General features: G+C 45.3%; 2 protein-coding genes across 8 annotated transcripts; both read left to right on the top strand.

The window, feature by feature from the left end:
- Window positions 1-36,309: 36,309 nt before the first annotated feature.
- On the top strand, window positions 36,310-55,360 carry LOC143791061 (uncharacterized). 7 transcript variants are annotated; one of them, XM_077279206.1, is made up of 7 exons: window positions 36,311-36,420; window positions 50,766-50,958; window positions 51,456-51,515; window positions 51,623-51,760; window positions 53,704-53,850; window positions 54,345-54,405; window positions 54,757-55,360. In XM_077279206.1, exons 2-7 carry the CDS (start codon window positions 50,794-50,796, stop codon window positions 54,858-54,860), a joined length of 675 nt encoding a protein of 224 aa, XP_077135321.1. In that variant the 5' UTR covers window positions 36,311-36,420; window positions 50,766-50,793; the 3' UTR covers window positions 54,861-55,360. The 7 variants fall into 7 exon arrangements, with proteins under 7 accessions (XP_077135318.1, XP_077135321.1, XP_077135317.1 ...); XM_077279207.1 differs by lacking the exon at window positions 36,311-36,420 and adding an exon at window positions 36,497-36,620; XM_077279201.1 differs by lacking the exon at window positions 36,311-36,420 and adding an exon at window positions 40,743-40,804.
- On the top strand, window positions 41,593-44,198 carry LOC143791045 (uncharacterized). Its single transcript, XM_077279200.1, has 2 exons — window positions 41,593-41,784; window positions 41,871-44,198. The coding sequence occupies exons 1-2, from the start codon at window positions 41,662-41,664 to the stop codon at window positions 43,098-43,100; spliced, it is 1,353 nt and encodes a 450-aa protein (XP_077135315.1). The 5' UTR covers window positions 41,593-41,661; the 3' UTR covers window positions 43,101-44,198.
- Window positions 55,361-72,089: the final 16,729 nt, after the last annotated feature.

Below are 72,089 nucleotides of genomic sequence, written 5' to 3'. Positions count from 1 at the left end.
GCCCTCTATGTATTATGATGGTACACCTCACAGCTCTTATGTAGTATGATGGTAGCCCCAACAGCTCTCATATAGTATGATGGTTCACATAATAGCTCCCTATATAGTATGACGGTCCACCTCACCATCCCCCATATAGTATGGTGGTCGTCCCAACAGCCCCCTATGAAGTATGATGGTCCCCTATATAGTACACTATATAGTATGGTGGTCCACCGCACAGCTTCTTATATACTATGAAGGTCCAAAAATAAACAAAAAATCCCTATACTCACCTAACCCAGACACCTCATCCTCTGCAGCATCTGACTCCTCTTCTCTCCATTCTCACAGTGGATGCTGACAGCACGATGCAGTGATGTCATTGCACCCCCGACATCCCTTGTTGGTGGCCTCCAGCAGGTCATGGACAGAAGGGACGCTCACAGTCTCCTGGGGTAACTGACGGAGCCAGCGACTTTGTGCTCTGTCACAACTGTTAACAGTATGGGATTCTTGAGGATGCAGATTCTGATAACCATATAGCAAACCAGGTGGCTCACAACCAAACAGGCCCTTCTGGCATTTGCCAGAATTGCCAGATGGCCAGTCCAGCCCTGTCTGTGGCCATAAATCAGCTGAAAGGAGCTCAGAAAAAGACAGATGGAAAAAGTGCTACAAACCTTCCTGTTTGACTGACAGAATGAACTCACAGGTAAGGACGTTGGCCATTTTCACTTCTTAGTGCGACCTTCCCCACAAACTGACCAGCACTTCTGTCCATGCAATGAATGCTAGTAGAGAATCATGTGACCAGACCAGTCAACCAGCTTCCTCCAAAATAAAAGCAGCTTTCCCATGTTAGATGTTTAACTTTTGGAGGAGGCTAATACTGTAGACTGGTCTGGTCACATGCGTTTCCACCAGCCACCATTTTATTGATAGAAGTGCTGACCAGTTTGTGAGGAAACTGCACTGCATCAAAAGAAAGTGTGCAGGGAGACAGCCTGTAAGCAAAATGGTGCAAAAACTTGTATTGAAACCCAATTGCAATTGGTCCAACATACATGCATTAAAGGAAAAAAAAATTGCAACCCTTTTAAGATTAACTACATCTGTATTTATGTTAAAAGCAGGGCCAACGTTAGGGGCAGGAAAACTAGCCATTTGCCTAGGGTTCCCACTCCACCAGGGTCTGCTATGGCGCCTGTGTCCCAGGGGAGAATGGTGCCAGCGCCGTCTATGTCCTCCTGCATCACGCATTCATCTTTATCAGCATAATAGATGCCGATACAGTTAAAATCAATGATGGAGGAGACAGCGTCAGGTTACGCTCCCTCTCCCATCATTCCCTCTCTTCTTTTGAAGCAGCGAGAGCAATGATTTCACTGCATTGCAGTCTATGGGGCTGCATTATACTCTATGGGGCCGTATTATACTCTATGGGGCTACATTATACTCTGGAGGCTGCATTTTACTCTAAAGAGCGGCATTAAATTATGTGGGTGCTATGTTATACTTTGAAGCTGCAATATACTATATTGGGCTGCATTATAGTCTATGGGACTGTATTACCAGTCATCCTTACATTATAACTCTGTATTATATATACCAGTAATAATAATAATTTTACTTATATAGTGCGCAGCACTTTACATTAATTATATTGCCACTGTGTATTACATGTATCAGTCATCCTGATATCGCCACTGTGTATTAAATGTACCAGTCATCCTAATTTCACCACTCTGTATAACATGTACCAGTCATCCTTACAATACCACTGTGTATTACATGTACTATTCATCCTGGTATCACCACTGTGTATTGCATGTACCAGTCATCCTTATATCACCACTGTGTATTACACACACCAGTCATCCTTATATCACCACTGTGTATTGCATGTACCAGTCATCCTTATATCACCACTGTGTATTACACACACCAGTCATCCTTATATCACCACTGTGTATTACATGTACCAGTCATCCTTACATTGCCACGGTGTATTACATGTACCAGTCATCCTTACATTGCCACGGTGTATTACATGTACCAGTCGTCCTTACATTATAACTCTGTATTACATGTACCAGTAACAGGGCCGGACTGGGACAAAAATTCAGCCCTGGCAATTGAAGGTACATAGGCCCACTTGTCGTATGGTGGTTACACACTTAGGCTAAGTGCACACGTTCAGGATTTTTCACTTTTTTTTCATGTTTTTTCGCTATGAAAACGCGAAAAAAAACTCACATTAAGCATCCTGTTTTTAGAATGCATTCCGCAATTTTTGTGCACATGCTGCATTTTTTTCCGTAGCGGAAAATCATTCCGGAAAAAAACGCAGCATGTTCATTATTTTGCGGAGTCGCAGGGATTCCGCACACATAGGAGTGCATTGATCTGCTTACTCCCCGCATTGGGCTATGTCCACCATGCGGGAAGTAAGCGGATCATGTGAGGTTGGTACCCGGGGTGGAGGAGAGGAGACTCTCCTCCTCCACGAACTGGGCACCATATCCCTGTAAAAAAAAAAAAAGAATTAAAATAAAAAATATTGATATACTTACCTTCTGATGGCCTCCGGAGTCCTCCCACCTCTCAGTGGTGCATGCGGCGCTTTCCGTTCCCAGGGATGCTGTGTGCGAAGGACCTGGGATGACGTCGCGGAGGTGTCAGTGCACGCTTAGTGGAGATGGGATTTCATAAAATCCCATCCACTATGCGTAACATCTGGTTGCTGTGGATAGGACACTGCATCAAATCCACAGCAAATACGCCAAGTGGAAACATACCCTCAGCCATCAGATTTCTTTAAGATCCCATAGGTGCCATCTATGTCCCATGGTTGACTATTAGGCTATGTGCACACGTTGCGGATTTTGCTGCGGTCCGCAGCAGCTTTCCATGCATTTACGGTACAATGTAAACCTATGGAAAACGCAATCCGCAGTGCCCATGCTGCGGAAAAAAAACGAGCGGAAACCCTGCAGTTTACATTCCGCAGCATGTCAATTCTTTGTGCGGTTTCCACCTGCTCCATAATAGGAATCCGCAGGTGGAATCCGCACAAAATCTGCATAAAAAACGCGATAAATCCGCAGGTAAAACGCAATGCCTTTTACCTGCGGATTTCTGAAATCCACTACGGAAAAATCTGCAGCCATCAAAACTACGTGTGCACATAGCCTTTTCCCTGCTTTTGAGAACTATAAGGGTGCGTGTCCACGGTCAGGATGGGCGGCGGTATCGCCGGAGTGGCGAAGACGCTCGGGGCTAAGCCCCGCCCCCCTTCTGGGACGCGATGAAGCCGGATGTGTACTGTACACATCCAGGATCATCGCACCCCTCGCCATAGGGTCCTGTGATGTTACTTGCGTCGCCGCAGGTAGCACGGACATGCTGCGATCTGAAAAGACGCGCAGCATGTCCGGAGTCGCAGGCCCGCCGCGTGCGTGTTTCCACGCATAGTGGACACGGGATTTCAAAAAATCCCCTCCACTATGCTGGAACATCTGGACGCTGCTTGTTTGACGCTGCAGCTCTGCGCAGCGTCAAACACGCAGCGTTTACTGACCGTGGAAACATACCCTTACTCCCAGCATGTACAGCAGGTCCTATGGCATGCTGGGAGTATAGTTCACCACAGGAGTGGTGATTTTTTGAGCTAGTGCCGTGGAAGAAGAGTGGACACAGCTTTTTTTTCTTAATTCTATTAGAGCTTGCCTCCAGGTACAATTCCGGGCTTTCTGTGCTTCTGCTCCATGCACTCAGGGTAAGGTTATCAGCAGCTCGTAAATGCTTTCTGTCCCTGCCGCCTGGCTGGACAGGAGGAAGTGGGCGTCTGATGTCCTGACTCCTGACCCCCGGCTGCAGTAAGTGGCAGGGTCCCAGCAGCAAAGAAGAGCAGAGCGCACCTCTCCCCCTCCCCCTGCGTCTATGTTACCTCATGACAGCTGGTGTTCAGACCATCAGACTGCGGCCAATAACTTCATCCTGTCTAGCGTGGCGGCCACAGTGATTTTAGAAGTGCAGCGCGATCCTGTGCACAAGGCAAGCTGATGCTGCCTAGTTGCTGGCTGCAAAGAACAGAACGCCAGCTGACAGCATGAAGGGAGCGACAGATCGAGCGGCCCACTGCAGGGACCGGCCCTTCTGGCATTTGCCAGAAATGCCCTATGGCCAGTCCGGCCCTGACCAGTAATAATAATTTTATTTATATAGCGCCAACATATTCCGCAGCGCTTTACATTAATGATATTGCCACTGTGTATTACATGTACCAGTCATCCAAATATCACCACTCTGTATAACATGTACCAGTCATCCTTACAATACCAATGTGTATTATATGTACTATTCATCCTGGTATCACCACTGTGTATTACATGTACCAGTCATCCTGATATCACCACTGTGTATTACATGTACCAGTCATCCTGATATCACCACTGTGTATTACATGTACCAGTCATCCTGATATCACCACTCTGTATTACATGCACCAGTCATCCTGATATCACCACTGTGAATTACATGCACCAGTCATCCTGATATCATCACTGTGTATTTCATGCACCAGTCATCCTGATATCATCACTGTGTATTACATGCACCAGTCATCCTGATATCACCACTCTGTATTACATGCACCAGTCATCCTGATATCATCACTGTGAATTACATGCACCAGTCATCCTGATATCACCACTCTGTATTTCATGCAGCAGTCATCCTGATATCATCACTGTTTACATGTACCAGTCATCCTGATATCATCACTGTGTATTTCATGCACCAGTCATCCTGATATCATCACTGTGTATTTCATGCACCAGTCATCCTGATATCATCACTGTGAATTACATGCACCAGTCATCCTGATATCACCACTCTGTATTTCATGCACCAGTCATCCTGATATCATCACTGTTTACATGCACCAGTCATCCTGATATCACCACTCTGTATTACATGTACCAGTCATCCTGATATCATCACTGTGAATTACATGCACCAGTCATCCTGATATCATCACTGTGTATTACATGCACCAGTCATCCTGATATCATCACTGTGTATTACATGCACCAGTCATCCTGATATCATCACTGTGTATTACACGCACCAGTCATCCTGATATCATCACTGTGAATTACACGTACCAGTCATCCTGATATCATCACTGTGTTTACATGCACCAGTCATCCTGATATCACCACTCTGTATTACATGTACCAGTCATCCTGATATCATCACTGTGTTTTACATGCACCAGTCATCCTGATATCATCACTGTGTATTTCATGCACCAGTCATCCTGATATCATCACTGTGTATTACATGCACCAGTCATCCTGATATCATCACTGTGAATTACATGCACCAGTCATCCTGATATCATCACTGTGTATTACATGCACCAGTCATCCTGATATCATCACTGTGTATTACATGCACCAGTCATCCTGATATCATCACTGTGTATTACATGCACCAGTCATCCTGATATCATCACTGTGTATTACACGCACCAGTCATCCTGATATCATCACTGTGTATTACATGCACCAGTCATCCTGATATCATCACTGTTTATTACATGCACCAGTCATCCTGATATCATCACTGTGTATTACATGCACCAGTCATCCTGATATCATCACTGTGTATTACATGCACCAGTCATCCTGATATCATCACTCTGTATTACATGTACCAGTCATCCTGATATCATCACTGTGTTTACATGCACCAGTCATCCTGATATCATCACTGTTTACATGTACCAGTCATCCTGATATCATCACTGTGTATTACATGCACCAGTCATCCTGATATCATCACTGTGTATTACACGCACCAGTCATCCTGATATCATCACTGTGTTTACATGCACCAGTCATCCTGATATCATCACTGTTTACATGTACCAGTCATCCTGATATCATCACTCTGTATTACATGTACCAGTCATCCTGATATCACCACTCTGTATTCCATGCACCAGTCATCCTGATATCACCACTGTGTATTACATGCACCAGTCATCCTGATATCACCACTGTGTGTTACATGCACCAGTCATCTTGATATCATCACTGTGAATTACATGCACCAGTCATCCTGATATCACCACTGTGTAATACATGTACCAGTCATCCTTATATCACCACTCTATATTACATGTACCAGTTATCCTGATATTACCACTGTGTATTACATGCACCAGTCATCCTGATATCACCACTGTGTATTACATGCACCAGTCATCCTGATATCATCACTGTGTATTACATGTACCAGTCATCCTTATATCACCACTGTGTATTACATGTACCAGTCATCCTGATATCAGCACTCTGTATTACACGCACCAGTCATGCTGATATCACCACTCTGTATTACATGTACCAGTCATCCTGATATCAGCACTGTGTATTACATGCACCAGTCATCCTGATATCACCACTCTGTATTACATACACCAGTCATCCTGATATCATCACTGTGTATTACATGCACCAGTCATCCTGATATCACCACTCTGTATTACATGTAGCAGTCATCCTGATATCACCACTCTGTATTACATGCACCAGTCATCCTGATATCATCACTGTGTATTACATGCACCAGTCATCCTGATATCATCACTGTGTATTACATGCACCAGTCATCCTGATATCATCACTGTGTATTACATGCACCAGTCATCCTGATATCATCACTGTGAATTACATGCACCAGTCATCCTGATATCATCACTGTGTATTACATGCACCAGTCATCCTGATATCATCACTGTGTATTACATGCACCAGTCATCCTGATATCATCACTGTGTATTACATGCACCAGTCATCCTGATATCATCACTGTGTATTACATGCACCAGTCATCCTGATATCATCACTGTGTATTACATGCACCAGTCATCCTGATATCATCACTGTGTATTACATGCACCAGTCATCCTGATATCATCACTGTGTATTACATGCACCAGTCATCCTGATATCATCACTGTGTATTACATGCACCAGTCATCCTGATATCATCACTGTGTATTACACGCACCAGTCATCCTGATATCATCACTGTGTATTACACGCACCAGTCATCCTGATATCATCACTGTGAATTACACGTACCAGTCATCCTGATATCACTGTGTTTACATGCACCAGTCATCCTGATATCATCACTGTGTTTACATGCACCAGTCATCCTGATATCATCACTCTGTATTACATGTACCAGTCTGTTATGAACTGGTGGCCTAGGAGCAGCATGGACGAGCTCTGGAGTAGGTGGCCTCTATACTGACCACAGACCCTGAACTTAACACATCAACTAGAAGTAGCCGTGGGATGTTCCTGTCACTCCCTAGACACCTCGTCACGGCCGGAGGACTAATTACACCTAAAGGAAGAAACAGGAATACTATCTTGCCTCAGAGAAAATTCCCAAAGGAAAGGCAGCCCCCACAAATATTGACTGTGAGAGGAGAGGGAAATTACAAACGCAGACTGAAAACAGAATTTAGCAAAGGAGGCCATGCTACCTAGAAAGAAAAGACAGGAAAGAGTACTGTGCGGTCAGTATAAAAAATACTACAAAATCCACCACAGAGAATACAAAAATCTCCACACCTAACTAAAGGCATGGAGGGTAACTCTGTGACTCCAGAGCTTCCAACTTGGCTGAGTAAATCTTAACACAGACAAAGCTGGACAAGGAAAAACATAGCAATTCACAGAACTATTAAGTCCACCGCATGTGGACTGCAAAAACAGAGCCAGGACTTATCTTTGATGATTTGGACAATCCAGAAGGAGAAACCAAGCAGAGATCCCTAGAAAACAATGGACAACTGGCACTGTCATGATTCCCAATGGCAGGGAAACATCAGAACACAAAAATAACGGACAAGCTCTGGGTGATGGAATCTCGAGTGTCATGATTCCCCAATGGCATGGGAACATCAGAAACACAAAATAACAGACTAGCCCTCGGGTGATGGAAACTCAAGCTGACCGTGACCTAAATCTACCACACAACTAACAGTAGCCAGGAAGCATTCCTACGGCTGCCTAGATGCCATGCGCCAGCCGGAGAACTAACTACGCCTGGAAGAGGAAGGAACAGACCTGGCTTACCTCTAGTGAAATTCCCCAAAGATGATAGTAGCCCCCACATATATTAACGGTGAGTTCAGAGGAAAAGACATACACAGTATGAAGGTAGATTTAGCAAAGCGAGGTCCACTTACTAGATAGAGGAAGGATACAAAAGAGGACTTCACGGTCAGCTGAAAAACCCTTTCAAAAACCCATCCTGAAATTACTTTAAGACTCCTGTGTCAACTCATGACACAGGAGTGGCAATTTCAGTCCACAAGAGCTTCCAGTAACAGGAAATGACAAACTGTAAACTGGACAAAAAATACAAAACAAAAAGGACAAGAGTCCACTTAGCTGATCAGCAGACTGGTAGCAGGAACATGCAACTGAAAGACTCAGGTTACAATGATGACCGGCAAGGAAGTGACTGGAGAGCAAGGCTAAATAGGGAACTCCCAAAACTGATGGAAGCAGGTGAGCTGAGGCAGAAAAGAACACACAAGTCTCCAGTACCACCAGCCACCACTAGGGGAGCCCAAAAAGCGGATCACAACAGTACCCCCCCCCTAAGGAGGGGGCACCGAACCCTCACAAGAACCGCCAGGGCGACCTGGATGAGCCCTATGAAAGGCACGAACCAAATCCGAGGCATGAACATCAGAGGCAGTTACCCAAGAATTATCTTCCTGACCATAGCCCTTCCATTTAACCAGATACTGGAGTCTCCGCCTGGAAATACGGGAGTCCAAGATCTTCTCTATAACGTACTCCAATTCACCCTCAACCAGCACAGGAGCAGGAGGCTCAGCAGAAGGAACCACCGGCACCTCGTATCTCCGCAACAACGACCGATGGAACACATTATGGATAGCGAAAGATGCCGGGAGGTCCAAACGAAAGGAAACAGGGTTAATAATCTCCAAAATCCTATAGGGACCGATGAACCGAGGCTTAAATTTAGGAGAAGAAACCCTCATTGGGACAAAACGGGAAGACAACCACACCAAGTCCCCAACACGAAGGCGAGGACCAACCCGACGCTGGCGGTTAGCAAACCGCTGAGTCCTCTCCTGGGACAAATTCAAATTGTCCACCACTTGTTCCCAAATCCGATACAACCGATCCACCACAGCATCTACTCCAGGACAATCCGAAGACTCCGCCTGACCAGAAGAAAAACGGGGATGAAACCCCGAATTGCAAAAGAAAGGGGAAACCAAAGTGGCCGAACTAGCCCGATTATTAAGAGCAAACTCCGCCAACGGCAAAAAGGCAACCCAATCATCCTGATCCGCAGACACAAAACACCTCAAATACGTCTCCAAAGTCTGATTAGTTCGCTCCGTCTGGCCATTAGTCTGAGGATGGAAGGCAGACGAAAAAGACAAATCAATGCCCAACCTGGCACAGAATGCCCGCCAAAATCTAGAAACGAACTGGGTACCCCTATCAGAAACGATATTTTCAGGAATACCATGCAAGCGAACCACATTTTGAAAAAACAAATGAACCAACTCAGACGAGGAAGGCAACTTCGGCAATGGCACCAAATGAACCATCTTAGAAAAACGGTCACACACCACCCAGATAACAGACATCCTCTGAGAGACAGGAAGATCAGAAATAAAGTCCATCGAGATGTGCGTCCAAGGCCTCTTCGGAATAGGCAAGGGCAACAACAACCCGCTAGCCCTAGAACAACAAGGCTTGGCCCGAGCACACACATCACAAGACTGCACAAAAACACGCACATCTCGAGACAGAGATGGCCACCAGAAGGATCTAGCCACCAAATCCCTGGTACCAAAAATTCCAGGATGACCCGCCAGCGTAGAAGAATGAACCTCCGAGATGACTCTACTGGTCCAATCATCAGGAACAAACAGTCTACCAGGTGGACAGCGATCAGGTCTATCCGCCTGAAACTCTTGCAAAGCACGTCGCAGATCTGGGGAAATAGCGGATAATATCACCCCATCCTTAAGGATACCTGTAGGTTCCGAATCACCAGGGGAATCAGGCTCAAAACTCCTAGAAAGGGCATCTGCCTTCACATTCTTAGAACCTGGTAGATATGAGACCACAAAATTAAACCGAGAGAAAAACAACGACCAGCGCGCCTGTCTAGGATTCAGGCGCCTGGCAGACTCAAGATAAATCAGATTTTTGTGATCAGTCAAAACCACCACCTGATGTCTAGCACCCTCAAGCCAATGACGCCACTCCTCAAATGCCCACTTCATGGCCAAAAGCTCCCGATTACCGACATCATAATTTCTTTCGGCGGCAGAAAATTTTCGAGAAAAGAACGCACAAGGTCTCATCACTGAGCAATCGGAACTTTTCTGCGACAAAACCGCCCCCGCTCCGATCTCGGAAGCATCGACCTCAACCTGAAAGGGGAGAGAGACATCAGGCTGGCGCAACACAGGGGCAGACGAAAAGCGGCGCTTAAGTTCCCGAAAGGCCTCCACAGCAGCAGAGGACCAATTGGCAACATCAGCACCCTTCTTAGTCAAATCCGTAAGAGGCTTAGCAACACCAGAAAAACCAGTTATAAATCGACGATAAAAATTAGCAAAGCCCAAGAACTTCTGAAGACCCTTTAGAGAAGTAGGCTGCGTCCAGTCACAAATAGCCCGAACCTTGACAGGGTCCATCTCAACAGAAGAAGGGGAAAAAATGTACCCCAAAAAGGAAATCTTTTGAACCCCAAAAACACACTTAGAACCCTTTACACACAGAGAATTCTCCCGCAAGACCTGAAAAACCCTCCTGACCTGCTGAACATGAGACTCCCAGTCCTCAGAAAAAATCAAAATATCGTCCAAATACACAATCATAAATTTATCCAGATATTCACGGAAAATATCATGCATAAAGGACTGAAAAACTGAAGGTGCATTAGAAAGGCCGAAAGGCATTACTAAATACTCAAAGTGGCCCTCAGGCATATTAAATGCGGTTTTCCACTCATCCCCTTGCTTAATTCGCACCAAATTATACGCCCCACGGAGATCAATCTTGGAGAACCACTTAGCCCCCCTTATGCGAGCAAACAAATCAGTAAGCAGCGGCAACGGATACTGATATTTGACAGTAATTTTATTCAGGAGTCGATAATCAATACAAGGCCTCAGCGAGCCATCCTTTTTAGAGACAAAGAAAAACCCAGCTCCTAAAGGTGATGAAGAAGGACGAATATGTCCCTTTTCCAGGGACTCCTTAACATACTCTCGCATGGCAGCATGCTCAGGTACAGATAGGTTAAACAAACGACCCTTTGGAAATTTACTGCCTGGAATCAGATCTATGGCGCAATCACACTCTCTGTGGGGAGGGAGAGAACCAATTTTAGGCTCTTCAAAAATATCCCCAAAATCCGACAAAAATGCCGGAACCTCAGAGGGAATAGATGACGAGATAGAAACCAAAGTTATGTCCCCATGAGCCCCCCGACATCCCCAGCTTAACACAGACATAGTTTTCCAGTCCAGTACTGGGTTATGAGATTGCAACCATGGTAATCCAAGCACTAACACATCATGTAAATTATGCAACACGAGGAAGCGAATCATCTCCTGATGGTCTGGAGTCATACGCATAGTCACTTGCGTCCAGAACTGTGGTCTATTACAAGCCAGAGGTGTAGAATCAATACCCTTCAGGGGTATAGGAACTTCCAGAGGCTCCAAATCAAACCCACAGCGCCTGGCGAAGGACCAATCCATGAGACTCAGAGCGGCGCCAGAGTCCACATAGGCATCCACGGTAATAACTGATAATGAACAAATCAGAGTCACAGACAGAAGAAATTTAGACTGTAAAGTGCCAATAGAAACAGACTTGTCAACCTTCCTAGTACGTTTAGAGCATGCTGATATAACATGCGCGGAATCACCACAGTAGAAGCACAAGCCATTTTTGCGCCTATAATTCTGCCGCTCGCTTCTTGACAGAATTCTGTCACATTGCATTTTCTCTGGCGTCCCTTCAGAAGATACCGCCAAATGGTGCACGGGTTTGCGCTCCCGCAAACGCCGATCAATCTGAATCGCCATTGTGATGGACTCATTCAGACCTGTGGGCGTAGGAAACCCCACCATGACATCCTTAACGGCATCAGAAAGGCCTTCTCTGAAAATTGCCGCTAGGGCACACTCATTCCACTGAGTAAGCACAGACCATTTACAAAATTTTTGGCAGTATATCTCAGCTTCATCTTGCCCTTGAGACAGGGCTATTAAAGCTTTTTCAGCTTGAATCTCCAAATTAGGTTCCTCATACAGCAACCCTAAAGCCAGAAAAAACGCATCCACATTGAGCAACGCAGGATCCCCTGGTGTCAATGAAAATGCCCAATTTTGAGGGTCACCTCGCAGCAAAGAAATCACAATCTTAACCTGCTGAACAGGATCTCCAGAGGAGTGAGGTCTGAGAGAAAGGAATAATTTACAATTACATTTGAAATTCAGAAACCGAGATCTATCTCCGGAAAATACCTCTGGTGTAGGAATCTTAGGTTCAGAAATAGGAGTACGTATAACATAATCTTGTAAATTCTGAACCTTCGTAGCAAGATTATTTAAACCTGAGCCAAACTCTGAGAGTCCATCCTTAAACCGGAGAGATCAGAGCCATTCAAGGATTAGAAGGAGAGAAAGGCAAGGCTGTAAATAGAGCAGAAATACAACTGAGCCAACTAAGTAGCAAACATGTGAGGAAAAAAAAAAAAAAAAAATCTACAGACTTCTTTTACTCTCCTTTCTTCTGCCAATTACTTTAACAGTGGCCGGTCATACTGTCATGATTCCCCAATGGCATGGGAACATCAGAAACACAAAATAACAGACTAGCCCTCGGGTGATGGAAACTCAAGCTGACCGTGACCTAAATCTACCACACAACTAACAGTAGCCAGGAAGCATTCCTACGGCTGCCTAGATGCCATGCGCCAGCCGGAAAACTAACTACGCCTGGAAGAGGAAGGAACAGACCTGGCTTACCTCTAGTGAAATTCCCCAAAGATGATAGTAGCCCCCACATATATTAACGGTGAGTTCAGAGGAAAAGACATACACAGTATGAAGGTAGATTTAGCAAAGCGAGGTCCACTTACTAGATAGAGGAAGGATACAAAAGAGGACTTCACGGTCAGCTGAAAAACCCTTTCAAAAACCCATCCTGAAATTACTTTAAGACTCCTGTGTCAACTCATGACACAGGAGTGGCAATTTCAGTCCACAAGAGCTTCCAGTAACAGGAAATGACAAACTGTAAACTGGACAAAAAATACAAAACAAAAAGGACAAGAGTCCACTTAGCTGATCAGCAGACTGGTAGCAGGAACATGCAACTGAAAGACTCAGGTTACAATGATGACCGGCAAGGAAGTGACTGGAGAGCAAGGCTAAATAGGGAACTCCCAAAACTGATGGAAGCAGGTGAGCTGAGGCAGAAAAGAACACACAAGTCTCCAGTACCACCAGCCACCACTAGGGGAGCCCAAAAAGCGGATCACAACACTCGAGCTGACCGTGAGCTAAATCTACCACACAACTAATAGTAGCCAGGGAGCATACCTACGACTTCCTAGATGCCACGCGCCAGCCGGAGGACTAACTACTCCTGGTAGAGGAAGGAACAGACCTGGCTTACCTCTAGGGAAATACCCCAAAAGATGATAGCAGCCCCCCACATGTAATAACGGTGAGTTAAGAGGAAAAGACATACACAGTATGAAAGTAGATTTAGCAAAGAGAGGTCCACTTACTAGATAGCAGAAGGATACAAAAGAGGACTTCACGGTCAACTGAAAACCCTTTCAAAAAACCATCCTGAAATTACTTTAAGACTCCTGTGTCAACTCATGACACAGGAGTGGCAATTTCAGCCCGCAAGAGCTTCCAGCTACAGAGAATAACAAAAACTGCAAACTGGACAAAAGATACAAAACAAAAGGACAAAGTCCACTTAGCTGATCAGCAGACTAGTAGCAGGAACATGCAACCGAAGGCTCTGGTTACAATGATGACCGGCAAGGAAATGACTGGAGAGCAAGGCTAAATAGGAAACTCCCAAACACTGATGGGAGCAGGTGAACTGAGACAGCAAAGCACACACAAGTCACCAGTACCACCAGCAACCACCAGGGGAGCCCAAAAAGCGGATTCACAACAGGCACTCAATAAAGGAAGGAGTCAGACTAAATAGCCCCGTCCAAAGTGGAAGCAGCTGATGACTGTTGTGAAGGACAAACAGCAGCACTACCACTTATAACCACCGGAGGGAGCCTAAGAGCAGAAGCCACAACAGAATTCACAACAGTACCCCCCCTTGAGGAGGGGTCACCGAACCCTCACCAGAGCCCCCAGGCCGATCCGGACGAGCCAAATGGAAGGCACGAACCAAATCGTCAGCATGAACATCGGAGGCAACAACCCAAGAATTATCCTCCTGGCCATAACCCTTCCGCTTGACAAGATACTGAAGCCTCCGTCTAGAAAAAAGAGAATCCAAGATCTTCTCCACAACATACTCCAACTCCCCATCAATCAACACCGGGGCAGGAGGATCAACAGAGGGAACCACGGGCACCACATATTTCCGCAACAAAGATCTATGAAAAACATTATGGATGGAAAAAGAGGCTGGAAGGGCCAAACGAAAAGACACTGGATTGATAATCTCAGAAATCCTATAAGGACCAATAAACCGAGGCTTGAACTTCGGGGAAGAAACCTTCATAGGAACATGACGAGAAGACAACCAGACCAAATCCCCAACCCGAAGCCGGGAACCCACACGCCGACGACGGTTGGCAAAACGCTGAGCCTCCTCCTGAGACAACACCAAATTGTCCACAACATGAGCCCAAATCTGCTGCAACCTGTCAACCACAGAGTCCACCCCAGGACAATCAGAAGACTCAACCTGCCCTGAAGAAAAACGAGGATGAAACCCAGAATTACAAAAGAATGGTGACACCAAGGTAGCAGAACTAGCCCGATTATTAAGGGCAAACTCGGCCAATGGCAAGAAAGCCACCCAATCATCCTGATCGGCAGACACAAAGCATCTCAAATAAGTTTCCAAAGTCTGGTTAGTTCGCTCGGTTTGACCGTTTGTCTGAGGATGAAATGCGGAAGAAAAAGACAAATCAATGCCCAGCTTAGCACAAAAGGACTGCCAAAACCTAGAAACAAACTGGGAACCTCTATCGGACACAATATTTTCCGGAATGCCATGCAAACGAACCACATGCTGAAAAAACAACGGAACCAACTCAGAAGAGGAAGGCAACTTAGGCAAAGGTACCAAATGAACCATCTTAGAAAACCGGTCACAGACCACCCAGATAACAGACATCCTCTGGGAAACAGGAAGATCTGAAATAAAATCCATAGAAATATGCGTCCAAGGCCTCTCAGGGACCGGCAAAGGCAAAAGCAACCCACTGGCACGGGAGCAGCAAGGTTTGGCCTGCGCACAAGTCCCACAGGACTGCACAAAAGAACTCACATCCCTTGACAAAGAAGGCCACCAAAAGGACCTACTAACAAAATCTCTGGTACCAAAAATCCCAGGATGGCTAGCCAACAAAGAACAGTGAACCTCAGAAATCACTTTACTAGTCCATCTGTCAGGAACAAACAGTTTCCCCGCTGGACAGCGATCAGGTTTATCAGCCTGAAACTCCTGAAGAGCCCGTCGCAAATCAAGGGAGATGGCAGAAAGAATCACCCCCTCCTTAAGAATACCAACCGGCTCAAGAATCCCAGGGGAATCAGGCAAGAAACTCCTAGAGAGGGCATCAGCCTTAACATTCTTAGAACCTGGAAGATACGAGACAACAAAATCAAAACGGGAGAAAAACAGGGACCATCGGGCCTGTCTAGGATTCAGCCGTTTGGCAGACTCGAGGTAAATCAGATTCTTATGATCGGTCAAGACCACTATACGGTGCTTGGCCCCCTCAAGCCAATGTCGCCACTCCTCAAATGCCCACTTCATAGCCAACAACTCACGATTGACGACATCATAATTGCGTTCCGCAGGCGAAAACTTTCGAGAAAAGAAGGCACACGGTTTCATCAAGGAACCATCAGAATTCCTCTGAGACAAAACGGCCCCTGCCCCATTCTCAGAAGCGTCAACCTCAACCTGAAAAGGAAGAGAAACATCCGGCTGACGCAACACAGGGGCAGAAGTAAATCGGCGCTTAAGCTCCTGAAAGGCAGAAACGGCCTCAGAGAACCATTAGCTACATCAGCGCCCTTCCTCGTCAAATCGGTCAGGGGTTTAACCACACTGGAGAAGTTGGCAATGAAACGGCGATAAAAATTAGCAAAGCCCAAAAATTTCTGAAGGCTCTTCACGGATGTGGGCTGGATCCAATCATGAATGGCCTGAACCTTAGCCGGATCCATTTCTATAGATGATGGAGAAAAAATGAAGCCCAAAAAAGAAACCTTCTGTACACCAAAGAGGCACTTAGACCCCTTCACAAACAAGGCATTGTCACGAAGGACCTGAAATACCATCCTAACTTGTTTCACATGAGACTCCCAATCATCTGAAAAAATCAAAATATCATCCAAATATACAATCATGAATTTATCAAGATAATTCCGAAAAATATCATGCATGAAGGACTGAAACACAGATGGGGCATTAGAGAGTCCGAATGGCATCACAAGATACTCAAAATGGCCCTCGGGCGTATTAAACGCAGTTTTCCATTCGTCACCCTGCTTAATACGAACCAGATTATATGCCCCTTGAAGGTCAATCTTAGTAAACCAACTAGCCCCCTTAATTCTGGCAAACAAATCAGAAAGCAAAGGCAAAGGGTATTGGAATTTGACCGTGATCTTATTCAAGAGGCGATAATCAATACAGGGTCTCAAGGAGCCATCCTTCTTGGCAACAAAAAAAAACCCTGCTCCTAATGGAGAAGAAGATGGCCGAATATGCCCCTTCTCCAAAGACTCCCTTACATAGCTCCGCATGGCGGCATATTCAGGCACAGACAGGTTGAAAAGTCGGCCCTTAGGAAACTTACAGCCTGGAATCAAATCAATAGCACAATCACAGTCCCTATGCGGTGGAAGGGAACTGGACTTGGGCTCATCGAAAACATCCTGGAAATCTGACAGAAACTCAGGAATTTCAGAAGAGGGGGAGGAGGAAATTGACATCAGAGGAACGTCATCGTGAACCCCCTAACAACCCCAACTAGTCACAGACATAGATTTCCAATCCAACACCGGATTATGTACCTGTAACCATGGAAACCCCAGCACAAAAGCATCATGCAAATTATGTAACACCAGGAAGCGACAATCTTCCTGATGGGCTGGCGCCATGCACATGGTTAACTGTGTCCAAAACTGAGGTTTATTTTTAGCCAATGGTGTAGCATCAATCCCCCTCAAAGGGATAGGACTCCGCAAAGGCTGTAAGGAAAAACCACAACGTCTGGCAAATTCTAAGTCCATTAAATTTAAAGCGGCGCCTGAATCCACAAATGCCATGACAGAGAATGACGATAATGATCAGATCAGGGTCACAGATAACAGAAATTTAGGTTGTACCGTACTGATAGTAACGGAATTAGCGATTCTCTTGGCACGCTTAGGGCAATCAGAAATAACATGAGCAGAATCGCCGCAGTAAAAGCACAACCTATTCTGACGTCTGAATCCTTGGCGTTCCGCTCTAGACACAATCCTATCACACTGCATAGGCTCAGGACTCCGCTCGGAAGACAACGCCATAGTGTGCACAACTCTGCGCTCACGCAAGTGCCGATCAATTTGAATGGCCAGAGACATAGAATCACTCAGACCTGCAGGCGTGGGGAACCCCACCATAACATCTTTAACAGATTCAGAAAGACCATTTCTGAAAATTGCCGCCAAAGCATCCTCATTCCACTTAGTAAGCACAGACCATTTTCTGAATTTCTGGCAATATGACTCTGCCGCTTCTTGACCCTGACACAGGGCCAAAAGTGTTTTCTCAGCATGCTCTACAGAGTTAGGTTCATCATACAATAACCCAAGCGCCTGAAAAAAGGTGTCTACATTAAGCAAGGCCGGATTCCCAGATTCCAGGGAAAACACCAAGGTTACTTACCGGTAGCCGGTTTTTCCGGAGCCCATGACAGCACACATGAGAGAGGGGATCCGCCCAGTCAGGACAGGAAACCTACTGAAATAAAAGGGCGGTACCTCTCCCTCGCTTCAGTTGGTTTTCAGAGCATGAGGCCCCCTTGGTTAGTACACATGGCAATCTACCACCACATTATAATAACAACAAAAAACACCCAGCTAAAAGTGCGCACCAAAGGGTGAAAAAAAGAAGGGAGGGAATATACAGGTGCTGTCATGGGCTCCGGAAAAAACGGCTACCGGTAAGTAACCTTGGTGTTTTCCCGTCTCCCATGACAGCACACATGAGAGATTTTTGGAGAAAGGAACACCTTAGGGAGGGACCACCGCTTGCAGCACCCTTCTACCAAAGGTAAGGTCAGTAGAGGAAGATAAATTCAGTCGGTAGTGTTTAAAGAAGGTAGACGGAGAGGACCAGGTAGCGGCCTTACAAATTTGATCTATCGATACCTCTGCTTTTTCAGCCCAGGAAGTAGCCACGGCCCTGGTGGAGTGAGCCTTGATGCCTTCAGGGATCGGAACGCCACATGCAGCATAGGATAAGCTAATGGCCTCCCTAATCCACCTGGTAATAGTACCTTTCGACAACCCATGACCTTTCCTGCTACCCTGGAAAGCTACAAATAGAGACTGATCTTTCCTCCACTGACTGGTTAAGGATATGTACTGTAACATAGACCTTCTTACATCAAGAGTGTGAAACCTCTCCTCACCTGGATTTTTTGGATTAACACAAAAAGAGGGTAATACAATCTCCTGACTCCTATGAAATTTAAGAACTACCTTAGGTAGATAAGCCGGATCTGGTCTTAGAATCACCCTGTCGTCATATATCTGAGTGTATGGAGGACAAATGGACAGGGCTTGCAAGTCACTCACCCTACGTGCGGATGTCAAAGCTACTAATAGTACCGTTTTTAGAGTGAGAAATTTTATCGATAATTCTTGCAAAGGCTCAAAAGGACTCTTAGTTAGAGCATCTAAAACCAGATTTAAATCCCAGGGAGGAATTCTCTGAATTACTACAGGTCTAGACCTACTACATGATTTAATGAAACGGGCAACCCACTTATTGGAGGCTAAATTACAATGATATAAAGCTCCTAATGCTGACACTTGAACCTTAAGTGTATTGGTAGCCAATCCTAGCTGTAAGCCTGCTTGCAGAAACTCTAAAATAGCACCCACAGGAGCCTCATCCGACAAAGGTTGTCCTAAAAACTCTAGAAACCTCTTCCATGTCCTACCATAAATTCTTGATGTAATAGGCTTTCTACTTTTCAGCAGGGTGGAGACTAGCCCTGGCGAGAATCCCTGTCGGCTCAGTAATGCCCTCTCAAATTCCAGGCTGCTAGATGGAATCCCTTCACTTGAGAGTGGCATACTGGACCCTGGGTAAGCAGGTCCGGGACCTCTGGTAGGATCCATGGATCGGTTACCGACATTTGTCTTAGGAGAGAAAACCATGGTCTTTTCGGCCAAAATGGAGCAATCAGTATCACTCTTGCCTGCTCCATCCTGATCTTCCTCACTACAACCGAAATTAATGATATCGGTGGAAACACGTAAGCGAGGCTGAACCTCCACGGTATTCGGAGGGCATCCACTGCAACCGGGTTCCCCCTCGGGTCTAACGAGCAGAACCTCTCCACCTTCCTGTTGTGAAGCGTAGCAAACAAGTCTATTACCGGTTCGCCCCAGGCCTGCACTATTTGTTGGAACACCCTGGAATTCAGCGACCATTCTCCCTGTCTTAGCTTTTTGCGACTTAAGTAGTCCGCCTTCGTGTTTTCGACCCCCTTTATGTGCAGAGCTGTGAGGGACAGTAGGTGAGATTCTGCCAACTGAAGAAGCGCCGATGTTGCCCTCATGAGTGAAAGGGACCTCGTCCCCCCCTGATGATTGATATAGGCTACCACTGCGTAATTGTCGGACATCACTCTGGTATGACGACCCTGAAGGATTGGAAGGAAATGTCTCACTGCTCTTTCTACAGCCCATAACTCTCTTATATTGGATGTTTGATATTTTTCTGTATGGGACCAGGACCCCTGTATGGAAAGGGTCCCTAGATGTGCACCCCATCCTGTACCACTCGCGTCCGTTGTGATCACGTCTTCTACCGGAGTTACCCACTGAACCCCTGAGCTTAAGTGATCCCTCACTGACCACCAGACTAGGGAATCTCTGACGCGTAACGAGAGATTAACTTTTCCCCCCAAATGCCCTTCTAACAACCTTTGTGTTGACAGGACCTCTGTTATGATTGAACTGGTGGTTAGGAGCACTAGAAATGACCAGATGAGCAAACTAGTAATACAGGACGACCTCTGGGAAGTGGGAGCTCTGCTGACCGCAAGCCCTAATCCTATCACAACAACTAGAAATAGCCATGGAGCGTTCCTGACTCTGCCTAGACGCCTCTTCACAGCCTAAGAGCTAACTACCCCTAAAGATAGAAAATACAGCCTACCTTGCCTCAGAGAAATCCCCCAAAGAAATAGGCAGCCCCCACATATATTGACTGTGAGTTAAGATGGAAGTCACAAACACAGAAATGAAACAGGTTTCAGCATAGGAGGCAGGCTTAACTAAACAGACTGAGGATAGAAAAGGTATCTTTGCGGTCAGCATAAAACACTAACAAAAAACCACGCAGAGTGTGCAAAAGAAACCACCGCACCGACTCACAGCACGGTGGTGCCACTCTGCATCCCAGAGCTTCCAGCTAACAGAACAAAATCATGATAGCAAGCTGGACAAAAAACAATGATAACAAATAAGCTAGCAGAAACTTAGCTTTTGCTGAAGTAGACAGGTTATCTGAAAGATCCAAGAGAACTGAACCAGTACTAGGACATTGACAGCTGGCATCAAGTAACGATCTGAGTGGAGTTAAATAGAGCAGCCAGCCAAGGCCTCAACGAGATCAGCTGGAGAATGAATCTCAGAACCAGCAGCTCCACTCACAGCCACCAGAGGGAGTCCATGAACAGAACTCGCCGAAGTACCATTCATAACCACAGGAGGGAGCTCGAGAACAGAATTCACAACAGTACCCCCCCCCTTGAGGAGGGGTCACCGAACCCTCACCAGAGCCTCCAGGCCGATCTGGACGAGCCAAATGAAAGGCACGAACAAGATCGTCAGCATGAACATCAGAGGCAACCACCCAGGAATTATCCTCCTGACCATAACCTTTCCACTTGACTAGGTACTGATGTTTCCGGCTCGAAATACGTGAATCCAAAATCTTCTCCACCACATACTCCAACTCCCCCTCAACCAACACCGGGGCAGGAGGATCAACGGAGGGAACCATAGGAGCCACATATCTCCGCAATAAAGACCTATGGAACACATTATGGATGGCGAAAGAAGCTGGAAGGTCCAAACGAAATGACACAGGATTAAGAACTTCAGAAATCTTATAAGGACCAATGAAACGAGGCTTAAACTTAGGAGACGAAACCTTCATAGGAACAAAACGAGACGACAACCAAACCAAATCCCCAACACGAAGTCGGGGACCAACACAACGACGGCGGTTAGCGAAACGTTGAGCCCTCTCCTGGGACAATGTCAAATTGTCCACCACATGAGTCCAAATTCGCTGCAACCTGTCCACCACAGAATCCACACCAGGACAGTCCGAAGGCTCAACCTGCCCTGAAGAAAAACGAGGGTGGAAACCAGAATTACAGAAAAAAGGCGAAACCAAAGTGGCCGAGCTGGCCCGATTATTAAGGGCGAACTCAGCCAAAGGCAAGGAGGACACCCAATCATCCTGATCAGCAGAAACAAAGCATCTCAGATATGTTTCCAAAGTCTGATTGGTTCGTTCGGTTTGGCCATTTGTCTGAGGATGGAAAGCTGAAGTAAAAGACAAATCAATGCCCATCTTAGCACAAAAGGACCGCCAAAATCTTGAAACAAACTGGGAACCTCTGTCCGACACGATGTTCTCCGGAATACCATGTAAACGAACCACATGCTGGAAAAACAATGGAACCAAATCAGAGGAGGAAGGCAATTTAGGCAAAGGTACCAAATGGACCATCTTAGAGAAACGATCACAAACCACCCAGATAACTGACATCCTCTGAGAGACAGGGAGATCCAAAATAAAATCCATGGAAATATGCGTCCAGGGCCTTTTCGGGACCGGCAAGGGCAAAAGCAACCCACTGGCACGAGAACAGCAGGGCTTAGCCCGAGCACAAGTCCCACAGGACTGCACAAAAGAACGCACATCTCGTGACAAGGAAGGCCACCAAAAGGATCTAGCCACCAAATCTCTGGTACCAAAGATTCCAGGATGACCAGCCAACACCGAACAATGAACCTCAGAGATAACTCTACTAGTCCATCTATCAGGGACAAACAGCTTCTCCGCTGGACAACGGTCAGGTCTACCAGCCTGAAACTCCTGCAGCACCCGCCGCAAATCACGGGAGATGGCAGACAAAATTACCCCCTCTTTGAGAATACCATCCGGCTCAGGATCTCCCAGAGAATCAGGCACAAAACTCCTTGAAAGGGCTTCAGCCTTCACATTCTTAGAACCCGGAAGGTACGAAACCACAAAAATGAAGCGGGAGAAAAACAGCGACCATCGAGCCTGTCTAGGATGGCAGACTCGAGATAAGTCAGATTCTTGTGATCTGTCAAGACCACCACGCGATGCTTGGCTCCTTCAAGCCAATGTCGCCACTCCTCAAACGCCCACTTCATAGCCAACAACTCTTGATTGCCCACATCATAATTGCGCTCAGCAGGCAAAAACTTTCTAAAAAAGAAAGCACATGGTTTCATCACAGAGCCATCAGAACCTCTTTGAGACAAAACAGCCCCTGCTCCAATCTCAGAAGCATCCACCTCGACCTGAAACGGGAGCGAAACATCTGGCTGACACAACACAGGGGCAGAAGAAAAACGACGCTTCAGCTCCTGAAAAGCCTCAACGGCCGCAGAGGACCAATTGACCACATCAGCACCTTTCTTGGTCAAATCAGTCAATGGTTTAACAACACTAGAAAAATTAGCGATGAAGCGACGGTAAAAATTAGCAAAGCCCAGGAATTTCTGAAGGCTGTTCACAGAAGTAGGCTGAGTCCAATCATAAATGGCCTGAACTTTAACAGGGTCCATCTCGATAGTAGAAGGGGAAAAAATGAAACCCAAAAATGAAACCTTCTGAACTCCAAAGAGACATTTAGACCCCTTCACAAACAAGGAATTAGCACGAAGGACCTGGAACACCATTCTGACCTGCTTCACATGAGACTCCCAATCGTCCGAAAAGACCAAAATATCATCCAAATATACAATCATGAATCTATCCAGGTACTTTCGGAAAATGTCATGCATAAAGGACTGAAACACAGATGGAGCATTAGAAAGCCCGAATGGCATCACCAAGTACTCAAAATGGCCCTCGGGCGTATTAAATGCTGTTTTCCATTCGTCGCCCCGTTTAATACGCACAAGATTATACGCCCCTCGAAGATCTATCTTGGTGAACCAGCTAGCCCCCTTAATCCGAGCAAACAAATCAGACAGTAGCGGCAAAGGGTACTGAAATTTGACGGTGATTTTATTGAGAAGGCGGTAATCTATACAAGGTCTCAGAGAACCATCCTTCTTGGCCACAAAAAAGAACCCTGCTCCCAATGGTGATGACGACGGGCGAATATGCCCTTTCTCCAAGGACTCCTTTATATAACTCCGCATTGCAGCGTGTTCTGGCACAGATAAATTGAACAGTCAGCCCTTCGGAAACTTACTACCAGGAATCAAATTAATAGCACAATCGCAATCCCTATGAGGAGGTAGGGCACTGGATTTGGGCTCATCAAATACATCCCGGTAATCTGACAAGAACTCAGGGACTTCAGAAGGATGGGAAGACGAAATAGACAACAATGGGACATCCCCATGTACCCCTTGACAACCCCAGCTGGATACAGACATTGATTTCCAATCCAATACTGGATTATGGACCTGTAGCCATGGCAAACCCAAAACGACCACATCATGCAGATTATGCAACACCAAAAAGCGAATATCCTCCTGATGTGCAGGAGCCATGCACATGGTCAATTGAGTCCAGTACTGAGGCTTATTCTTGGCCAAAGGTGTAGCATCAATTCCTCTCAATGGAATAGGATACTGTAAGGGCTCCAAGAAAAAACCACAGTGCCTGGCAAACTCCAAGTCCATCAAATTCAGGGCAGCGCCTGAATCCACAAATGCCATAACAGAATAGGACGACAAAGAGCAAATCAGAGTAATGGACAAAAGAAATTTTGGCTGTACCGTACCAATGGTGGCAGACCTAGCGAACCGTTTAGTGCGCTTAGGACAATCAGAGATAGCATGAGTGGAGTCACCACAGTAAAAACACAGCCCATTCAGACGTCTGTACTCTTGCCGTTCAGCTCTAGTCAAGGTCCTGTCACATTGCATAGGCTCAGGCCTCTGCTCAGAAAACACCGCCAAATGGTGCACATTTTTGCGCTCACGTAAGCGTCGATCGATCTGAATGGCCAAGGACATAGACTCATTCAGACCAGCAGGCGTGGGGAATCCCACCATAACATCCTTAAGGGCTTCAGAAAGACCCTTTCTGAAAATTGCCGCCAGCACACATTCATTCCACTGAGTAAGCACAGACCACTTTCTAAACTTCTGACAATATACCTCCGCTTCATCCTGACCCTGACACAAAGCCAGCAAAATTTTCTCTGCCTGATCTACTGAATCTGGTTCATCATAAAGCAATCCAAGCGCCAGAAAAAACGCATCTACATTACGCAATGCAGGATCTCCTGGCGCAAGGCAAAATGCCCAGTCTTGAGGGTCGCCACGCAGCAAAGAAATAATGATTTTTACTTGCTGAATGGAGTCACCAGAGGAGCGGGGTTTCAAAGCAAAAAACAGTCTACAATTATTTTTGAAATTCAGGAACTTAGATCTATCCCCAGAAAACAAATCAGGAATTGGAATTCTGGGTTCTAACATCGGGTTCTGAACTACATAATCTTGAATGCCTTGTACCCTTGCAGTGAGTTGATCCACACAAGAGGACAGACCTTGAATGTCCATACCTACACCTGTGTCCTGAACCACCCAGAGATTTAGGGGAAAAGAGAAACAAAACACACTGCAGAAAAAAAAATGGTCTCAGAACTTCTCTTATCCCTCTATTGAGATGCATTAACACTTTGCGGGCCAGCTGTACTGTTATGATTGAACTGGTGGTTAGGAGCACTAGAAATGACCAGATGAGCAAACTAGTAATACAGGACGAGCTCTGGGAAGTGGGAGCTCTGCTGACCGCAAGCCCTAATCCTATCACAACTAGAAATAGCCGTGGAGCGTTCCTGACTCTGCCTAGACGCCTCTTCACAGCCTAAGAGCTAACTACCCCTAAAGATAGAAAATACAGCCTACCTTGCCTCAGAGAAATCCCCCAAAGAAATAGGCCGCCCCCACATTTATTGACTGTGAGTTAAGATGGAAGTCACAAACACAGAAATGAAACAGGTTTCAGCATAGGAGGCAGGCTTAACTAAACAGACTGAGGATAGAAAAGGTATCTTTGCGGTCAGCATAAAACACTAACAAAAAACCACGCAGAGTGTGCAAAAGAAACCACCGCACCGACTCACGGCGCGGTGGTGCCACTCTGCATCCCAGAGCTTCCAGCTAACAGAACAAAATCATGATAGCAAGCTGGACAAAAAACAATGATAACAAATAAGCTAGCAGAAACTTAGCTTTTGCTGAAGTAGACAGGTCATCTGAAAGATCCAAGAGAACTGAACCAGTACTAGGACATTGACAGCTGGCATCAAGTAACGATCTGAGTGGAGTTAAATAGAGCAGCCAGCCAAGGCCTCAACGAGATCAGCTGGAGAATGAATCTCAGAACCAGCAGCTCCACTCACAGCCACCAGAGGGAGTCCATGAACAGAACTCGCCGAAGTACCATTCATAACCACAGGAGGGAGCTCGAGAACAGAATTCACAACAGACCTCCCACTGCAATTGCCTCAGGTGGAACTGTGCCCATTTTACAGCGGGAATACAGGATGTTAGTGACCCTAGCAGAGACATCGCCTTTCTTAGCGTCATCACAGGCTGATGTATCGCCAGTTCCACAAGACTTTGTATTTTGGATATCTTGCTCTCCGGCAGGAGACAGAGTTGACGCGTGGAGTCCAGAACCAACCCCAGGAAGGACTGAACTTTCTCTGGTGTTAATCTCGACTTTGCGACATTTATCTCCCAACCTAATACTGCTAGGGTCGTAGTCACTTCTTCTATTTGTGCAAGACAGTGATCTATTGACCTGCCTATTACCAGGAAGTCGTCTAGGTACGGAACAATGACTATGTCCCGGGAACGGAGGAAGGACATGACTTCCGACATTAATTTTGTAAATACTCTCGGTGCTATTGATAGACCAAATGGAAGGGCCGCATACTGGTAGTGTTTGAGTTGTCCTTGGACAATCACTGCTACTCTCAGAAACCTTTGATAGTCCCAATGAATTGGGACATGGTAGTAAGCGTCTTTTAAGTCTATAGCTGCCATGAAGCACTCCGGGAACAGTATCTTTATTGCTGAGCCTACCGACTCCATCTTGAAGGAGTAATTTTTTATTGACCGGTTGAGTTTTTTAAAGTTGACAATAGTCCTTAGTGAGCCATCTGGCTTTCGTATTAAGAAGAGAGGGGAATAAAACCCTTCTCCTTCCTCTTCCTTTGGAACTTCTACTAGGACTTTTTTTAGAACTAGCCCCAATACCTCTGTTTCCAGAGCTAGTTGTTCCTCTGGAAGCTTTCTGCATGGTGTCAACACAAAAGTCTGTCGAGGTGGATGAATAAATTTTATTTTTAGTCCGTCGCCGACAACATTCAACGCCCAACGACTGGGGGAAATATTTAACCAGGCGTGAAGATAGAAAGAAAGCCTTCCCCCTACTTCCAGCTGGCGTCATTGGGAGGGCTTTTTTGTGGATGTGGAGGAGCCCTTAAACATGTACCCCGATCCTTTTCTATCTCTATAGTCCCAGTTCCTTCTATCTCCCGGGGGGCGACCTCTATTGAATTTTCCTCTCCGAAAATAAGGCCGTCTGATATCCACTGGAAAACGAGGAAACCCTTTTTTCTTGTCGCCAGCTTTTTCTAAAATGTCCTCCAGTTTCTGACCAAAGAGGAATTTGCCGTCGCACGGAATGGAACAGAGTCTATTTTTTGAGGGTAAGTCCCCTGGGCTCCCCTTCAACCGCAAGGCACGTCTTGCCGCGTTAGACAATCCTGCTGCCCTAGCTGCAAGTCTTACGGAGTCTGCTGAGGAATCAGCTATAAAGGCTGCCGCCCCTTGTGCCATTGCCATATTGGCTAGGACCTCGTCTCTCGGCACTCTAGATTTCAACTGATCCTCTATTTGTTGCAGCCAGACAATAAGGGAGCGGGCAACACATGTTCCAGCTATTGCCGGTTTCAGACCTCCTGCGGCTGCCTCCCAGGTATGTTTTAAAAAAGCATCCGCTTTTTTATCTAAAGGGTCTCTTAGGACGCCTGAATCCTCCAAGGGTAGGGATGACCTTTTAGATGACCTAGCCACCGCACCATCAATTTTAGGGGCTTTATCCCATACTTCTGAATCCTTTTCCTCAAAAGGATAACGTCTCTTAGAAGCTGAGGGAAGACTACCAGACTTTCAGGCTTCTTCCACTCTTTCTCTATAAGGGTTTTAACTCTAGTATTTACTGGGAAGGTACGCTTCCTCTTCTCCTCCAAACCACCAAACATAACGTCCTCTACTGATCTGGACTCCTTCTCATCTTTAAGGCCCATTGTAGCCCTAACTGATTTAACCAGTTTATCTGTATTCTCAGTTAGGAAGCATGGTCGGCCCCCGACATCACTATCCGAAGAGGAGCCAGCGAACACGGAAGAGGACGAACATGGAGACAGAGGCCCTTCTTGATATTCCTCAGATTGAGTGGTACCAGAATCCAGAGGCGTAGCTAGAGCTTTTGCCGCCCGGGGCTGTTCCCGAGTTTGGCGCCCCCCCCCCCCCGGGCTCAATACACACAAAGGTTACCAAAAATAGTCAGGACAACACGCACAGAAACAAAACTCTATTTCTTCACTCAGCTGATGTTCAATAGACAGACCAGACACCATATCACCACAGTGACCTATAATACTATCTACAAGGCACAAATACCGCCACACCATGACCAGATGACATTACCACCACAGTGATCGAATAATATCAAATACAAGGAACAAACACCACAACATCATGACCAGACCACATATTACCACCACATAGTGACTGAATACTACAATACTGATCAATAATAAAAAAAAAACCACAATACTATCACCATAAGTGCCATTATACACAGGAGATCTGTACTTAGTATGCAGCGTCTGTGTATAGGTAATACAGTGATCACCGGTGACATACACAGGACCTCAGTATATAGTATACAGTGTATAGTGTCAGTGTATAGGTAACACACTGACTCACCAGTGACGTCTCTAGGTGAAGTCCTTCATCTTTCATCCCGCACAGACCGCCATCACTTCATCCAGCCAGGACTCGTCTCTGCAGGAAATAACACAGTTATCTCGAGTTCCACTTGCATAACACATTACTTAATTTTCCCAACTTCTACATTACACCACATGAAGAAGGCGACATAGTGTCACTCTGCACAGTAATAGGACCGCCCCACCATTTAAAACAGTATACTCAAAAAATAAAATAAATACATCACTGCAGTAATAATATCCCTTAATTAGCCCCTATGGTAATAATATTCGCCATCCTGGCCCCCGTGTGTCTCATTCCTGGCTTCAGCCATATGTTCTCCCATTCTGCCCTAGTGAGTATCCATCCTGCCCCATATGATCTTCCCATCCTGCCCCATCTGTCTCCATTGTATTCATCCTGCCCCATGATCCTGCCCCATCTGTCTCCAATCCTGCCTCCAGTGTCTCCAGTCATGACGCCATGTCTGTCATCCTGCCCCCTGTGTCTCCAATCATGCCCCGTTTCTCCATTCTGCCCCTGTGTCAAGCATTCTGCCCCTGTGTCCAGCATTCTGCACCAGTGTCCAGCATTCTGCACCAGTGTCCAGCATTCTGCACCAGTGTCCAGCATTCTGCACCAGTGTCCAGCTTTCTGCCCCTGTGTCCAGCTTTCTGCCCCTGTGTCCAGCGTTCTGCCCCAATGTCCAGCGTTCTGCCCCAATGTCCAGCGTTCTGCCCCAATGTCCAGCGTTCTGCCCCAATGTCCAGCGTTCTGCCCCAATGTCCAGCGTTCTGCCCCAGTGTCCAGCGTTCTGCCCCAGTGTCCAGCGTTCTGCCCCAGTGTCCAGCTTTCTGCCCCAGTGTCCAGCTTTCTGCCCCAGTGTCCAGCTTTCTGCCCCAGTGTCCAGCTTTCTGCCCCAGTGTCCAGCTTTCTGCCCCAGTGTCCAGCATTCTGCACCAGTGTCCAGCTTTCTGCCCCAGTGTCCAGCTTTCTGCCCCAGTGTCCAGCTTTCTGCCCCAGTGTCCAGCATTCTGCCCCAGTGTCCAGCGTTCTGCCCCAATGTCTTTTCTGCCCCCGTGTCCAGCTTTCTGCCCCCCTGTGTCCAGCTTTCTGCCCCCCCGTGTCCAGCTTCCTGCCCCCCTGTGTCCAGCTTCCTGCCCCACTGTGTCCAGCTTTCTGCCCCCGTGTCCAGCTTTCTGCCCCCCTGTGTCCAGCTTTCTGCCCCCCTGTGTCCAGCTTTCTGCCCCCCCTGTGTCCAGCTTCCTGCCCCCCTGTGTCCAGCTTCCTGATCCGGGCCCCCCGGATCGCCGCTCTCAATAAAAAAAAACAAAAAACAAGTTCTGCTTACCTGACCGCGCTCCTGCTCTCTCTGGTTATCGGTGGGGGCGGCCATCTTCCTGAGGCCGCGCGTGCGCAGATAGGGTGCTCTGCTGGCCGGGGCTTCAGGAAAATGGCCGCGGGATGCGTGCGTGCACAGATGGAGATCGCGGCGGCCATTTTTCTGAAGCCGAGATGCGAACAGGTTCCCTTTAATAGAAAACCAAAATTCTGCGCCGCCGGCGACCCGCCCCCCGCATTGTGCCGCCCGGGGCGGACCGCCCCCCCCCCCCGCCCCCCCCTTCCTACGCCACTGCCAGAATCTGAAACAGTCTCTAGGATCTTGCTACTTTTCTTTTTTAGGACTGATTTTAAAGACCCTTTAACCTCTGCTCTAATCATGGCCCTGAGGCTAGCGCAAAGTCAGGGGATTCATCCTGAATAGTTTTTTGGATGCAGTCCGCACAGAGGCTTTTCTGTCATTGGACTGCTAGCGGGGCTTTGCAGAGGGCACATTCTTTGTTCTTGGACTTGGCACTAGCCTTCCTCGGCGCCGGATTTTGAGGCTGATCTGGAGTACGGATAACATCCCTTCTAGAAGCTGAGGAGTCCTGCGACCTTCGATCCGGACGACTGCCGCTTCTCCTCTTAGCATGCTGGTGAGCAGACATAGCGCTTGGTAAGCTTTCCTGCTGCTGCTGCTGCTGCTGCTGTGGTGATGACTGTTGTGAGTGCTGCTCCATACAATCCTCCATAGCGGAGCTCTGTAGATGTGAGCACTTTTCCTGTGGACTCACCCCCTTTTGAAGGGTGATCCACTCTGCTCACCGCCTCATCCGGTACAAAAACTCTGCTCCTCCCCCACCTCTGCGCCCACCAGGAGACCCAGGAGATCCCTGTGACGCTGCAGCATCTGTCTATGGGCGCCGCCATCTTGGATCCGGCGCGCAGCAGTGACGTCACGCGGGCCCGCCCATTCCCAGCGTGCCCTGCGCGCATCACCGCCGCGCACCTGGAAGGCAGACCAGAGCCGACGGCAGCAGCAGAGGGGGCAGAGAGCGGCGTGGCAGCCGCAGAAGAGCCACAGGACTCCGGACTGCGCTGCCCAACGCCCGCACGTGCGCAAAGGCCCCAGGACCTGCGAACGGCGCTTCCACACCCTGAAGGCCGGCATACAGGCATGCTGCCTGTTCTTCCAGTGCCGGGACAGGAGTGGGTGAGTGGAATCTTCAAGCAAAAAAAAAAATACCGCCGTGATTTCAGCACAAGGGTTCCCATCAGGACAGGAAACCCAACTGTAGCGAGGGAGAGGTACCGCCCTTTTATTTCAGTAGGTTTCCTGTCCTGACTGGGCGGATCCCCTCTCTCATGTGTCCTGTCATGGGAGACGGGAAAATGCCCAATCCTGCGGGTCACCACGCAACAGAGAAATGACAATTTTTACCTGCTGGATGGGATCACCAGAGGAACGGGGCTTAAGAGCAAAAAACAGTTTACAGTTATTTTTAAAGCTCAAAAATTTGGACCTGTCCCTGAAGAACAGATCGGGGGTAGGAATTCTAGGCTCTAAAACAGGAGTCTGCACTGTTGTGAATTCCGTTCTTGGACTCCCTCCTGTGGTCATGAATGGTACTTCAGTGAGTTCGGTCCTTGGACTCCCTCTGGTGGCTTTGAGTGGTACTGCTGATCCTTGAGGTTGGCTTTCCCAGCTGCCCTCGTTTATTGCTAGGCTGGCTTCTCTATTTAACTCCACTCAGATCGTTACCTCATGCCTGCTGTCAATGTATCAGTACTGGTTCAGATCTCTCTTGGATTTCTCTGGTGACCTGATTGTTCCAGCAGAAGCTAAGTTACTGCTAGCTCATTTATTGTTCATTGTGTTCTGAATATATTTCTTAGTTCATGCTAAGTTCTGTCCAGCTTGCTTTCATGATATTTCCTTGCTAGCTGGAAGCTCTGGGGGCGCAGGGTTGCACCTCCACACCGTGAGTCGGTGTGGAGGGCTTTTTGCACACTCTGCGTGGTTTTTGTAGTTTTTTTGTGCTGACCGCATAGATCCCTTTACTATCCTCTGCCTATCTAGTGAAGACTGGCCTCCTTTGCTAATACCTGTTTCATTCCTGTGTTTGTGACTTTCCTCTTAACTCACCGTCAATATTTGTGGGGGCTGCCTTTTCCTTTGGGGAATTTCTCTGAGGCAAGGTAAGGCTTTATTTTCTATCTTTAGGGGTAGTTAGCTCTTAGGCTGTGAAGAGGCGTCTAGGGAGAGTTAGGTACGCTCCACGGCTATTTCTAGTTTTGTGTGATAGGATTAGGGTTTGCGGTCAGCAGAGCTCCCACTCCCCAGAGCTCGTCTCGGTTTCCAGTTTAACATTCTGGGTGCTCCTAACCACCAGGCCATCATAACAGTACAGCAGGCCGCAAAGTGTTAATGCATCTCAAAAGAGGGGTAAGAGAAGTTCTGAGACCATTTTTTTTTCTCTGCAGTGTGTTTTGTCTTTCTTTTCCCCTTAACCTCTGGGTGGTTCAGGACTCAGGTGCACATATGGATATTCAAGGTCTGTACTCTTGTGTCGATCAACTCACTGCAAGGGTACAAAGCATTCAAAATTATGTAGTTCAGAATCCGATGTTAGAGCCTAGAATTCCAATTCCTGATTTGTTTTCTGGGGATAGATCTAAGTTTCTGAATTTCAAAAATAATTGTAGACTGTTTCTTGCTTTGAAACCCCGCTCCTCTGGTGACCCCATTCGGCAAGTAAAAATCATTATTTCTTTGTTACGTGGCAACCCTCAAGACTGGGCATTCTCCCTTGCGCCAGAAGATCCTGCACTGCTAGACGTAGATGCGTTTTTTCTGGCGCTTGGATTGCTTTATGACGAACCTAATTCTGTGGATCAGGCAGAGAAAATCTTGCTGGCTTTGTGTCAGGGTCAGGATGAAGCGGAGGTATATTGCCAGAAGTTTAGAAAGTGGTCTGTGCTTACTCAATGGAATGAGTGTGCCCTGGCAGCAATTTTCAGAAAGGGTCTTTCTGAAGCCCTTAAGGATGTTATGGTGGGGTTCCCCACACCTGCTGGTCTGAATGAATCAATGTCCTTGGCCATTCAGATCGATCGGCGCTTGCGTGAGCGCAAAATTGTGCACCATTTGGTGGTTTCCTCTGAGCAGAGGCCTGAGCCTATGCAATGTGACAGGACTTTGACCAGAGCTGAACGGCAAGAACACAGACGTCAGAATGGGATGTGTTTTTACTGTGGTGACTCCACTCATGCTATCTCTGATTGTCCTAAGCGCACTAAGCGGTTCGCTAGGTCGGTCACCATTGGTACAGTACAGCCTAAATTTCTTTTGTCCGTTACTCTGATTTGCTCTTTGTCGTCCTACTCTGTTATGGCATTTGTGGATTCGGGCGCTGCCCTGAATTTGATGGACTTGGAGTTTGCCAGGCGCTGTGGTTTTCTCTTGGAGCCCTTGCAGTATCCTATTCCATTAAGGGGAATTGATGCTACGCCTTTGGCCAAGAATAAACCTCAGTACTGGACTCAGTTGACCATGTGCATGGCTCCTGCGCACCAGGAGGATATTCGCTTTTTGGTGTTGCATAATTTGCATGATGTGGTCGTGTTGGGTTTGCCATGGCTGCAGGTTCATAATCCAGTACTGGATAGGAAATCAATGTCTGTGTCTAGTTGGGGTTGCCAAGGGGTACATGGTGACGTTCCGTTGTTGTCAATTTCTTCTTCCACTCCTGCTGAAGTCCCTGAGTTTCTGTTGGATTACCGGGATGTATTTGATGAGCCCAAATCCAGTGCCCTACCTCCTCATAGGGATTGTGATTGTGCTATCAATTTGATTCCTGGTAGTAAGTTTCCTAAGGGCCGACTTTTCAATTTATCTGTGCCAGAACACGCCGCTATGCGAAGTTATATAAAGGAGTCCTTGGAGAAAGGGCATATTCGCCCGTCGTCGTCACCGTTGGGAGCAGGGTTCTTTTTTTGTGGCCAAGAAGGATGGTTCTCTGAGACCCTGTATAGATTACCGCCTTCTCAATAAAATCACGGTCAAATTTCAGTACCCTTTGCCTCTACTGTCTGATTTGTTTGCTCGGATTAAGGGGGCAAGTTGGTTCACCAAGATAGATCTTCGAGGGGCGAATAACCTTGTGCGTATTAAACAGGGCGATGAATGGAAAACAGCATTTAATCTGCCCCAGTGTGTCCAGCATATTACCCCCAGTGTGTCCAGCATATTGCCCCAGTGTCCAGCAATCTGCCCCAGTGTGTCCAGCATTGCCCCCAGACAGTGTGTCCAGCAATCTGCCCCAGTGTGTCCAGCATATTACCCCCAGTGTGTCCAGCATATTGCCCCAGTGTCCAGCAATCTGCCCCAGTGTGTCCAGCATTGCCCCCAGTGTGTCCAGCAATCTGCCCCAGTGTGTCCAGCATATTACCCCCAGTGTCCAGTAATCTGCCCCAGTATGTCCAGCATATTGCCCCAGAGTGTCCAGCATTGCCCCAGACAGTGTGTCCAGCAATCTGCCCCAGTATGTCCAGCATATTGCCCCAGTGTCCAGCATTGCACCCAGTGTGTCCAGCAATCTGCCCCAGTGTCTCCAGCATTGCCCCAGTGTCTCCAGCATTGCCCCAATGTGTCCAGCAATCATCTGCCCCAGTGTATCCTCCAGCATTGCCCCCAGTGTCTCCAGCAGTCTGCCCCAGTGTGTCCAGCATTGCCCCAGTGTCTCCAGCATTGCCCCAGTGTGTCCAGCAATCATTTGCCCCAGTGTGTCCAGCAATCTTCCCCAGTGTCTCTAGCATTGCCCCAGTGTGTCCAGCAATCATCTGCCCCAGTGTGTCCTCCAGCATTGCCCCAGTGTGTCCAGCAATTATCTGCCCCAGTGTGTCCAGCAATCATCTGCCCCAGTGTGTCCTCCAGCATTGCCCCCAGTGTCTCCAGCATTGCCCCAGTGTGTCCAGCTATCATCTGCCCCAGTGTGTCCTCCGGCTCCAGCATATTGCCCCCAGTCAGACAGTGTCACTGACTGTCCAGCATTCTGGCCCGCCCGGATTGCTGTTAGGTTAGCAAAAACAAAAACAAAAAAAAAAAAAAAAAAACGAGTTGTCCTCACCTGACCAGCGCTCCAGGCGGCGAGCTCCCTCCAGCAGCGCGCACTCGCCAGCGACTGACAATGACGTTAGACGCCGGCGACGTGTTCGCTGCCCCTGCGGCTGACTTCAGCTGCCAGCCTCCAATTGGCTGGCGGCTGTTGTTAACTATTGACGTGTGGGTGCGCGCCCGCACGTCAATAGGAAATCGCCGCAGCACCGGTAGGGGCCCGGTGACCACCGGGCCCATAAATGATACGCCAGTCAGGGCACGAGCAGTAATGCCCTGATGGCGGCGGGCAATCTGTGCGGTAGCCCAGGGTCCCCCCACACCACTGGGCCCTGGGCTACCGCCCATATTGACCCTCTTATAATCCGCCCCTGTTGATGGCGCTATATAAAAAAATAAAAGATTAAGATTAAATCATTCAGCTGCTGCAAGGAAAACTAAATCTCTGAGCACTTACAACTACTCAGAGGACCCCCCCCCAAGCGTGCTCGGGAAATATCGAGTAACGAGTATATTCGCTCATCACTAGTCTTGATATAAAAATATCTATATCATCAACTGCTACAGGAAAGAATAGAGGTTACAATAAGCCCTATGATAACATGTACTAGCAGTTGCAGCTAGCAACATACTTAATTCTACTAATTTATGAATGTTAAGCGGCCGATAACTATATAAAACAATAATGACAGAACCAAATTAAGTTTGGTTTGTCGGCCTACAACGGTCACGGTCCATCGTGTGGCATCTTGAGAAAATTAATTGCCAACCCCTGCTATAGAACATCATTAGTATGGTACTATTGTACATTCCTATTCCATAAAAAAAACCTCTATAAATAATACATTAACTAAAACAATCCCTTTCTTAAACTTCTGTCTCTTTTGCATTATGGCATCCCATAGCTATATCATCATCATCCCTTGTGTACATGTAACCGTCATAACATCCCTCTGTATTACTTTCTATAGCCGACATCTTTAGATCACCCCCTCTCTATCCCACGTATACTATATTTCAGTCTCTACTCGATCAGTTATTTCATTTTATAGTTTCCGTGCCAAACAGAAGCGAGGGCTCGAGCTCTGACCCTTTCACACCCCACTCACAGTGGGAGGCGCCCTGCTGTAGGACACAGGTACGGACCAGGGAGGCTCCATTCACCTGTCTGGGGGTGGTTCCCAGCATTTAACAGCCCGAGGTAATCCTGTGGCATTCCCTGTGCAGTCACAGTGCACTGTCTGCAGACTCAGGAAGGTGTCTGATGCCGGGCTGGGAGCTGCACAGGACGCGGTGAGACCGGAAAAAGTCGCTCCTGAGGTGGAGGCTGTGTGTCCTGTGAGCGGTCTACGCCGTGTGATTTCTTTGTCTTTCCTTCCTGCTTGTACTTGTGTGCACTGTGGTCACGTCCTATACACGCTGCGGGAGACGTACACAGAGGGTGTGTGTGTGTGTGTGTGTGTGTGTGTGTGTGTGTGTGTGTGTGTGTGTGTGTGTGTTACACGCTGCGGCGAATGTACACAGGCGTGTTACATGCTGCTGGGAGACGTACACGGAGGCCATGTGTGTGGTACACGCTGTGGGGAGACGTACACGGAGGCCATGTGTGTGTGGTACACGCTGTGGGGAGACGTACACGGAGGCCATGTGTGTGGTACACGCTGCGGGGAGACGTACACGGAGGCCATGTGTCTTGTTACGCGCTGCGGGGAGACGTACACGGAGGCCATGTGTCGTGCTACACGCTGCGGGGAGACGTACACGGAGGCCATGTGTCGTGCTACACGCTGCGGGGAGACGTACACGGAGGCCATGTGTCTTGTTACGCGCTGCGGGGAGACGTACACGGAGGCCATGTGTGTGGTACACGCTGCGGGGAGACGTACACGGAGGCCATGTGTGTGGTACACGCTGCGGGGAAGACGTACACGGAGGCCATGTGTCGTGCTACACGCTGCGGGGAGACGTACACGGAGGCCATGTGTCGTGCTACACGCTGCGGGGAGACGTACACGGAGGCCATGTGTGTGGTACACGCTGCGGGGAAGACGTACACGCTGCGGGGACACGTACACGGAGGCCATGTGTCTGCAGGGTTGTATAGGGGCTGTAGAGAATTGTCTCAGGTGTGTAGTGTGACTGGGCCCACCCTATGTCCTGGGCACACTATGTGTTGGGCGCCCATGTGGTGTCTGCGCCATGTTGGTATACAGTTAACGGCCTGCACAGTTTCTTCTAACTAGGCTTTAGCGCACACTTTTCTCCCACAAATGCCATGTTACAGGTGGGTTTATTTTGTATGGTATTTTATTTTTTTCCTATAGAGGAGCTGGTGGACAAAAATGCCATACGTAGCATAAGTCGCCATAGTGAGCGCAGCGTGTGACAGCAGCGTACGCCCCCATACACATTACATAAAATGTCAGCTCAAACAGCTGATTTGGGTGGGCTTGGCGTACCATGTAATAGTATAGGGGTCTCCTGGCTGTACCCTGACATAGTAGGGGGACATAAGGTTCGGGCAGTTGGACTGCCATGGCCTGAGCCTGTGTTCTGTGGGAAGGTAAGCAGTTGCCCGAGCTATGTAAGAGCTGTATAAAACCGGTATCTGAAAAAGCAGTACCGGTGTCATCTGTGTTTTTCTGGTATGGATGAAGAAAGATTGAACTACAGAGCTTCTCCTATACTTTGCCTTGTCAAACACGTACAGCACATGTATGGTACCATGATGCCATCCGTGCACGGTATGTGTCTTTCACAGACCCATAGACTTGTATTGGCCCTCCCCATCCGGGCTGCTGGGGAAAAAAAAAATGGACCATGAGATTGATTGACACAGATGCACGGTCCATGTAAAAACGCAGACGCATGCATAGCAGCATGGGTATAAGGCTATGTGCACACGCTGCGGATCCGCAGCGGATTTTTCCACGCAGAAACGCTGCAGATCCGCACTGTGATTTACAGTACAAAGTTGTGCAGATGGTGCGGAAAAATCAGTGCGGAATTGCTGCGGATTTAAAAGAAGTGCATGTAACTTCTTTTGTGCGGATCTGCAGCGTTTCTGCACCCCTCCATGATAGAAATCCGCAGTGGCAAAAACTGCATAAAATCCGTGGCAAATCCGCAGCTGCGGATTCTGCCAGGAGATGCGGATTTTGTGCAGAAAATTCTGCACATAGCCATTTAGGCTATGTGTGACATTCATGAACAAGACAGATGCCACACATGCTGCAAACACGGACGTGATGAGGGCCTAATGCATATGGCCAGCGCAAGGCTGGAGTCACACTTGCAGATTCTGAGCCAAGAGTGAAGAATGGCGTATCATATGTGTATGCGGGAGAGTATAAAGTGCCAAATTTATACACATTGTCCGTGATTCATCAAGACCAGCTGATGCATTTTTTTTTCCCCAGCATTTTTAATATAAATTTAAAAACCGCTTTTTTTATTTGATCTTTTAAATAAAATAGACTGCAAGAACAAATTGGAGATTTATTAAAGATATAGATCACTTTCACAAAGAACAGAATTACCACTTATCCCATGTTTTTTTTTAACTTTCAGTACTAGTAGGAAACTGTGGTGGCATGCTACTGCTTGGGACATTGTTGTGGGGGCTGTTCATCAAGGTACAAGAGCTGATTAAAAGGAGCATTATGATTTATGAAAATCAGTAAATTATATCATTTTAACTGCTACAGGAAAGAATAGAGGTTACAATAAGCCCTATGATAACATGTACTAGCAGTTGCAGCTAGCAACATACTTAATTCTACTAATTTATGAATGTTAAGCGATAACTATATAAAACAATAATGACAGAACCAAATTAAGTTTGGTTTGTCGGCCTACAACGGTCACGGTCCATCGTGTGGCATCTTGAGAAAATTAATTGCCAACCCCTGCTATAGAACATCATTAGTATGGTACTATTGTACATTCCTATTCCATAAAAAAAACCTCTATAAATAATACATTAACTAAAACAATCCCTTTCTTAAACTTCTGTCTCTTTTGCATTATGGCATCCCATAGCTATAGAGCAGAATTTATCCAACTTATGAGAAAAGTTTCATGAATCTGACCAATTTAACCCCTTCCCGACCCGTGACACAGCGTATGCGTCATGAAATTCGGTGCCAATCCGACCTGTGACGCATATGCTGTCACAGAATGATCGCATGCCTGCAGGTCGAGTGAAAGGGTTAACTGTAATGTCACCCGCCCTGCAGGTACAGAAGGAGTTGTGCTTGAGCCCAGGGGGGGTGGCTTCCCCCCCCCCCCCCGTGGCTACGATTTCTCTGATTGGCTGTTGAAAGTGACTGTTTCACTTTCAATCAGAGCAATCGTAATATTTCACCAATGAAAATTGGTGAAATATTACAATCCAGCCATGGCCGATGCTGCAATATCATCGGCCATGGCTGGAGACCGCGATCTGCTGTCCGATCTCACCCCCCCTTACCTACCGAGCTCCGGTGTCCGTCCGTCTTCTCCATGGGTGCCGCCATCTTCCAAAATGGCGGGCGCATGCTCAGTGCACCTGCCAAATCTGCCGGCCGATTCATTCCAGGTACACTGTGATAGTTTTTAGAATGGTGTCACTTTTGGGTATTTTCAGCCATATAGACCCCTCAAACTGACTTCAAATGTGAGGTGGTCCCTGAAAAAAAAAAAAAGGTTTTGTAAATTTTGTTGTAAAGATGAGAAATCGATGGTCAAATTTTAACCCTTATAACTTCCTAGCAAAAAAAATTTAGTTGTAGTATGTGTCTAATTCATTAAGTGGTGTCTGTTAATGAATTAGAAGCGTCTTGCACTAGTGCTCCATTAAGACTGACTGGTGCAAAACTCCACTCTTAATGAATCGGGTTCCATAATGCTGTAAATGACGCTTTACATGATGGTTGGCAGCACGAAACCTGTTCTCTTCCACAGCTGCACCATTTCTGTTGCTCCTGCGGTCTTTAGCAGTGTGTATAATGTTATCACCCAACCTTAAGCACACTTTAATACGCTGTTATGCTTTATAAATGTCAAGCATCACAAATGTCAATATCACAATAAATCATTACCCTTAAGCTGCTTTACTTGCTGAATTGAAACAAAGCTTATTCTGGCCCTGTAGAGAAGAGAGGGGAGTTTTGGAATAAGTTGGTCAGAGTGCTGTCAGTGGCGGAGGGAAATTTTGTTGCATCCCCTTCTGCTTTCCCTTTATATTTGCAAAATTACTCAAACTAAGAAGAAAAATGAAACTGATAGATATGTACATGGAATGCTGTCCCCTAATGTAAATTATGCCAAAGCTGTTTTGAGTCAGTCTAGCTCATAAACTGTCCATAAAACAAACTAATACCAGGACACACCTCATGCCGTGTTTTCATAGTGGCCATTAAGGGGATTTGTTCTGCAGCGCCTTGCAGAGTTAGGACTGCAGAATAGTGTTGAAAAGCTCTGAAAAAAGAAAGTATGTGGGGGGGGGGGAAAGGAGTCTTGATTTGTGACCGGTATATACGGTAAGTTTTATTTTGTTCTATCGATTTAGTACCAAAGTGATCCGTTCAGGTGACACCTAACGTGTTCTGTGCTGTTGAGAAAAACGGCTTTTAGTGACCGGCCTATATCATAATGGGAATGTTTCCTCTGCACTTACACAAGAGTACAGCCAAAACAACCAGGAACATGGGCAGCCAGAAAAGTATCAAGCAGGAAGTAGATTATAAAATGCCTTTTTTACCCTTCGCCATGACAGCACCCACTGGAGAGATAGGGATCCGCCCCAAGGAACAGGAAACCTACAGAGACATAAAAGGGGGCGGTCCCCCTCTCCTCCTCAGTTTAGGTTTCCTGTTCCCAGGGGACAGGATCTCTGAAGACTACAGAAGATCTTACCTGGGCTAGGAGCATCCGCCTGTGCGGTTTCTGCGGGAACGGCAGGGGATGCAGTCCAGATGCAGCGTCGGGGGAGATTCCGTTAGACGGCTCCCCCCTCGTCTGGCCGGCATGTGGGATGGCTGAGTCCGGGAGAGACGACGCCGATTCCACAGGAGCAACGCTGCAGAGGTGCGGCCTTGAAGAGGCTCCAGACGCAGACCACCAGGTAAAGGGTCCGGGATCTGCGGCACAGCTGCAGCGGCAGCCGGTACACCGCTCCATAGCGCAGGCCGGGATAATGGCGGTGTAAGAATCCCCAGAATGACCCGGAGGTAGAGGAGCACTTCTGGGTCACTCACACAGCGGTGGGGGAAAGCGCGGTTTCGCGCATGCGCAGTGCACCGCTGTGGGAGAAAAGGAAAAAAAAAAAAAAAAAAGTTTACTGACCGGATCCTGGCCTATAAAAAGGGGGAAGTTGCAAACACACAGGCGATGCAACATGTCGTCCCCAGGCAAGACTGTGGACCCAGCAGGTGAGCCAGCCAGCAGAAGGTCCTCAGATGCCAGCCACAGGAGTGAGACCAAGGATTCAAGATCCAGAAAGTCGCAGCCTCCTATTTCGGTACCGTACAGCTTCACTGGGTGAGTGTGATTTCCCCTCTGCCTATAAAGCTGACACCCTTTTCCACAAATGTCTTCTTCTCCCAGGCCAAAAAGAGACAGAAATCTAAGCACAAGCAATGTGCGTTATGTGACGAGCCTCTCCCAGATTCCCACCCCAAAAAACTCTGCAATCAGTGTATGGCGGAAACAATGCAGAGTCCATCTATGTCGGTCACAGATATACGGGCCATAATTAGAGAGGAATTACAGGCCATCTCACAAGCCAGTACCCCCCCTAAAAAATCCGGGAAAGAAAAGGCTATATCCAGCTCTGAGTCCGAGGAGGAAGGCGTTATCCACTCAGACTCCTCGCAGGCGTCATCCTCTTCCTCAACACATTCCGACATTGAGGGTCGAGCTTGTTTTCCCCTTGATGGGGTGGACAACCTAGTAAAGTCCATCAGGAATACTATAGGTTGTGAGGATACAAAAGACGACCAAACTGCACAAGACATCATGTTTGCAGGGTTGGCGGAGAGGAAGAGAAGAGCATTCCCAGTAATTCCTGCGGTTAAGGCACTGATAAAGAGGGAGTGGGAGAAACAGGACCAGAGAGGTTTTCTCCCGTCAGCCTCCAAAAGGAAGTACCCCTTTAATGATGAGGAGTTAATTTCATGGACTAAAATCCCTAAGGTGGACGCTGCAGTCGCCTCCACCTCAAAACAGTCAGCTCTACCAGTTGAGGATGCGGGCCTACTTTCTGATCCTCTAGATCGGAAGGCAGAATCGTCACTGAAACGATCATGGGAGGCTTCCACGGGCATATTTAAACCATCAATTGCCAGCACGTGCACTGCTAGATCCATGCTTGTTTGGATTGATCAGCTGGATCAACAGATCGAACAGGGGGTCTCCAGACAAAAATTGCGGGATGCGATACCACTAATTAGAGGTGCAGCAGCATTCATGGCCGATGCTTCAGCTGACTCTCTTCGCCTTGCAGCAAGATCAGCCGGTCTAATTAATAATGCCAGACGTGCGTTATGGATGAAGAGCTGGAAGGGGGATACGCAGTCAAAGGCTAAGATCTGCGCTATTCCGTGTGAGGGTGAGTTTTTGTTTGGGAAAGCATTAGACGAGATCCTCAAAAAAGCAAAAGAGAGGAAAAAAGCCTTCCCTGACCCCTCAATTCCTTTCTATAGGAAGACCTTTAGGAAGAGGCCGTTCGGGAAAAGAACACAAAATGAAAGATCGTCACGATGGGCCACAAGAGAGGGAAAACAGGGTGGCACTATGTTCAAAGGCCCCCCCTTCCGTAGAGATAACAAATTCTGAAACACCAGACACCCCAGTAGGGGGCAGGTTAAAATTTTTCTTTCCCCAATGGCGAAAAATCACGTCAAGTTCCTGGGTGCTAAATATTATTAAGGAAGGAATGAAAATAGAATTCCTCCAAATTCCCCATGATTCCTTTATTTTAACAGCCCTTTCCTCACCAGTGCAACAGAAGGCCCTTGAACTGGAAATTAGAAGTCTTATAGTTAAAAATGTTTTAGTTAGGGTGCCAAAGGGACAAGAGGGTAAAGGGTTCTACTCTCCGTTATTTTTAATCCCTAAACCCGATGGTTCATTTCGAACAATTATAAATCTTAAAAAACTCAATACGTTTATTAAAAATTATACGTTTAAAATGGAGTCTATTAGATCGGCCATTAAGCTCCTTTTTCCAAATTGTAGAATGGGCGGCATTGATTTAAAAGATGCCTACTACCATCTCCCTATCCATAGTAGGTATCAAAAATACTTAAGAGTGGCAGTAACTCTTGAGGGGGAGATTCATCATTTCCAGTATACAGCCATGCCCTTCGGTCTCTCCACGGCACCCAGGATCTTCACGAAGGTAATGTTAGAAGTAATGGCCTACCTTCGCCAGAGAGACACATTAATCATTCCCTACTTAGATGATTTTTTAGTTGTAGGAAATTCATCCCTTCAGTGTGCGGAACGATTAGCTGACACTGTCTCGTCCTTAGAAAGCCTGGGCTGGATCGTCAACTATAAAAAATCCAGACTCATCCCAGTTTCTCTTCAGACATTTTTGGGATTTAATCTAGATTCCATAAAGCAAAAATGTCTACTTCCCCAAGAAAAAATATCTCTTATAGAGGGTAAAGTTGTGGCGGCCATTCACAAACCTCAAATGTCCCTGAGAGCAGGAATGTCCTTGCTAGGATCCCTCTCCTCCTGTACTCCAGCCGTTCAGTGGGCACAACTTCATACCCGAACATTACAACATCAGATACTTCGGGAACAGAGAAAATTTCTGGGGCACCTTGAATCGAAAATAACTTTATCCGAGAAAGTCTTATCCTCCTTAGAATGGTGGCTAAATAAAGACAACCTAGCGGGGGGTGTCCCTTGGGTAATATCACCATCCCACACGATAACTACGGACGCTAGTCCCCACGGGTGGGGCGCACACATGGGAGATAGATTCTGCCAGGGAACCTGGGATAAGAATGAGGATTTATAGTCATCAAACCTGAAAGAATTGAATGCGGTAAACTATGCACTGCGTCAATTTCTCCCACAGCTACAAGGAAGCCACGTCAGAATCTGTTCAGACAACACTACGACAGTGGCGTATTTAAACAAACAAGGCGGCACAAGATCAGACGCTCTAATGTCTTCCGCAAACAGTACCTTAATCCTGGCCGAAAAGCATCTGTTGTCCCTCTCGGCAGTCCACATCAAAGGAGAGGACAATCAACAAGCGGACTTTCTAAGTCGACACACTCTTCATCAAGGAGAATGGTGTCTCAATCCTCACATTTTCCACAAGATAACATTGTTATGGGGCAAACCCCAAATAGACCTGTTCGCTACAAAACAAAACAAACAAGTCCACAAATTCGCATCTCTGTCCCGTGCAGATCACCCGGACATTCTAGATGCTCTTCAAACACCATGGCAATTCAAGCTGGCGTATGCTTTCCCTCCGATAATTCTGCTTCCACAAGTAATACGGAAAATCAGGGAAGAGCAGGCCAGGATAATACTGATAGCGCCATTCTGGCCCAAGAGACCATGGTTCTTGTGCCTGCGGTCAATGTCGGTGACGGATCCTTTGGTCCTTCCCTCAGTCCCAAACCTTCTCTCTCAGGGACCTTTCTTCCACCCTCAGGTGGACAGCCTCCACCTGACGGCCTGGAATTTGAAAGGCAGATATTAAATTCCAGGGGTTTTTCAAAAGGCCTAATTGATACACTCCTGCTTAGCAGGAAACCATCTACGACAAAAATTTACATCAAAGTATGGAAGAAATTTCTACAGTTCCATACTAGTTCAAACCCCTCTGAAGTCCCAATAAAATCTATATTAGAATTTCTACAGAAAGGGAAAGAGTTAGGTCTGTCAGTTAACACATTAAAAGTCCAGGTGTCTGCTCTGGGTGCCTTCTATGGCCATAATATTGCTGGTAATAAATGGGTATCCCGCTTCATCACGGCCTGTGAACGAGTTACTCCTGTCCACATACCTAGGGTAGCTCCTTGGGATCTAAATCTAGTCTTACACTCTCTAACAGAATCTCCGTTTGAGCCTATAGACACAGCATCTTTAAAACACTTGTCGTTAAAAACAGCCTTCTTAGTAGCCTTAACATCGGCTAGAAGAGTCAGCGACATTCAGGCCTTGTCGATAGATCAACCTTACCTTCTCACATTTCATGACAGACTAATCTTAAAACCGGACCCCCTATACCTTCCTAAGGTAGCAGGGAAGTTCCACAGGTCACAGGAGATACATCTTCCTACCTTCTTTAAAGACCCCTCTACTCCTGAAGAACAAAAATTCCATACTCTAGACGTCAGGAGAGTAGTTTTGCAATATATTGAGAACTAGTAGTTGGAGGCAGAGTAGGGCTCTGTTCATATCCTTCCAGGGCAAAAAGAAAGGATATGGAGTCACAAGAGCAACATTATCCAGGTGGATAAGAGACGCTATCCGGTTGGCCTATTCCATGAAAAATGAAGAACCTCCGGAGGGCATCAAAGCACATTCCACCAGAGCCATGGCTTCTTCCTGGGCCGAAAAAGGGAACGTGCCAATCGAAGATATATGTAAGGCTGCAACTTGGTTGGCTCCTTCCACTTTCTATAATCACTACAGGCTCGACCTGTCTTCCGACTCTGACCTACACTTTGGCAGGACTATCCTCAGCACGGTGGTCCCCCCCTAGGTGTTGGTCTCTGGAAATCTCTCCAGTGGGTGCTGTCATGGCGAAGGGTAAATAGCCGGATTACTTACGGTAATGCTCTTTTAATGAGTCCATGACAGCACCCAGTCACATCCCTCCCTAATAAAAGCCAATGTAATTACTTCTATGAAGTTTATATTCTGATGATACATTGTGATGATTGACTAACACTGGCGGTCCTCCGGGTACTCTGAAATTAAACTGAGGAGGAGAGGGGGACCGCCCCCTTTTATGTCTCTGTAGGTTTCCTGTTCCTTGGGGCGGATCCCTATCTCTCCAGTGGGTGCTGTCATGGACTCATTAAAAGAGCATTACCGTAAGTAATCCGGCTAATTAAATAATAGTGGCAAATAATTAAAATACAAAAATATGTGCGTGTATCAGGACGAAAAAATCACATATGAATATATAAGAAACTAGATAACGGCAGACCCAATTATTTGCAAATATACTCCTCAATAGTGCAATCCAAAATATTGAACAAATTCATAGGGATAAAAAAAAACCATGATAAACCGTGCAAAAAAAAAAAACCCAATCAATGTGGTTTAGTGTATAAGGTAAAAAAAAAAAATCACAAATGCCACATCCAAATAATCCAACAACAAATAATGTGCTGCGTGCAGGGAGGAAATATCAAAATATAAAAGTATATACCTTTTTAAGGGTCGCCACGTCCCCTGATCGCGCATTTCGAAGGAAGTTTTCCGAAACGCACGTCAGGGTGCGCGATCACGGGATGTGGCGACCCTTTAGGGTATGTGCACACGTATTTTTTTTAGGGCTGCGGATTTTTCTGCAGTGGATTTCGGAAATCCGCAGGTAAAAGGCACTGCATTTACCTGCGGATTTACCGCGGTTTTTATGCGGATTCCACCTGTGGATTCCAATTATGGAGCAGGTGTAAACCGCAGCGGAATCCGCACAAAGAATTAACATGCTGCGGAATGTAACCCGCAGCGTTTCCTCGTGGTTTTTTTTTTCCGCAGCATGGGCACTGCGGATTGCGTTTTTTCCATAGGTTTACATTGTACTTTAAACGCATGGAAAGCTGCAGGTCCTTTGCGGATCCACAGCAAAATCCGCAACGTGTGCATATAGCCTAAAGGTGTATACTTTTTTATTTTGATATTTCCTCCCTGCATGCAGCATTTATTTGTTGTTGGATTATTTGGATGTAGCGACCATATACTGGTCTATTAAATTCCTCGCCTTACACCTTGCTGCACATCTTTGATTTTTTTTTATTTTTTTTTCCTTTCCTTGTACACTAAACCACATTCGGTTTTTTTTCGCACGGTTTATCATGATTTTTTTTATCCCTATGAATTTGTTCAATATTTTGGATGGCACTATTGAGGAATATATTTGCAAATAATAGGGTCTGCTGTTATCTAGTTTCTTGTATATTCATGTGACTTCCTGCTTGATTCTTTTCTGGCTGTCCATGTTCCTGGTTGTTTTGGCTGTTCTCTTAATTTAGTGGTATCCACTATTTCTCACAGAGCACCGTGACTATTGATTATATACATGTGCACATTTTTTATATATTAACCCCTTACTGACCTCGGACGGTATAGTACGTCCGATGTCAGCTCCCCTGCTTTGATGCAGGGCTCCGCGGTGAGCCCGCATCGAAGCCGGGACATGTCAGCTGTTTTGAACAGCTGACATGTGCCCGCAATAGCGGCGGGTGAAATCGCGATTCACCCGCCGCTATTAACTAGTTAAATGCCGCTGTCAAACGCAGACAGCGGCATTTAACTACTGCATCCAGCCGGGCGGCCGGATATGAGCGCATCGCCGACCCCCGTCACATGATCGGAGGTCGGCGATGCTTCTCCATTGTAACCATAGAGGTCCTTGAGACCTCTATGGTTTCTGATCCCCGGCAGCTGTGAGCGCCACCCTGCGGTCAGCGCTCACAGCACACCTGATTTTCTGCTACATAGCAGCGAACAGCAGATCGCTGCTATGTAGCAGAGCGGTCGTGCTGTGCCTGCTTCTAGCCTCCCATGGAGGCTATTGAAGCATGGCAAAAGTAAAAAAAAAATGTGAAAAAAATATAAAAGTTTAAATCACCCCCCCTTTCGCCCCAATCAAAATAAATCAATAACAAAAAAATCAAATGTACACATATTTGGTATCGCCACGTTCAGAATCGCCCGATCTATCAATAAAAACAAAAAAAGCATTAACCTGATCGCTAAACGGCGTAACAAGAAAAAAAAATCAAAACGGCAGAATTACGTTTTTGGTCGCCGCAACATTGCATTAAAATGCAATAACGGGCGATCAAAAGAACGTATCTGCACCGAATTGGAATCATTAAAAATGCCAGATCGGCACGCAAAAAGTAAGCCCTCAACCGACCCCAGATCATGAAAAATGGAGACGCTAAGAGTATCGGACATGGCGCAATTTTTTTTTTTTTTTTTTTTTTTAAGCAAAGTTTGGAATTTTTTTTCACCACTTAGGTAAAAAATAACCTAGTCATGTTAGGTGTCTATGAACTCGTAGTGACCTGGAGATTCATAATAGCAGGTCAGTTTTAGCATTTAGTGAACCTAGCAAAAAAAGCCAAGCAAAAAACCAGTGTGGGATTGCATTTTTTTTGCAATTTCACCACACTTGGAATTTTTTTCCCGTTTTCTAGTACACAACATGGTAAAACCAATGACGCCATTCAAAAGTACAACTTGTCCCGCAAAAAATAAGCCCCCAAATGGCCAAATTGATGGAAAAATGAAAAAGTTATGGCTCTGGGAAGGAGGGGAGTGAAAAACGAACACGGAAAAACACAAAATCCCAAGGTCATGAAGGGGTTAATTGAATAGTGTCCTTGGTGTGTCTGTATTTTAACACTTAGGGTACGTGTCCACGTTCAGGATGGCTGGCGTTTTTGACGGAGCGGCAAACTCGCTCCGCCCCCTTCTGGAGACGCGATGATGCCGGCTGTGTTCATTGCACACATCCGGAATCATACACATAGGGCCCTGTGTTTTACCTTGCGGCGGCGCAGCGTCGCCGCAAGGTAAACGGACATGCTGCGATCTAAAAAGACACGCCGCATGTCCGGAATCGCAGGGCCGCCGGGTGCGTGTTACCACGCATAGTGGAGACGGGATTTCATAAAATCCCCTCCACTATGCTGTAACATCTGGAGGCTGCGTGTTTGACGCTGCGTAGAGCCGCAGCGTCAAACACGCAGCGTTTCCTGAACGTGGAAACATACCCTTACACAAGAGTAACTGGACAGCAGGACAGAAAAACTGACCATACGTGCCACCAAAGCAAAGCGGACAAAGTGAACAGCAGGGGTTCATATATTTCATACATCTTGTAATTTATTTTTCTCTGCCACTTTCCTGATTTATAAACAACCTGTCTGGGGAAAAATGTGAATTATTACTAGAGTTCAGCGAATTTGTTCGGGTTCCCTCTTATTTGGCAAGCAGGAGCTTAATGACTGTGCAGGCAAGTCAGCAGTAGTGGTCTCAGAAATGTAAGGCCGGCGTCACACTAGCGAGTTTTACGGACGTATGAGCGCAGAAAATACGTCCGTAAAATGCACATAACACACGGCCCAATGATTCTCTATGGCCCAGCTCCTATCAGCCGTATTTTACGGATCCGTATTATACGGTCTTCTACGGCCGTAGAAAATCGCAGCATGCTGGGTTTGTCACCGTATTGCGCTAAATAATCGCCAATGAAAGTCTATGGGGGAGAGAAAAATACGGATTACACACGGACAAGCAGGGTGACTTGCGAGAAATACGCAGCGGTGTTAGAGAGAAAAGCCGGTAATTCAGTGCGGTGTACAGTAAAATCACTGAGAAAGGCTCAGTTGGGGCCGAAACGTTGCGTGGAGATGTGGGCTCAATAAAGACCTGCAAATTGTCTTAAAGAACATGGAGTGCTGCCTGCTTTTGTGAGATAGAGAGATAGAGATATATATATATATATATATATATCTCTCTATCTATCATCCGTACATTTGAGCACATAAATCCATTAGATGTCGGTTTTGCAAGCCTGCGAGAAAATATCGCAGTACGGATGCCATACGGATTACATACGGAGGATGCCATGCGCAAAATACGCTGCCATACCCTGACTACGGATGACATACGGATCACTATTTTGGGAACATTTCTGCGTATTGCGGCCATAAAAAACGGACCGTATTGTCTTACGCATAGTGTGACGCCGGCCTAAGGGTGATTGCAGATGCGGTGTCTTGCTGCATGCATCCAATGTGATGTCTAACGGCTGTGCAGCTTGATTTTAAAGGGGTGATAATTGGTGACGAGCGCAAGTGCTCGTTACTTTGCCAATGGTTCTCGGATATGCCCCAAGTAGCATCAGTTCTCAAGTGGCTTGTTTGAGGCCCTGCGCCTGTGTTTTGCATCCATTAGATTGCCACAAAACATGTGGGGATTGCCTGTCATACACTGGCAATAACTACATGTTTTGTGGCTGTCTAATGGCGCAAAACATACGGCCAAGGAGACATCTCACTCGAGCACCCACAATACTCTGTGCATACCCAATCAAATTCACTTGCACTTGCGCTCATCACTAGTGGTAATGTATTCTAATGTGTGCCTGTGTTACTTTCCTTACATGCAGTCTCTGATTTCTCGATGGTTAGGATGACTTTTATGTGTAAATTATTTTGCATATTTGTGTTTTTTTGTAGGTAGGATTTCTAATTAATCATCCTCTTTCTTTTATAGAAAGAAAGAGAATTCTGAACATCTTGGCATGGATCGTTATCGTTATTTTATATTTAACCAGCGGAGCATGGTGGTACTAGGCATCCTTCAAATTGCATGTGCTGGTGTATCTGTCGTTTGTGGCTTCATGGATGGAGCCTTTCGTAAAGAATCTACATTGGGGAAAACGAGAGCCCCACTATGGGCTGGAATGGTATTTTTCTTAATTTCCAAATTTGTCTACTTTAAACTTCCAGGTTGCTCCTGCGCCATGAAGACAAGTCAAATCCCTTTTCTAAAGCATTGTCACTGGTTCTCATTTCTCATGGAAAAATATTTTCCTTCTGAGCTGCTCTGTCCTGATTTATGACCACATGAAAAGGTGAGCTAAATCAGTAGACAGAAGCTCAGAAGAAAGATGAAAATTGTTCTGACGAGTTTAAAACCATCCGACTGGATTCTTAGTTAACTCATTCTTCAGTGGAATATAGAGGTTATAGAAGGAACACAGTGCAAAATGTTTTAATGAAACCCCATAGCAAAAAAAAAAATAAAATTATTTTTAAAAGTGTTTTCAATGTGTCCATGTGCTAGCTGTTTCCGACATATGAACTTGCTTTCAAAGAAAAATGCTGTGATGGCTCACAAATGTCTAAAATAATCATAAAGAAATGTGTACGCTAATGTAAACACCTCCACTTCTGTTTCTAGATCATGGCTGTTCCTGGTGTACTGGCTTTATTTTCATCCCAGAAGAAAAATCCTATTCTAGTAAGACCATATTATCTGTTGGAAGTTCAGTAGATTGTGCGGTTTATTATAATGACCTTGTTTGCCTCTTCTGCATATTATTGACTTACCATTTTTATAATCCATAGGTGAATACACTTATTGCATCTGCAGTTTTTTCTTGTTTCACCACCGTGATCATTATTGTCTATGCATGTCTAACACTGTCCTATGGAGAGGATGATGATGAGGTGTTCTCCCATACACCTGTTCACATTGTTCACACAGTAAGTGTACTTTTACATATTTTATGATGTTTATTAGAGTGCATTTACCATAAAACAAGAACTAATTGTCCTATATATTGGTAGCTGTAAAAATAATATAATATATAGCTACTACCACAACATGCTTATGTGCAGTTAGAACACCCACTATAAACTCTGTGGGTGTGATTTATGATGTTGTTTTTTCTAACATCAAATGCCTTCACATGTTGCAAAATTTTTGTGCATCATAAAGTTTGTCAAGAATTTTACGTCTTCTGATATTTTCATGTCAGTTCTACCAAAGTGAAAGGAGCTGTGGCATGACAAAGCCTGCCTAACAAATTCATGAAAAGTTGTGGCATGTCTTACTCCAAAATGTTACTCTAGTCCTTAACTGCAGTAACACTTTTGGTAAAGGCGCACATGAGTTGTGAATTGGCCTGTTAATGATTTGAGTGCTATTTGCTTCAGCACCCACATAACTAGAGTGCCCAACACCAGTCTTAAAGGGAACCTGTTACCCCCAAAATCGAAGGTGAGCGAAGCCCACCAGCATCAGGGGCTTATCTACAGCATTCTGTAATGCTGTAGATAAGCCCCCGATGTATCCTGAAAGAGGAGAAAAAGAGGTTAGATTATACTCACCCAGGGGCGGTCCGGTCCGGGGCCTCCCATCTTCTTCTTACGATGACGTCCTCTTCTTGTCTTCACGCTGCGGCTTCGGCGCAGGCGTACTTTGTCTGTCCTGTTGAGGGCAGAGCAAAGTACTGCAGTGCACAGGTGCCAGGAAAGGTCAGAGGCCCAGCGCCTGCGCACTGCAGTACTTTGCTCTGCCCTCAACAGGGCAGACAAAGTACGCCTGCGCCGGAGCCGCAGCGTGAAGAGAAGAAGAAGACGTCATCGTAAGAAGATGGGAGGCCCCGGACCGGACCGTGACGTCCGTCAGACCAGAACCGGACTGGGACCGCCCCTGGGTGAGTATAATCTAACCTCTTTTTCTCATCTTTCAGGATACATCGGGGGCTTATCTACAGCATTACAGAATGCTGTAGATAAGCCCCTGATGCTGGTGGGCTTGGCTCACCTCCGATTTTGGAGGTGACAGATTCCCTTTAATGAATCAGGCCCTTTGTCCTATTTACAGTTGAAGGTTTTATCCCAAGAAGCACATTTATCACCTGGTCATAGGAAAAGTGATAAATATATGATTACTTTGTGCTCCTCTACTGGCACCTGCAACAGCAGTTTTTCCATACTGCGCAACTGGTGGTGAGGAGATTGGATGGAGTGTCAAAGTCTATGGGACTAATATAAACAATCAAGCAAATTGCTATTGTAAATATATTTTGTGGGATAACTTCCTTAAATGGAGTATATATAGGTGATGGATTTTGCATTGATACAGAGCTGCTTATAGCGGAGGTTGTCCACTACTTTTACATTGACCTATCCTCAGGATAGGTCATCAATGTCTGATCAGCCGGGGTCCGGCACCACCACCGATCAGCTGTCATCAGTGGCATTGACTGCCGGCCGGAAGAACTTGCTTGTGGAGCTGGCCGTCTACTTGTAGCAGCCGTCGCAGGTACTACACATCCACCTCTTACACAAATCACAGGAAGCAAATATGCAGTAGTACCCTGACCCAGCCACTACGAGTAGATGGCCAGCTTTGCATGTAAGTACTTTTCGACTGGTGTCCTCTGCCGCCACCGATAAGAGCTGAACGTCAGGGCTTCCTTGATAATGGGTATCTTTTAAAGCTTTTGTAAGTCCTTAAACATGTTTTTAAGATTTAATTGACAAGTCTTTATTTGCAAGTCCAAAAATTAGTTGTGAATCATGTAAATACTGTAAACGTATGTCCATAATGAAAATTAATATTTTAACATGGCATGTACAGTAGTCACATTTTAACACATGAGATTAGTGATTCCATGTATTTTACTTGTTTTTCTTAGAAGTTCATACTTGGTCAGCTTGTTCGAGGGGCAAATATAGCTATGCTTGTGGCATCATTCTTCAGTCTTTGTGTAGTCCTGTGCATAGCGTTGATGGGGTGCAGAAGTTTACCACATTGTATGTGCTATGACAACATTACAGGAATGGTGAGTATGTCTAGTAGTAGAATTGCCCCTGGTAGACAGTGGAGTAAGGCTGGTCAGTGGCAATCTAGATTAAATGGGGCAAATTTACAACAGAAAAATTCTGGTTTAAATTGAGCCACTGCTCATGCCATGCTCCCTTGACTAAAACAGTAACAGCGGTGCATGTATAGAAAGATGCATGGCTTACGATGCGCCACATGCACCAAAGTTTTGGAAGGCAAACTAACAGATGGTGTAAAGTTACAGTATGTAAAGATGTACCAAACTTCTCATCCAACATAAGCCACTGTAATAAATGTGGCACACTTCATGTCTGGTCTGTTAACAATTTCTAAATATTCAACAAGATTAGTAAATCTGGCTCAATTTGTAAAAATGTCTTTATACAGTTACAGGATGCTAATATTTCAGAAAAGTCTGCCATTGTCCCATATTCCACTGCCAAAATATGTACAAATCCTTTTATCTAATTCCTCATTCCATTCTTTACTCAGGAATGGTTGCACCCTAACCATGAGCAGCCCCAGACTCTGGAACTGGTGTGCACCTTTCGTGGTGAGAACATTTTACTTTCACTTGCCTGCAAATCATGTTCAAATAATACTTCCTGCTGGACACCTGAAACTTTGAGTACTACATGCAAAATATCGACTTTCTTGTTTCAGTTGGAAGAATGTTTACACACCAAATTAAAATGACATTGACCTTTTATAAGGAATTACCAGCAGATTGTCATGGGGGAGGGAGGAAAGGTCACCATACTCTAATATAAACTGTTTGTTTTTATAATGGTAAAGGAACATAAGCAGTTGTATCCAAAGTGTATCTCTCTAGCCTTGTTAAATGTATGTAGAGTATAGTGATCAGCATATTGATTGATTGTCATATTGGGCTTTCATCATTTAGGAGGTGATGACCGGATATTCAATGCTCCTGTACAATTCACTGAATCTTGCACAGAAACAGAAGAAGAGTTTTCTCGACCTCCTTCGTACGTCAGACTTTCTTGACCTTTTGAATGTCATCCAAGGTTTTAGCATAACTACAAGGACTGAATTAAATTCATTTTTGAGCTGGTGATCATTTTATGGACTTTCCTAAACTGTGTAACTACCTGAAGTCAATATGTGCCCTTTTTATTGTCTGTTTTGATATTTATGTCCCTATTTGCACTAAGGTTAAATTATGATTGTAGTACAAAGCCTTTAGCTTTTTATCATTGTATAATTTATGATGCTACATGGCATCTGTTCATATTGCTAATGTCTGCACATCACTTCATAATCACATAGAAAGCTAAGTGAACATGTCTGGAAAATGTTGCTTGTTTTCTAATGCAGAATAAGAAGTTTCTTGTAGTGCAGTTACAAAGGCATAAGATTGTCCTGGCTGTAGCATTCAGGTCCTCATTTACATGAAGTGCTATATTGGTGTAAATTCCCAGTATTGGGGCTGCCAACTAATGTTATGCTTATGGTGTTTATTACCACTGTTTTTGACTAAAGGCTGAGTCACACAACGATATTGTTAACGATATCGTTGCAACGTCACGCTTTTGGTGACGTAGCAACCATCCCGCTAACGATCTCGTTATATGTGACAGCGACCAACGATCAGGCCCCTGCTGGGAGATCGTTGGTCGTTGGGGAATGATCAGGACCATTTTTTTGGTCGCTGATCACCCGCTGTCATCGCTGGATCGGCGTGTGTGACGCCGATCCAGCGATGTGTTCACTGGTAACCAGGGTAAATATCGGGTTACTAAGCGCAGGGCCGCGCTTAGTAACCCGATGTTTACCCTGGTTACCCGGGTGCTGCAGGGGGACTTCGACATCGTTGAAGACAGTTTCAACGATGCCGAAGTCGTTCCCCTGATCGTTGGTCGCTGGAGAGAGCGGTCTGTGTGACAGCTCCCCAGCGACCACACAATGACTTGCCAACGATCACGGCCAGGTCGTATCGCTGGTCGTGATCGTTGGTAAGTCGTTTAGTGTGACTCCAGCTTAAGGCAACATGGACCTGCGGCTGTACAGTTCAGCATAATTTGCAAGTTGACTATTAATGGCCTCATAGTTTTGTGGGTAAATGTGCTGTTTTCTTGTAAAATCATATGGTCATTGATTAATAGAGCCATAATGGCTGCACAATTTTTGCAATCATTTTACTTGCAAAACCATGTGGCTATTGAGTAATTTTGCAAACTGCGCCAAAGTCACTGCGGTTTTCACATGTCAGTTGCCCAGTGGCTAGTTAGTTTCTCTCAAAGTAGCTGCATCTATTGTCAGATATAGTCTGATGCTAGAATAAATAGCAGAAACAGATGTGTGAAAAAAAAAAAAAAAAAAAAAATTGCACGAAAACATGCTTCTATATATGTTCTTAAAGCACAATAGATTTGGGTACTCTACATTAAGCACAGTGGAAGCAAACCTATTAGAAACCCCTAAAATAGGATATACTGCAGTTTACAAAAGAGAAGTGACTGCACATGATTATGGCCTCAAACACGTCTGCATTGGCCCATATCCTCACCTAAATAGGCGGTATGTACAGAAGGAATTTCTGAGATCTTTACATGAAGTGCTAATATGTGTGCAACCTGTCTGACACATTTTATATTCTTGTAGCAAATCAATGTTTTATTTATAATTGTTTATTTCAATGTGCATATAGATTCAAAACAAATGTAATAAAGTATTTGAATATATTTTTATAATATTGCATGGATGGATATTTTTAATTTGCTAAAAAGATGCTACTTCTGAGGATAGGACTCCGCTAATCATACAGTTGTCCTGCTGCTTTTCATCTCTCATCTGGCCAAACGTAGGTCAACCTGCGGGCAACTATGACTGATGAAATGGACTAAATCGTTTGGACATCTTAACCTTAAAAATATGTAGCCATGTGTAGGATACTTTCAAACCAGACTAGCTGCGAATTTGCTTCATTTTAAATGTTTAACAAAACATTGCATAAACCAGTAGTTAATTGTACAAGCAAATATAAAACTGTGAAATACATCTTACCCAAGAGAAATGAGCCAGTTCTTCTCTTGCCCTCTGAAATCATGAATCACTCTGAAAAAACTTTCTGAACTTCCAGCTTACTGAGATCTAAAAGTACAACTGCCTATTGAAGCCTATGTAATTAGTGGGGAGGAGTAGAGTGAAGGTGAGGGGCACAGACCTGCATATTTGTCTCCCCTCAGTGCCTGTTATACAGCAACACTGCTCATTCACAGGTACATTGCTCAGTTTTGCTGTATAATGTAATACATACAGGGCCGGACTGGGACTAAAATTCAGCCCTGGCATTTGAAGTTACACAGGCCCACTTGTCACTTGGTGACTGTATAATATCTTTGTATACTTGTAGGTTACAAGAAGTGAGGGGAGTGTAACACGACTATATAACATATAATCACAGCTGTATCCAGCATTACAGCTCAGTCCTATTTATTGCTTTTAGTTGCAGTACCAAGAAAAGCCGCTACTTTACCTACATAACTGGATCTCGTAGATAATGAAGGGATGAGACGACCAAAGGCTATGGAACCTCCTTCTGATGCTCCATACACTTTGCCTACAGCCACATTTGGTTCTGCTGCGCAGCACGAGACCCGGAGACTCTGAAAAGCGGTGACATCAGTAACGTCACCGCTCTTCAGATATTCCGGGTCTAGCGCTGAGCTCGGTGGCTATGAAGAGCGGTATTGTTACTACCGTCACCGCACTTCAGAGTCGCTGGGTCTCGCCAGGTCTGGGCTAGTAGTGGGGGTGTGGGATAGACACCTCTCCATTACTTACACCAGGGATTGATAGCAGCTGACATTACACAGCTGACATCGACCCTAAAAATCATTACACATACCAGAATTAAATGCTCTGGCGGCTGGGAAAAGCAGTAGTTAGCGCTATTCCCAGGCGCCGGGTGCTAACTACAACTGTCATCATCCTTGCCTGGTCTCCCTGCGAAGCATTTCTGCTGTATTTACATGCGCTGATCTCAGGCCGCTAAACGAGTGTGATCGACAATAGTGGTGTCGTTCGCTTGTTTCCCAGCCTCTTTACACCAACTGAGAAAGAATGAAGGGAACAGAACAATCACAATTAGATCAATCTGTCCCCATACAGTATCATGTTATCAGCAGCACATCTACAGTTTACACCGGTGATGTGCTGCTGAGAACAAGGATTTCTGTTCCCACATAAACAATCCAATCACTCGATGAATAGGCAGCATTTTGCTTGTTTAGTATAATACACCCCATAGTCCTCCATATATTTATAATGTGCACCTCAGTCCTCCATATAGTATAATGTGCACCTCAGTCCTCCATATAGTATAATACACTCCTCAGTCCTCCATATAGTATAATACACTCCTCAGTCCTCCATATAGTAGAATACACTCCTCAGTCCTCCATATAGTAGAATACACTCCTCAGTCCTCCATATAGTATAATACACTCCTCAGTCCTCCATATAGTATAATACACTCCTCAGTCCTCCATATAGTATAATACACTCCTCAGTCCTCCATATAGTATAATACACTCCTCAGTCCTCCATATAGTATAATACACTCCTCAGTCCTCCATATAGTATAATACACTCCTCAGTCCTCCATATAGTATAATACACTCCTCAGTCCTCCATATAGTATAATACACTCCTCAGTCCTCCATATAGTATAATACACTCCTCAGTCCTCCATATAGTATAATACACTCCTCAGTCCTCCATATAGTATAATACACTCCTCAGTCCTCCATATAGTATAATACACTCCTCAGTCCTCCATATAGTATAATACACTCCTCAGTCCTCCATATAGTATAATACACTCCTCAGTCCTCCATATAGTATAATACACTCCTCATAGTGCTCCAAATAGTATAATACATTCCTCATAGTGCTCCATATAAGTATAATTCACTTCCCATAATATAATGCAGTATAATGCAGCCCACATATAGTATAATGCAGCCACCCCACAGAATATAATGCAGCCCCCTCATATAGTATAATGCAGCCCCTGCATATATATTATATGGTAGCCCCCTCATAGAGCATAATGCAGCCCCCATAGAATGTAATACAGCCCTCCCCCATAGAGTGTAATGCAGCCAGCCACCCATAGAATGTAATGCAGCACAGCCACCCATAGAATGTAATGCAGCACAGCCACCCATAGAATGTAATGCAGCACAGCCACCCATAGAATGTAATGCAGCACAGCCACCCATAGAATGTAATCCAGCAGAGCCACCCTTAGAATGTAATGCAGCACAGCCACCCATAGAATGTAATGCAGCACAGCCACCCATAGAATGTAATGCAGCACAGCCACCCATAGAATGTAATGCAGCACAGCCACCCATAGAATGTAATGCAGCCCCCCCCAATAGCCCCACAATCCAGTTATCACTCGATGATACATTTAAAAAAAAAACACCTTTCCTCGTGCCCAGCGCTGCGCCTGGCTCTGGTCTCAGCAGCTGCAGTCCGCCCGGTCACATAGCAGGTGCGTGATAAGACGTCATCGCGCACCCGCAGCGTCAGCGCCAGGCAGAGCGGGGAATGATGGGAGAGGGAGCGTCAGCAGACGCTCTCTCCTCCATCATTGCATTCAACTGTACCGGCGTCATAGACGCGGTGTAGTTGAATGCGGCGGCACGGGTGGAGGAGAGTCGGGGGGGGGGAGGGTGAAATCGGCGCTGGCAAGCGGCCCACGACTGCCACCGTCCCTTCTGGCATTTGCCAGAACTGCCCGATGGCCAGTCCGGCCCTGGATACTTAGAGGAGAGTAGGGATCCCTCATATTTGTATACAGTCATGGCTTTAGAGTTGGCACCCTTTTACCCCTTCACCACGAAGCATGTTTTCACCTTCCTGACCAGGCCAATTTTTGTAATTCTGTCACTGTTATGTGGTAATAAATCTGGAACTCCTCAACAGATCCCCCTCCGATTCTAAGATTTTCTCATGACATATTGTACTTCATGGTAGTGATTAAAATTTGTTCAATATGACTTTCGTTTTTATTTGTGAAAAAATCAAGAATTTTGTACATTTTGCAGTTTTCAAACTTAACCCCTTCACGACCTTGCCCTTTTCCGTTTTTGCGTTCTCGTTTTTCTCTCCCCTCCTTCCCAGAGCCATAACTTTTAATTTTCCGTCAATATGGCCATGTGAGGGCTTGTTTTTTGCAGGACAAGTTGCACTTTTCAACAACATCATTGGATTTAGCATGTTGTGTACTAGAAAACGGGGACAAAATTCCAAGTGCGGTGAAATTGCAAAAAAAGTGCAATCCCACACTTGTTTTTTGTATGGCTTTTTTGCTAGGTTCACTAAATGCTAAAACTGACCTGCCATTTTGATTCTCCAGGTCATTACAAGTTCATAGACACCAAACATGTCTAGGTTACGTTTTATCTAAGTGGTAAAAAAAAAAAATTCCAAACTTTGCTAAAAAAATAAAAATAAAAAAAAAAATGCACAATTTTCCAATACCCGTAGCGCCTCCAGTTTTCGTGATCTGGGGTCAGGTGAGGGCTTATTTTTTGCGTGCCGAGCTGGCGTTTTTAATGATACCATTTTGGTGCAGATACGTTCTTTTGACCGCCCGTTATTACATTTTAATGCAGTGTTGTGGCGACCAAAAAACCGTAATTCTGGCGTTTCAAAATTTTTTGATCGCTACGCTGTTTAGCGATCAGGTTAATCCTTTTTTTTTTTTTTTTTTTTGATCGGGCGATTCTGAACCCAGCGATACCAAATATGTGTAGGTTTGACTTTTTTTTTTTTTTATTTTATTTTGACTGGGGCGAAAGGGGGGTGATTTAAACTTTAATAATTTTATTTTTTTCATAGTTTTAAAAACATTTTTTCTTTTTACTTTTGCCATGCTTCAATAGCCTCCATGGGAGGCTAGAAGCTGGCACAACTGGATCGGCTCGGCTACATAGCAGCGATCATCAGATCGCTGCTATACAGCTTAATTACAGGCTTGCTATGAGCGCTGACCACAGGGTGGCGCTCACAGCAGGCCGACATTAGTAACCATAGAGGTCTCATGGACCTCTATGGTTACCATCCTGACGCATCGCCGACCCCCGTCACATGATCGGGGGTCGGCGATGCGATCATGCCCGGCCGGGAGCGCCGGTTAGATGCCGGCTGTCAGCATTTGACAGCGGCATTTAACTGGTTAATAGCGGGTGAATCGCGATTTCACCCGCCGCTATTGCGGGCACATGTCAGCTGTTCAAAACAGCTGACATGTCCCTGCTTTGAGGTGGGCTCAGCACCGGAGCCCACATCAAAGCAGGGGACCCTACCTCCGCAGTAATAGCACGGCGGAGGTCGGGAAGGGGTTAATTGTTACGCCCTTAAATTAGTTATGTCACAAAGTTAATAAATAACATTTCACACATGACCTACACTGCTCAAAAAAATAAAGGAAACACTAAAATCCCACATCCTAGATATCACTGACTGATGAGGGCTGCGCGGCCCTCCAAAGAAATGCTACCCCACACATCATTACTGACCCACTGCCAAACCGGTCATGCTGAAGGATGTTGCAGGCAGATCACTCCACGGCGTCTCCAGACTCTGTCACGTGCTCAGTGTGAACCTGCCTTCATTTGTGATGAGCACAGGACGCCAGTGGCGAATTTGCCTATCCTGGTGTTCTGTGGCAAATGCCAAGCGTCCTGCACGGTGTTGGGCTGTGAGCACAACCCCCATCTGTGGGGGTCGGGCACTCAGACCATCCTCATGGAGTCGGTTTCTAACAGTTTGCAGTCACATGCACATTTGTGGCCTGCTTGAGGTCATTTTGCAGGGCTCTGGCAGTGCTCCTCCTGTTTCTTTTTGCACAAAGGCTGAGGTAGCAGTCCTGCTGCTGGGTTGTTGCCCTTCTACAGCCCCCTTCACATCTGGTGTACTGGCCTGTCTCCTGGTAGCGCCTCTGGACACTACACTGACAGACACAGCAAACCTTGCCACAGCTCGCATTGATGTGCCATCCTGGATGAGCTGCACTACCTGAGCCACTTGTGTGGGTTGTAGAGTCCGTCTCATGCTACCACGAGTGTGAAAGCACAACCAACATTTAAAAGCGACCAAAACATCAGCCAGAAAACATTGGTACTGAGATGTGGTCTGTGGCCCCCACCTGCAGAACCATTCCTTTATGGAGTGTCTTTATAATTCCCAATAATTTCCATCTGTTGTCTATTCCATTTGCACAACAGCATTTGAAATTGATTGTCAAACAGTGTTGCTTCCTAAATGGACAGTTTGATTTCACAGAAGTTTGATTTACTTGGAGGTATATTCTGTTTAAGTGTTTCCTTTATTTTTTTGATAAGTGTACTTTATATCAGCATAGTTTTTGAAACATTTTTTTTTTTTTGTTAGGAAGTTAGAAGGGTTTAAAAGTTGACCAATGATTTCTCATTTTTATAACAAAATTTACAAAACTCCTTTTTTTTTTTTTTTTTTTTTGTGGGGCTGCCTCACATTTGCAGAGACCTTTTGAGACGCATATAGGACAGAAAATATGCAAAATCAACAACATTCAAAAAATTGCACCCACTCAAGGTGTTCAAAACCCCATTGAAGAAGTTTATTAACCCTTCAGGAGCTTCACAGGAATTAATGGAACGTGGATGGGAAAAAATGAACATTTTAACTTTTTCACAAATTTTACTTTAGCCCCTTAGTGACCACCAATACATCTTTTTACTGATGTGCCTTATAAGAGACTAGCATCCCCCAACGAGTGACAATTCTGTAGCTGTCAGCTATACATTGTAAATGATAATGGTAATATTGCGGCATGCATGTCACACACATAGAATACACATTATTTATATCCAAGAAAAATACCTATATTAATATGCCATGTGTGTATACTAGGACTAAATAAAGGGACAACTGAAAAGCAGAAATCCTAACACTCCACAGAGAACACAGTTAACAAATCCCATAAAACGTATATCTTTATTAAATATATATTAAAAAAATCAACAGATACATAGGGAATAATGGGGCTAGTGGAAGAGACCGCATATCCATGCATAATACACATAGGGCTCTAGGATCACATCACCGCGGCAGCACATAATCTACTAATAGTAGAGACCACACACAGTGGATCAACACATATATAGGAACACACCTATACAGGACAGTCACCATGCAAATAATGCTAATGTAGTGCAAGTGCACAAAAGAAAATGGCAACTATCCAATGAATGATAATGTCATAAAGGTGTTACCTGATGTGCACCAGCGGTAACGATCCCAGGCCCACCCCGACGCGCGTTTCGGAGCACCGCGATGGTCCTTCCTCAGGGGGTGCATCAGCTGCTGCATCAGCTACAATTTGTTTTGCTACCAACTATAGTTGTTATAGTTGGTGACTACAGCATCTAGATGGTTAACGGAGTGTGGGGGCTCCCTCTTCAACCCCCATCAGCACCCTGAGATCTTATTTGTGTGGTCCTGATGTTTGTAGTAGCAGTTCAGGGCCAAATAATGGCTTTAGTCTGCCGGCTATTGCTGCCTGTTCAGAAGTTATATGCGATCAGCCGCGCTCACGGGGGATCGCGGCCAGGTGTCAGCTGATTATCATGGACCACTCCCAGCACTATAACCCCCAGAACACTGCGATCAAACAAGATCGCAGCGTTCCGGTGGCATAGGGAAGCATGGCGCAGGGAGTGGGCTCCCTGCGTGCTTCCCTGAGACCTTCAGAACAACGTGATGTGATCGCGTTGATCCGAGGGTCTCCTCCTGTCTCCTCCCTGCAGGCCCCCGAATCCAAGATGGCCGCGGGGTCCTGCAGGGAGGTGGCTTGTCAGTGCCTGCTGAAAGCAGGCGCCGGCAAGCCTCCTGCACTGCCTGTCAGATCGCTGATCTGACACAGTGCTCTGCAAAGTATCAGGTCAGCGATCTGACACTATAGTGATGTCCCACCCTGGAATAATGTAAAAAAAAAATTTACACTTCGTAAAAATATATATTTTTTTAAATTCCTAAATAAAGAAAATAAATATTGTTCCAATAAATACATTTCTTTATGTAAATAAAAAAAAAACAATAAAAGTACACATTTAGTATCGCCGCGTCCGTAACGACCCCACCTATAAAATTGTCCCACTAGTTAACCCCTTCAGTGAACACCGTAAAAAAATAATAAAAAATGAGGCAAAAAACAATGCTTTATCATACCGCTGAACAAAAAGTGGAATAACACGCGATCAAAAAGACAGACAGAGTTCGCATCTCGGCTTCAGGAAAGTGGCCGCCGCGATCTCCATCTGCGCACGCGCGGCATCCCGCGGCCATTTTCCTGAAGCCGCGGCCAGCAGAGCGCCGCTTCTGCGCACGCGCGGCCAATGGAAGTTGGCCGCGCCTACCGATCACCAATGAAATACAGCACATCGCGCTCTTTTCACTCCCCTGTGCAGTGGATTTGGGTCCTTGGGCATGCGCACACCACTACGCCACCAACGGAAAACTAAGCAAGATCTGGGGGAAGACACCACGCCCTTTTGATCAGACCAGCCTGATTGACAGGCGAAAACGACTACTTTGGTAACGTATTTCGGCAGCATAGGTGGGGAATCGAGGTCCACAAAATACACTATTGTAATGCACAGCTCAGGCCCTATTTAACAGTATTTTTATCTCATACGGAAAAAACGGGGTGACAGGTTCCCTTTAAGCCCTTTTGGGTGAAAGTGCTCAATCTGATTCAGGAAGTGATGGGAGTAAATATTGTGCGTAACCCGCTGACTCCTGGGATGTATGGATGATATTGCTACGGATGAATGTGTGAAACTGGCTATTGCAAGATTTCTATATGCTGCTAGGAAGCTTATTGCGATGCATTGGCTAGATGAAAAAACGCCAGTCAATAAAGAGTTTGTGAATAAATTAATCCTCATGGAAAGGAATATTTACATTAAGAGAGGTCAACATACAAAATTTGAAAATGTGTGGCGACTAGTGTTGAGCATTCCGATACTGCAAGTATCGGGTATCGGCCGATACTTGCTGTATCGGAATTCCGATACCGAGATCCGATATTTTTGTAGTATCGGGTATCGGTATCGAAACAACATTAATGTAAAAATGTGTAAAAGAAAAAATTAAAATAAAAAATATTGCTATACTCACCTCTCCGACGCAGCCTGCACCTTACCGAGGGAAGCGGCAGCGTTCTTTGTTTAAAATTCGCGCTTTTCTTTCCTTTACAAGAAGTCCAGGCTTGTGATTGGTTGCGTCGCGATCAACCAATCACAAGCCGGGAGGCTGGACACGCGCGCATTTTAAAATTTTAAAATGCGCGCGTGTCCAGCCTCCCGGCTTGTGATTGGTTGCGCCGCGGTCAACCAATCACAAGCCGTGACGTCACGGGAGGTTGGACACGCGCCCATTTTAAAATGCGCGCGTGTCCAGCCTCCCGTGACGTCACGGCTTGTGATTGGTTGCGTCTCCCATGTGACTGCGACGCAACCAATCACAAAGCCGGGACGTAATTTTAAAATCCTTAAGGACCTGAAATTACGTCACGGCTTGCTGTGATTGGTTGCGTCGCCCATGTGACTGCGACGCAACCAATCACAACGCCGGAACGTAATTTTAAAATCCTGAAGGACCTGAAATTACGTCACGGCTTGCTGTGATTGGTTGCGTCCCGGCCACATGGGCGGCACGCAACCAATCACAAGCCTAGACTTCTTGTAAAGGAAAGAAAAGCGCAAATTTTAAACAAAGAACGCTGCCGCTTCCCTCGGTAAGGTGCCGGTTCCCTCGGTGAGGTGAGTATAGCAATATTTTTTATTTTAATTCTTTATTTTACACATTAATATGGTTCCCAGGGCCTGAAGGAGAGTTTCCTCTCCTTCAGACCCTGGGAACCATCAGGAATACCGTCCGATACATGAGTCCCATTGACTTGTATTGGTATCGGGTATCGGTATCGGATTGGATCCGATACTTTGCCGGTATCGGCCGATACTTTCCGATACCGATACTTTCAAGTATCGGACGGTATCGCTCAACACTAGTGGCGACTGTTGAGCTGTAGCAGAGTCTGTTTGGAGTCGGTTAATTACCTCTGCAGAAATTGTATTTGTGAGGCTGGGTTGTGTTGGGGTTAGGGTTGAAGTTAGAATTGGGGGTTTCCACTGTTTAGGAACATCAGGGGGTCTCCAAACGCAACATGGCGCCACCATTGATTCCAGCCAATTTTGCGTTCAAAAAGTCAAATGGTGCTCCTTCCCTTCTGAGCTCTGCTGTGCGCCCAAACAGTGGTTTACCCCACATATGGGGCATCAAAATTTCTCTTGTTACCCTTGGGAAAATAAAAAATTGCGGGTTAAAAAATCGTTTTTGTGGAAAAAACAAGGCTTTTTTATTTTCACGGCTCTGCGTTATAAACTTCTGTGAAGCACTTGGGCATTCAAAATGCTCACCACACATCTAGATAAGCTCCATGGGGGGTTCTAGTTTCCAAAATGGTGTCACTTGTGGGGGGTTTCTACTGTTTAGGCACATCAAGGGCTCTGCAAACGCAACATGACTTCCGCAGACCATTCCATCAAAGTCTGCATTCCAAAACATCACTACTTCACTTCTGAGCCCCGACGTGTGTCCAAACAGTAGTTTTCTCCCACATATGGGGTATCAGCGTACTTAGGACAAATTGGACAACAACTTTTGGGGTCCAATTTCTCCTGTTACCCTTGGTACAATAAAAAAAAAATGAGGGCTAAAAATATGTTTTGGTGGAAAAAAAATTATTTTCACGATTTTATATACTTTAGTGAAACACTTGGGAGTTCAAAGTCCACACAACACATCTAGATAAGTTCCTTGGGGGGTCTAGTTTCCAAAATGGGGTCACTTGTGGGGGCTTTCTACTGTTTAGCCACATCAGGGGCTCTCCAAACGCAACATGATTCCTGCAGACCATTCTATCAAAGTCTGCATTTCAAAACGGCGCTCCTTCCCTTCCCAGCTCAACCATGCACCCAAACAGTGGTTCCCCCCCAAATATGGGGTATCGGCGTACTCAGGACAAACTGGACAACAACTTTTGGGGTCCAATTTCTCCTGTTACCCTTGTGAAAATAAAAAAATGCGGGCTAAAAAGTCATTTTTGAGGGAAAAAAAAGATTTTTTATTTTCATGGCTCTGCGTTATAAACTTCTGTGAAGCACTTGGGGGTTCAAAGTGTTCACCACACAACTAAATAAGTTCCTTAAGGGGTCTTGTTTCCAAAATGGGGTCACTTGTGGGGGGTTTCCACTGTTTAGGCACATCAGGGGCTCTCCAAACGCTACATGGCGTCCCATCTCAATTCCAGCCAATTCTGCATTGAAAAAGACAAATGGCATTCCTATTCCAAGCTCTGCCGTGCGCCCAAATAGTGGTTTACCTCCACATATGGGGTATCGGCGTATTCAGGAGAAATTGCTCAACAAATTTTGTGGTTCATTTTCTTTTTTTACACTAATAAAAAAAAAATTGTTCTGAAGTAAAATGTTTGTAAAAAAAAAAGTTAAATGTTAATTTTTTCCTTCTACATTGCTTGAGTTCCTGTGAAGCACATAAAGGGTTAATAAACTTCTTCAATGTGGTTTTGAGCACCTTGAGGGGTGCCGTTTTTAGAATGGTGTCATTTTTGGGTATTTTCTATCATGTACACCCCTCAAAGTGACTTTAAATGTGAGATGGTACCTAAATAAAAATGGTTTTCTGAATTTTGTTGTAAAAATGAGAAATCGCTGGTCAACTTTTAACCCTTATAACTTCCTAACAAAAAAAAAAATTGGTTTCCAAAATTGTGCTGATTTTAAGTAGACATGTGGTAAATGTTATTTATTAACTATTTTGTGTGACATATCTCTCTGATTTAAGGGCATAAAAATTCAAATTTTGAAAATTGCTACATTTTTAAAAATTTTCACCATATTTTCATTTTTTTATAAATAAACACAAGTAATTTCGAAGAAATTTTGCCACTATCATGAAGTACAATTTGTCACGAAAAAACATTCTCAGAATCAGCGGGATCCGTTAAAGCGTTCCAGAGTTATAACCTCATAAAGTGACAGTGGTCAGAATTGTAAAAATTGGCCCGGTCATTAAGCTGCAAATTGGCTCCATCACTAAGGGGTTAAAACTGCGTCTCTGCCAGAAATGTTACTCCAGCCACTAAAGTGGTGTAAATTTTGAAGAATCGGCATGCCTCAGCTCCACTCACTTAAGCACAGCTGGCCTGGAGTGGGGTAGATGCAACCATTCTGTTTTGTATTTTGAAACCCTTTCTGTTTATAATTATTAGAATGATCCCTTAACCCCTTCACCTCCTGGCCAGTTTCAGTTTCTTCATTTTCATTTTTTCCTCCCCTTCTTGCAAGAGCAATAACTTTTTCATTTTTCCGCCAATATAGCTGTGTGGGGGGCTTTTCTTTTGCTGTACAAGTTGTACTTTTGAATGACACCATTCATTTTACTATATATGTCCTCTTTTTCTCTGAACAGGCAATTTGCATATTTTAATATATAGTGTACTGGAAAACAGGAAAAAAAATTCCAAGTGCAGTGAAATTGCAAAGAAAAAGGCAATTCCACAGTGGTTTATTGGGATTTTTGTTTTGCATTTTCACTATATGGTAAAACTGAACTGGCAATATGATTCTCCAGGTCAGTGCGAGTACGTAAATACCCCAAAAAAGTTAGGTTTTTTTATGTGATGAAAAAACAATTTGAAAACTTATATGAAAAAAAGTTTTGCTTTTGTCACCACTTTCCGAGACCCTTAACACTTTCATTTTTTGCGATTGGGCTGTGTGAGGGCTTACTTTTTTCCACCCTGAGCTGTTGTCCTTACTAATGATGAGCGAGTGTACTCGTTGCACGGGTTTTCACCGAGCACGCTCAGGTGTCCTCCGAGTATTTTTGACTGCTCGGAGATTTAGTTTTTATCGCCGCAGCTGAATGATTTACAGCTACTAGCCAGCCTAAGTACATGTGGGGGTTGCCTGGTTGCTAGGGAATCCACACATGTAATCAAGTAGGCTAGTAGCTGTAAATCATTCAGCTGCCGGGATGTAAACTAAATCTCCGAGCAGTCATAAATACTCGGAGGTCACCCAAGCATGCTTGGTGAAAACCCGAGCAACGAGTACACTCGCTCATCACTAGTCCTTACTGATACAATCTTGGGGTATGTAGGATGTTTTGAACGCCTGCTATTGCAATGTTGCAACTGACGAAAAAAAAATCGTAATTCTGGGGTTTATTTATTTTTTTGCTACGCTGTTTACTGATTGGATTAATTTATTTAATATTTTTAAAGATTGGACATTTCTGAACGCAGCGATACCAAATATGTGTATTTTGGGGGGAAAAAAAAAATTAAATGGGGTAAAAGGGTGATTTGAACTTGTGATTTTTCATATTTTGAAAAACTTTTTATTAACATTTTATTGCATTTAATAGTCTCTATAGGGGGCTTGCGGCTGTGATCATCTGATCACATGTGCTGTACTTTAGCAGTGTTTCAGCACTATGTATATCAGCGATCACAATCTCTTTTGAACACTGGCCATAGGCCGGCATTCACAATAGGATTGTAGTGACAGTCAACAGGGGTCATCAGCAGACCCCAGTTGTCATGACAACCCATCGACGTCCCATGATCACATCATCACATCAAGGGCACACTGATGGGAATGACGCTGTCAGAGATTGAGCATGGACATTGTATATAGGTTACCATGGCTGGGCGTCCATAGTTGAGGCCTGGTCCTGCTCTGCCTTTATTCATATTGAGGTCATTTTTGACACATGTTAAGGTTTTAATACTGGAGATTGGGACCTTCCCAATTGAGAACACCTTGACGCTGGTGGGATGGCTTTTATGCTTTCTTTTTTTTTTTTTTATAACAATCAGTGTTTACTAAGTACCTTATGTTGTTGTTATATGCATTATTTCTTCTTACTTACAGCAGAGTATATGTTTATTTTGTTTTTTATCTTAGGTTTTGTTTGTTTAATGGCCAGTGTGAACATGTTCCCACGCGTTGCATGTATACCAACTTATACTCCAGTTCATTTCTTTCGTGTTTGATTAGAGTGGCATCAGTTTTTCTCAGAGATGAATTGGTTTTTTTTTTACGACACTTTCTCCATTCTCAGTTTGTAAAAATCAGACTGCTCTTCAATGTCATCTGAGTGTGGTCCAATGTGTTTCAGGGACCTATAAACTTGCATTGATGATTTTTATCCCACATTCAAAATCAAGACTAATTCTAAGCTCTTAGGTTCCAGGCTACAGCAGTGGAATCTCCTAGCGGGTGATGTTCAGATTACTTTGTTCCGCAACCGTGCTAAAGATCTTGTCCAACACTCCTTCATGGAGGGTGATCTTGTGGCATGCGCAACATCAACAGTTTAATGGAAGCGAAGAGAAGTCATAATCCAGAGGAATAGAGACTCATCGATTCGTCCAAAACAAGCCTAAAAGCCGTGTTCCTGCATAATGGCAATGTGCTACCTTCTATTCCAGTTGGTTATGCATTCCACATGAAAGAAAGCTATGACAACATGAAACTGTTTTTGAGGTGCCTGAACTATGACCAATATTTGTGGCTTTTTGTGGTGACTTAAAGGTGGTTGCCCTCTTACTTGGTCTCCAGGGTGGATACACAAATTATTGTTGCTTTTCTGTGCGAGTGGCATAGTCGTGCCAGAGAATATCACTACAATAAAAGACTGGCCTCTCCGACATTCACTTTGGCCAGGGAGTAAAAATGCTCTGCATCCAGCACTTGATAATCCACATATGATTTTGTTACTACTGTTGCATACCAAGTTGGGCCTAATGAAAAACTTCATAAAGGCAAAGGATAAAAATGCAAAAGCATTCAAGTATCTCATTGATAAATTTCCAAGGCTAAGTGAAGCAAAGATAAAGGAATGAGTCTTTACTGGAGCTCAGATTCGTAAGTAGGGAAAGGCGGACCGGTGGAAGTTCGGGTTCTGGTGCCTGACCCAAACTTTTTAGAAACTTTCACCAGGACCTGAACCCCATTGAAAATAATGGATACCCAAATCATCTCAATCGAATAGGGACTGACCGGTATGAACGCCAAACATTTCTGTTTGGGTTTGCAAAATAAGGAGTTTCTCTGTTGGCTCCAGGGAAAAGAAAAGGCTGCATGGGTAGCATTTGCATTAATGTTAACTATTTTTTTGGAAAACTGAAGATCAGATAACTCTGAAGAGTTGGTGGAAAATCTCAAAACATAAGGATCTTAGCTGTAACTTGTCCTTAAAGATTAATTTCTTACAGTCGCATCTAGACTTTTTCCACCAAACTGCAAAGGAATGTGACATTTTGCCATGATTTTACGCCTATGTAGAAAGAATATCAAGGAAAATCAAATCCATCAATGCTTGCAGATTACTGTTGGACAATTGTAAGAGGGGAGATGATGCAGGAGTACAAGAGACAAGCACAAAAAAAGGACCACATTTTGTAGTACAGTTTCTGTAACTTTCTAAACTGCAATTGTGTTTAGACAAGTTTTAGTTATTTGAATTGTTGCCAAGTTTCCTCTAAATAAATATCAGAAAATTGGTATAACAAAATATCCTGCATCTTTATATTTGCAAAAATAATGTTTTAAAGTACTGAACTTTTTATGCATAAATTATATGAAGCCGTAAAGGGAAAACTCAGATATAGAAGCAAGAGCCAACCAAACATTTTCATTGTCAGATTTTAATTCAGGTAGAAATCATTAAGAAATGGCTCATTTCATAACTGAACCTGACAACTATTGCAAATATGTAAAACAGTGACCATTGTGCAACCCACTATTCAAAATATAAATTGATAATTCACTGTGCCTCGCATTAACTATAATTAGCCACTTTTTCCTGCACAATAAAAATATAAATTAGCCCCAGTGCTCTTTACACCATTCCATTACCACTTACTCTATAATCCACCTCAACAGGTTAGCTATAACTTCTACATAAAGCCAAATTTGATATTTAAATTAACCTCCTTAAGGACTTGGCAATTTTAAATTTTTGCGCTCTCTTTTTTACCTCCACTTCTCCCATCTTTTTCATTTTTCCATCCACATAAACACATGACAACTTGTATTTTTAATTGAGTGATTTTCAATT

This window comes from Ranitomeya variabilis, chromosome 1 (assembly GCF_051348905.1).
Source record: "Ranitomeya variabilis isolate aRanVar5 chromosome 1, aRanVar5.hap1, whole genome shotgun sequence".
NCBI classification, from domain to species: domain Eukaryota; kingdom Metazoa; phylum Chordata; class Amphibia; order Anura; family Dendrobatidae; genus Ranitomeya; species Ranitomeya variabilis.
The sequence above is the reverse complement of the archived record's forward strand: the minus strand, read 5'-3'. Positions and strand labels throughout refer to the sequence as shown.

Bases quoted from the DNA above. Each gene is read 5' to 3' on its own strand.
- LOC143791061 (XM_077279201.1), top strand. From the start codon at position 40,758: ATGTGGGGGGGGGGGAAAGGAGTCTTGATTTGTGACCGGTATATACG. The intron at 50,959-51,455 runs GTATTTTTCTTA...TTCTGTTTCTAG, and splicing joins CCCCACTATGGGCTGGAATG to ATCATGGCTGTTCCTGGTGT. The intron at 51,761-53,703 runs GTAAGTGTACTT...TGTTTTTCTTAG, and splicing joins CTGTTCACATTGTTCACACA to AAGTTCATACTTGGTCAGCT.
- LOC143791045 (XM_077279200.1), top strand. From the start codon at position 41,662: ATGTCGTCCCCAGGCAAGACTGTGGACCCAGCAGGTGAGCCAGCCAGC. The intron at 41,785-41,870 runs GTACCGTACAGC...TTCTTCTCCCAG, and splicing joins AGTCGCAGCCTCCTATTTCG to GCCAAAAAGAGACAGAAATC.